This window comes from Procambarus clarkii, chromosome 36, assembly GCF_040958095.1.
Source record: "Procambarus clarkii isolate CNS0578487 chromosome 36, FALCON_Pclarkii_2.0, whole genome shotgun sequence".
Lineage (NCBI taxonomy): Eukaryota > Metazoa > Arthropoda > Malacostraca > Decapoda > Cambaridae > Procambarus > Procambarus clarkii.
Genome location: NC_091185.1, coordinates 32,169,212 through 32,241,300, shown reverse-complemented (window position 1 = coordinate 32,241,300; position 72,089 = coordinate 32,169,212). Strand labels below are relative to the sequence as shown.

Sequence of the window (72,089 nt, the reverse complement as noted above, 5' to 3'; positions counted from 1 at the left end):
GCACTCGTCTTGGGGAGTTGCAGCAGATAGAGTTCCCCGAATTAATTCGTGAGGCCAAAGGAGGACGTGTAGGTCCTGAGAGGCCACTCATTTTTACGTACGGAACGGCATGCTGATGAGACAGTGGAGGCCAGTGAAAATGGAGGCCAGAGAAGAGTCTCTAGGTATGAGGCACCAGGTAGTGTTGCTGGCCCAGTGCAGAGCGGCAGTGTTGGACCTATCGCACTCCGTGGACTCTGCAGGTCACCTGGGGGTGACCAAGACGCTGCGAAAGATCAGGGATCATTTCTACTGGCCAGGTATGGACGCCGATGTGAGGCGTTATTGTAAGACGTGCTTACCGTGCCAGAGGGCAGGGAAGAGCCAATCCGCGATACCGAAGGCCCCGTTGATCCCAGTTCCGGCGTTTGGGCCTGCATTCGAGCGTCTGTTGGTCGACGGGGTGGGTCCGTTGCCAAGGACGAAACGAGGGAATACCTACCTGATGACGATCATGTGTGCGTCCACCAGATTTCCAGAAGCCGTCCTGATGTGACGTTTGACGTCGAGAGGAGTAGCCGGGCAACTACAACGATTTTTCTCGTGGGTGGGGATGCCCAGAGAAATTCAGACAGACTGTGGAAGTATATTCCAGTCTAAGTGGTTCCGACAGACGGTGACAAGTTGGGGAGTGACTCAGATTCGGTCGTCGCCCTACCGACCGCAGTCGCAAGGGGCGATCGAAAGGTTTTACTCCACCTTGAAGACCGTTCTGAGAGTGTTCTGCGCAGAACAGGGGGCTGAGTGGGACGAGGCAGTTTACCCCGCGTTGTTTGCCATACGTAACGCGGTGGTAGAATCGTTAGGTTTCTCACCTTTCCAGCTGGTGTACGGACACGAGGTGCGAAGTCCTCTGTCCATGCTGAAGGAACAATGGACACCGGGAGTGACCGTGGAAACGGTAAATGAATATGTTCAAAAGCTCAAGGAGCGTCTCACTCTAGCAAAGGAACTAGCTGGGAAACATCTGAAGGAGGCGCAGCGTAAGATGTCGGAGTGGTACGACAAGAGAGCCACGCCGAGGGAGTTCCAGGTTGGGTCCCAGGTGATGGTACTGCTGCCGGGTAAGAGTAGAGTGACCGAGTCGCAGTTCGAGGGACCATACCAGGTGCTACGGCGGTTGGGTCCTGTATCGTATGAAATCGGGAAGCCTTATAGACCCCGCAAGAAACAGGTGTGTCATGTAGACCGCCTGAAGCCTTTCTTCCCTGAGGAAGAAGGAGCCGCCGTGCAGGACGGGACAGTGACCCGAGTCCCCCAGCAGAAGACGATTTTGTGCATGCAGGTGGACCAGGAACTTCCAGAGGAGGAAGGAAAGTGGTCCAGGGCGGACGGCACCCGTCTCACCAATATGGAGAGTCTGGCGAAGATCGAGGACAAGCTACTACACCTGGAAGGGCAACAGAGCGCGGACCTGACGAACCTACTGAGGGAGAATGCCTCTCTCTTTACCGACGTGCCCCGACGACACAAGAGTGTAACGCACGAGGTGGAGGTGAGGGACGCCAGGCCCGTCAAGTAGAGCGCGTATAGGGTGAGCCCGGAGAAGCGAGAGCTGATGAGGAAGGAGGTGGAGTATCTCCTTGAGAACGACCTTGCGGAGCCCAGTAAAAGTGAGTGGAGTTCCCCATGCTTGTTGGTGAAGAAAAGCGATGGTACCTTCCGCTTTTGTACAGACTACAGGAGGTTGAACTCCATCACAGTGGCAGATTCTCACCCCATGCCAAGAGTGAGCGATTGCATCGACCAGGTGGGCAGTGCAAGGTACGTATCCAAGGTCGATCTGCTCAAGGGGTACTACCAGATCTCTTTGACTCCTGAGGCCAGGAAAATATCAGCTTTCGCAACTCCTGACGGGCTGTACCAATACAAGGTGTTACCCTTTGGAATGAAAAACAGCGGTAGCTGTTTCCAGCTCACGATGAATGAGTTGCTAAGGGGTGCCGAAGGCTGCACAGTATACATCGATGACATCGTCGTGTACGCCAACGATTGGAAGACGCACCTGGAGAGACTCAAGGAATTGTTTAGAAGGCTAGAGGAGGCTAACTTGACTGTAAATTTAGCCAAGAGCGAGTTTGGGAAGGCCCACTTAGAGTACCTTGGCTTCGTCATCGGTCAAGGTGAAGTAACCCCTGTAGATCCCATCTACTTGCTTATACATGTGCCCATCCGGGCTCAAGAAGGGTGCCTCTTTAGTACAAGCTTGGAGTAGTTTCCTTAGGATATTGGCATACCAATATGTATGACATATTGACATACCAGAAAATATCCTAAGGAAACTACTCCAAGCTTGTACTAAAGAGGCACCCTTCTTGAGCCCGGATGGGCACATGTATAAGCAAGTAGATGGGGTCGCCATGGGTTCTCCCCTAGGTGTCCTGTTTGCAAACTTCTACATGGGTACCATCGAGCAAAAAGTCTTAGTCGACATGAACATGAAACCGGCCATATACTGCAGGTATGTTGACGACATTTTTACACAGGTACCTGATGTCAGACATCTGCAGGAGTTGAAGGAGGCATTTGAGCGGAGTTCCATGCTGCGATTCACTTACGAGATGGAAAAGGATGGGAAGCTGCCCTTTCTAGATGTAACAGTCATGGAAAAGAGCGGAGGTTTCCACACTGCAGTCTACACTAATTAAACGAACATAGGAATGTGCCTAAATGCCAAAAGTGACTGCCCAGATAGGTACAAGAGGAGTGTTGTTAACGCATATGTCGACCGTGCTCTCAGCCACAGCTCAGAATGGAAGCAAGTCGACGAAGAACTCTGTAGGGTAAGGCAGGTCCTAGTCAACAACGGCTTCTCCAATGGTTTCGTCGAAGACATCATAAGAAGGAAAGTGAAACGCCATGCAACCTCTGAAGAGACAACCAACACAACACCTATACCCCCTATTAGACTATTTTACAGGAACTTCTTTTCCACAGCTCATAAAACGGAGGAAAGGGTCCTGAAAGATATTGTTAATAGAAACGTTATCCCTACAGACAAAAATCAGAGGATACAACTGACGATTTACTATAAAACCAGAAAAACGGCCAGCCTACTCATGAGAAACTCTCCAGACACAAAACAGAACGCTTTAAAAGAGACTAACGTCGTCTATGCCTTCAAATGCCCTCTTGGGGACTGTAAGCTCCAAAAAACCCAGTATATAGGCAAGACAACAACATCTCTTTCTAGGCGTTTAACGATGCATAAGCAACAGGGCTCCATTAAGGAACATATAATCTCTTCCCACAACCAAACCATCGCCAGAGAAATCCTAGTAAACAACACAGAAATCATCGATAGATACAGCGATAGCAGGCGGCTTGACGTTTGCAAGGCATTACACATCAAGAAGTCAACACCAGCAATCAACAGCCAATTAATGCACAACTATATTCTACCCACCTCAAGACTCCGCTCCAATATAGAAGCATCAAGAAATATGGACCAATAGGCTTTCTACAAGCACTTCTATTCAATACCCATTGTTTCATGTTCTGGCTTGTGTTGATGAAATTAATACCTTATTAAATACCACCTCACCCCATCCACCTCACTCAAATGTAGATATAAACAAAACCGGAGATGTGTAAGTTCTATTCAGTTGTGTATGTGTTAACTAAAGTCTTTGAAAATGTAATAAGTTTTACGAAACGCGCTCAAGTGTCGCGTCAGACTAGAAATAAAAATGAATTTTGGAGAATTGATTTTTGAATTACCTCCAACAGTGAAAAGAAATGTACGAAAGATTGAGAAAATTTGTGATAGAATTATTAATCTTACTTTTTCGGTCATATTTAATAATATATGTCTACAGGAAAGACTGCTACCAAAATATATATATATATATATATATATATATATATATATATATATATATATATATATATATATATATATATATATATATATATACATATATATACATATATATATATATACATATATATATATATATATATATATATATATATATATATATATATATATATATATATATATGTCGTACCTAGTAGCCAGAACACACTTCTCAGCCTACTATACAAGGCCCGATTTGCCTAATAAGCCAAGTTTTCCTGAATTAATATATTTTCTCTAATTTTTTTCTTATGAAATGATAAAGCTGCCCATTTCATTATGTATGAGGTCAATTTTTTTTTGGAGTTAAAATTAACGTAGATATATGATCGAACCTAACCAACCCTACCTAACCTAACCTAACCTGTCTTTATAGGTTAGGTTCGGTTAGGTACCCGAAAAACTTAGGTTAGGTTAGGTTAGGTAGGTTAGGTCGTCGAAAAAACATTAATTCATGAAAACTTGGCTTATTAGGCAAATCGGGCCTTGCATATTAGGCTGAGAGGTGCGTTCTGGCTACTAGGTACGACATATATATATATATATATATATATATATATATATATATATATATATATATATATGTCGTACCTAGTAGCCAGAACACACTTCTCAGCCTACTATGCAAGGCCCAATTTGCCTAATAAGCCAAGTTTTCATGAATTAATTATTTTTCGACAACCTAACCTACCTAACCTAACCGAACCTAACTTTCTCGGCTACCTAACCTAACCTAACCTATAAAGATAGGTTAGGTTAAGTTAGGTAGGGTTGGTTAGGTTCGGTCATATATCTACGTTAATTTTGACTCCAATAACAAAAAATTGACCTCAAACATAATGAAATGGGTAGCTTTATCATTTCATAAGAAAAAAATTAGAGAAAATATATTAATTCATGAAAACTTGGCTTATTAGGCAAATCGGGCCTTGCATAGTAGGCTGAGAAGTGCGTTCTGGCTATTAGGTACGACATATATATATATATATATATATATATATATATATATATATATATATATTATATATATATATATATATTGTGACGATAATCTCTTTCAAGAGAGATTGAGCCTGCTCTTCCCTTCAAAGTACGTAACAACAACAGATAATATAGAAGATACGGCCAGCAAGTATCTCCAAAACGTTTTGCCCAGAGAGCAAAACGTATCCAGCACACCGGCACACCTGCTCGCCACCGCCACCGTAAACCGGCAAACTGCTTGTCCATTGCCTGCCTGTTGCTGATTGGCTGGTGTCCCGTCGCACCTGCCCTCCGCCCTCCGCCACAAGTTGATGTCTGGGCTGCAGTGGCCCAGAATCGTCAGAATATCCCAGTGCTCCTTGCAGTTGACATCTCTCGCTAGTAGACTAAGCCTTGGCTTTCGTGTACTAAGGGAGGTGGCAGCTCGAAGCCAATATTCCAGTTCCATTATTATTATTTATTTTGCTGTAACTCTCTTGTCTTAACGTAACTTTTCATTTGCCAGTGATTATTCTTATTATTTTGTTTGTTGACTTGTCTTGTATATTTTATACTTAATTTTATTCATGTCTTGTTTTTCTAACGTAATTAAAATTTCATTGTTAAATTTACTTGTGTTTTGTGTGTCTTCCCATTACCTTACCACAGACGAAAGTTCCAGCTTTTTCTCTTTTTTTTTCTTTAATGTGATGAGGCCCTGCCCCTAGCTTTTGCAACAGCCGAACACCAACGCTTTACCGTCACATTAAGTGGGGGGGGCCTGCCCTAGGAGCTTCACTCAGGTACTGGTGCCAAGTAGTAATTTATGGTAAGCGTATTTGGCTTTGGTAATGTAGCTTTTTACTATTTTTCATATTCAATTTTATTTTTATATGGTGCTGTGTGTATTGTGCATTCCGAGAGTAGCATATGGTGAAGGTGAGACAACTTTGGATTACGTGGTGAATGTAGGCCTCAGTCATACTCTTAATTGGTCATCTCTCCCTCCGTGTTATTACTCGTGTTTACCATCTTTTGTCCCTAGGATATTTCTCATATTTTCGACAGATCATCATATTGGTACCCTGGTACTGTGGTCTTTCCCCCGGGTCAAGTGCACCTAATCTTCTGCAATCTGACAGTAGGAGGATAAAGAGGGCCATAGTTCCTCTAGCACGAACTTTAGTTGCTGAATTGGGACCTCAGCAGCAGTTCTCGTCACCAGTTGACACCTCGCACCCCTACACGTCGGTCAGAGATGATGATACATACATTGGTAGGGAATTAGCTTTCTTTTTCAGAGCACAAAAGTTCGCTAATTCTGTAAGTATCATATTAATTTCAGTGGGAAAAACTTGCTTATGTTCTATAGAGACTCGGCAAGGTATGCCTACATTTTTGGACTACCAATTTTACTTTTGAGGCAATTAACTGTTTCATTTGTTTTAGAAACTGTTTCGCTTGTTTAGTAGGATTTTCTTGCCCTTATCCTCTTACATGAGTACCGGGTACAAGATTTCCTGCGACCTTGATTTAATTAATCATTTAACATCTTGTAATTAACTTTAATTATTAAAGATTCCACAGGATAGGTACCAGTTGTCCTGTTTCTGACATTCACTATATCACAACAGTATATTCGTTGTGCATTTATTTGCTAATTTCACAATGTTTCGTCTCCAAGCTTTCCGTGCAGATCCAGCAGGTGAAATAGGGACTTTAAGTCGTGCCAAGAGGACTGAATTGCAAACTCTTGCACATGAGTATCAACTAGAAGTTCCCTACCAAGCCAACAAAAATGAAATACACAACCTGTTACTGGATCACCTCTTAGAGCAAGGTAAGATAGACTGAAACTCACGAAACTTACTTTATTGCAGATAAAACTGATTTGGCAACGATGAAACTCAGACTAGAGCTGGCCAAGATCGAACGAGAGCAGCAAAGGGAAGCAGCTGCCATACGAAAGGAAGAACAAGAACGTGAGATTGCATTACTCCGTGAGCGGGAACGACTACAGCTTGAAACAAAACAACGCCAATTGGAGATGCAACACGAATATGACAAACAACAAGCGACTCTGACTATGGAATGTCGTAAACAAGAATTCGCGTTGGAAACTTCACACCTCGCTCAACGCCAGCAAGCTTCCGCCAATTTTCCCGTCAGTTTTAATATATCACATGCAAGTAAGTTAATGCCATCATTCGTAGAAACAGAAGTTGACGTGTTTTTTCACCACCTTTGAAACCCTTGCTAATCAACTTAGTTGGCCTGCCGACCAATGGGCCACCCTTCTCAGAGTACATCTTACAGGTAGAGCTGCAGTCACACTCAGTACTTTGGCGTCTGAGAATGACTACCAGACTCTGAAACAAGCAGTGTTGGTCGCCTACCTTCTCTCCACCGAAAGTTAACGAAGGAAATTCCGTGACCACCTGAAGGCAAGTACCACTACCTTTCTAGAGTTTGCTAACACCAAAAGGAGATATTTTATGAAATGGCTGGAAGCAGCACATGTCTCTACCTTTGCAGAACTCGTCAACCTTATGCTAGTTGAAGAATTCTTGAGGCGTGTGCCGCCTCCTGTACGTCTATATTTAGCAGATAAAGAAGAAACCGACTACCTAAAGTGTGCTAAGTCGGTTGACACTTACAGCCTCATCGACCGGCTGACACCAGAACCATCCTCCAGTAAGAAGTCGTGGTACAGTTACGAGAAAGTGAGTACCGATCAAGCTGGCTCGCAATTGTACTGTAAGTATTGTAGACTCTATGAACATACCATAGATAAATGTGGTAAGTCTCTATACAAAGGAACCACCGAATCACAAAAACCCAAACCAACTCCTCCTAAGTCCGGTAAGCCTGTGATGAATGTTGGTGTTCATGTTAATGATCTTTCTCTTTTCAGTAAACACCTGTATACTGGAACTGTCTCTGCCAACGGTTCAAATCCGGAGGGACGTTTCAAATTGAAGATCTTGAGGGACACAGCGGCTCTTCAATCGATTATTTTGAAGTCGGCTGTGCCCAACATCGCCTACACCGGAGAAACTGTCTTCATCACTGACCTCACTGCAACCACTCCTTATCCTCTCGCCAGAGTCCACCTGGATTGTCCCTTCGTGAACGGAGAAGTCCAAGTCGCCGTCAGGGAAAAGCCTTTTCCCATGCCTGGAGTGCAACTTCTCCTGGGCAACGACTTGGTAGAAGACCTGCAACCGACCAACCTGATCGTCATGGACAAACCCCAGGTGTGTACCTCTGTGACGGATAATCCTATATTTGAGTATGTTCCATCAAAGGTTCAAGAGAGTGATGAAGTTTCTCCTCTGGTTCTAGTGACCACCCGTGCACAAGCCGCACGACCACAGCCAGCTGACTCTACTGCTACCGCTGTCCCTCAAGACCCTCAGAAACTACCCCCGAATCTGACCAAGTTGGAGTTCCGTAAGTTACAGAGGGAAGATCTTACTTTGACACCATTATTTTTCCAGGCTGAGACTCAACCCGACAGTATTCCTGGGTTCTTCCTAGAGAACGAATTGCTCTACCGCAGATATAGACCCAGTAAACTGAAGGAGGACGACGATTGGGCCAACGTCGAACAACTTGTGATTCCTGCCAGCCTGCGACCCACTATTCTACACCTGGCCCACGGAGCACTCTCCCACTACGGATTCAACAAGACCTACCATGGAATCCGTCAAGACTACTACTGGCCAGGTATAGTAAATAGCGTCAAACAGTACGTCAAACAGTGTCATGCATGTCAGATGGCAGGTAAACCGAACATCTCTATTCCCAGAGCGCCACTGATTCCCATACAGGTGCCTGCGGAACCTTTCCACAGACTTATTATAGACTGTGTTGGTCCTTTACCTCGGACCAGTTCAGGTAACGCCTATATCTTAACCATCCTGTGTCCTACCACCAGATTCCCCATAGCAGTTCCAGTAAAGAACATTACGGCTGCTACGGTTGTGAAACACTTATTGAAGATCTTCACCCAGTATGGATTTCCCAGGGAGGTTCAGAGCGACTGTGGCACCAACTTCACCAGTGATCTCTTCAAAAGGACACTGGAGGAGTTCAACATCAAACAGGTATTGTCCAGCCCCTATCATCCTGCTTCACAGGGTTCTCTTGAGCATAGTCATCAGACTATTAAAGCACTCCTGAAGAAGTTTTGTAATGAAACCTCTAAGGATTGGGATAAGCAAATTGATTTGATAATGTGCATATATAAAAGTCTTCCCAATGAGTCCCTAGGAGTATCTCCTTATGAGATGTTCTATGGACGTAAGTGCCGTACTCCCCTCAAGGCTTTCAAAGACTCTCTACGTGATGCCACCTTCAGTGAGCATCAGAATGTGCCCCAGTTTCTTCAAAACCTACAACACATTCTAGAGAGAGTCCACAGTTTTGCCCAAGATAATCTATTGAAAGCACAGGAGAGGATGAAGACTCATTACGACCAGACCAGCAAAGTAAGAAAATTTAAGCCGGGAGATTTCGTACTTGCTTACTTCCCTATACCAGGTTCTCTTTTACAAAACAGGTTTTCAGGACCCTACCGCAACAAGGAGTGCAGAAACAACCATAACTACGTTCTAGAGACTCCAGATAGGCGGCGGAAGACCCAGCTGTGCCACGTCAACCTCCTGAAGCTATATAACGGTACTCCTCCCACTGTCATGCTTAACTACTCTGCTTTTACAGAACCATACATCCACAGTGAGACCTTCCCTGCTTCTCCTCCCGAAAGCACTGACAAGGAGTCAGCGCTTTCTAATTCGGAAATCCTTACTGATCTTCCAAACTATTTTCAGGACAATCATAGTGCACCTCTCGTCAAGATCTTCAGAGAACATCAGGAGTTGTTCCGAGATGACCCCCAAGAGTGTAATGTTACCCAGCACGACATCCAACTGCTCCCCGACACCCGGCCGATTCATCAACCCTTCTACCGAATCAGCCCGAGCAAGAAGGAAGTCATGCGTGCTGAGGTGCAGTACCTCTTGGATCATGGACTGGCTACACCTTGTGAGTCCCCCTGGGCCTCACCCTGTATCTTGGTGCCAAAACCCCAAGGTAAGGTGAGACTGTGCACTGACTATCGTAAGTTAAATAATGTGACTGTCAAGGATGCATACCCCTTGCCAAGGATAGATGACATTCTTGACGCCATTGGTAATGCCCAGTACTTGTCCCAAGTGGACTTGCTTAAGGGGTATTACCAAGTGTGTTTAACGGAGCGAGCCAAAGAAATATCTGCCTTTATCACTCCTTTTGGACTTTTCAGATATGAACGCCTTCCTTTCGGACAATGTAATGCCCCGGCCACCTTTCAGAGAGCTGTCAACCGTGTCATCCAGGGCTTGGATAACACGTACGCCTATTTGGATGATATCGTCGTAGCATCCAACACCTGGAGTGAACATCTGCTCCAGCTGCGACGACTGTTCGCCAAGCTCCTGACGGCCAGCCTCACCATCAACCTGGGCAAGTCCACCTTCGCGAAAGGTAAAGTGCGTTATCTGGGTCATGTAATTGGGAGTGGCAGCCTAGCTCCGTTAGACTCACACACTCAAGCCATCCAGCATTATCCACAGCCTACCACCAGGAAGCAGCTCATGCGCTTCCTTAGTCTTGCCTCCTACTACTGTAGGTTTGTGAGAAATTTCAGTACAGTCGCCACGCCTTTAATTATTTTAACCAGTCCCAAGCAACGGTATAATTGGACCATGCAGCAAACCGTTGCTTTCGAACAACTCAAATTCCTCCTCTGTTCTAATCCCATTCTCGCCTCGCCAGATATCACCAAGCCTTTCGTCCTTCATGTCGACGCCAGTGGTACAGGCGTTGGTGGTGTCCTGATGCAGCAACAAGGCGAGGAGGTTCTACCTGTCGGCTACTACAGCTACAAATTGAAACCCCACCAGAGGAACTACAGCACTATTGAAAAGGAGCTACTATTCATCGTCCTGAATCTCCAACACTTCGCTCCATACCTACAAGGCGCCAGGTCTACCACCATCTTCTCAGACCACAACCCTCTCCGCTTCTTACATCAAGCCCAATTCACTAACCAGCGTCTTCTACGATGGGCTTTATATCTACAAGATTTCAACCTGGAGATCCGCTATATCAAGGGTTCTGACAACATCATAGCCGACGCCCTCTCCAGAGTTTATGAAGTAGAAGCAACTCTACCTATTACTCCACCACATGACTACGTACTTCTTCCAGAACCGCAGGCTTCGGGGGAAGAGTTGTGACGATAATCTCCTTCAAGAGAGATTGAGCCTGCTCTTCCCTTCAAAGTACGTAACAACAACAGATAATATAGAAGATACGGCCAGCAAGTATCTCCAAAACGTTTTGCCCAGAGAGCAAAACGTATCCAGCACACCGGCACACCTGCTCGCCACCGCCACCGTAAATCGACAAATTGCTTGTCCATTGCCTGCCTGTCGCTGATTGGCTGGTGTCCCGCCGCACCTGCCCTCCGCCACAAGTTGATGTCTGGGCTGCAGTGGCCCAGAATCGTCAGAATATCCCAGTGCTCCTTGCAGTTGACATCTCTCGCTAGTAGACTAAGCCTTGGCTTTCGTGTACTAAGGGAGGTGGCAGCTCGAAGCCAATATTCCAGCTCCATTATTATTTATTTCACTGTAACTCTCGTCTTAACGTAACTTTTCATTTGCCAGTGATTATTCTTATTATTTTGTTTGTTGACTTGTCTTGTATATTTTATACTTAATTTTATTCATGTCTTGTTTTTCTAACGTAATTAAAATTTCATTGTTAAATTTACTTGTGTTTTGTGTGTCTTCCCATTACCTTACTACAGACGAAAGTTCCAGCTTTTTCTCTTTTTTCTTTAATGTGACGAGGCCCTGCCCCTAGCTTTTGAAACAGCCGAACACCAACGCTTTACCATCACAACAGTTTGAATTATTTGATCGTAAATGCCTTTTCACTCAAGCGTTAGCTAAAGAGTATTTGATTGCACATACAACAGATCACCCGTGTCGTAATTTTGTTCACGACGCAATTCTACATCGAACGAAGCAGCAGCAGATCGATTCGGTGATGGCATTACCATTGATTGAGAACTTTGTTCCCAATTTCTAAGTACAAATCTTCAATCATTATCAACGCTTCGTTGTAGATTTCTGCTGTGAAATTCATGTTCATATTTGAATTTTTATTGCGTATTCGACTGACTATATCATCAGCCATGTGCGATTTGTGTTTCTCCCATACTCTGTTGGAGAGCCGGTGGTCAATATGATTGAACACAATGCACGAATTTGATTTGGATGTGAAGTGTTGGACGTGTCATTAATGCATACATCCCAGTGTCGGTCGTTCTCCAGTAAATTCCGAGCTTGTTATGCACTAGGGAAAGTGGCATGTGTTACGCCGCTGACAAATCTCAATTGCTGGAAAGGCGTTGGACCGGGGACATTTACCAACAGCTTGCGAAGAAAGAAGCATTCATCCTGATTGGAATGCGTTGTATACAGTCTGCCTATCGTAGTTTGAATATGCCAGGTTGTCCGTCGACTCGCTCTTCTCGTTTACGTCGTTCAAATGATTTTCTACTGGCAATCCATGTGTAATACGTAGGCATTTCCGAATAAGCAATGTTTTCGCAAATGCGAAATTTTAATATAACGTGAAGAAAGCAGTTAACGTTGTTGTAGCCGGTGGATTCATAAGCGTTTGTTGCACATTTGCATCTGTGAAATTAACGTTGTCTATTTTCTTTTTTTCAAAACAAAAAAATATTAACAAAATATTTCAATTCAAACGCCAATCAATCGACACCGCTCAATTTAACCACAAACTGCACTGAAAAATAAGAACAGTTAGAAAAAGGGAATGAAGAAAGAAATAAGCTATTCTCACAAAATGTACGGTATGGTAAACAACACAGCTCAATTCCAACAATGTCAAAATAATTAAATCAAAATTTAAAATCAAAATTTAAAATCAAAATTTATGAAAATTCCATATATCAATGCAATCAGAAACATTGAAATTGAATCTTAACATTTTGTGTATCGTATGTTGCTCTAACGTGCAACAGATGGCGCCGTTTATCAAAAAATGCATGTTTTTACCTGTTACAGAAGTGGCATCTAAATAGTAGGACTATCAAAACACACATATTCGAAAGGAACATCTTGTCAAAATTTCAAGGCAACCGGTGAAGAACTTCCGGAGATTACCGCACGTGTTGCTCCTATGTCCAACAGATGGCATCTTTTTTAATGTTTTTTTCCTGTCACAGGTGAGGCATGTATATAGTAGGTATGTGAAAACACTCTTATTCGAATGCAATGTTGTGTCAAGATTTCAAAGCAATTGGTAGAGAGGTTTTGAAGATTTCCCTCACTTGAAAAAACAAAAAAACACAGCTTTTCAAAAAAGCATGTTTTTCCTCTCACAGACGTGACATCTATATAGTATGTATATAAAAACCCGCTCAGATGCGAATGGAACGGTGCGAAAATTTCAAGGCAATCGGCGAAGAACTTTCGGAGATTAGCGATTTTGAATAAACGAACATGTCCATTTTAATTTATATAGATTATTTATATATCAGAAAGTGTTAAAAGAAGGCACCAAGCTGGGAAGGCTATGTAGCACCATTGTGCGCAACAATAGTCTCCGTGGGGTAGTGGTAAGACACTCGCCTGGCGTTCCGCGAGCTCTATGTCACGGGTTCGTATCCTGGCCGGGGAGGATTTACTGGGCGCAATTCCTTAACTGTAGCCTCTGTTTAACGCAACAGTAAAATGTGTACTTGGATGAAAAAACGATTCTTCGCGACGGGGATCGTATTTCAGGGACCTGCCCGAAACGCTACGCGTACTAGTGGCTGTACAAGAATGTAACAACTCTTGTATATATCAAAAAAAAATTTTTTACAAATAATGCACCTGTATGGTAAACCAAATCCTGTCAGCTGTAAAAATATTGATGCAGTTATTTAAATAAAATATATTTAAAGAATTACTGGTGTATTTTTATCCTATCTTTTTGTACTGTACAGTATATCCAAGGAAGTGAAAAAACTTAGACATAATGCACAATTTAATGAATGATTAAGTAAGTAATTATCAAAAGAAGTAATTATCAAAAATAGGCACCAAACCGGGAAGGCTATGTAGCACCATCAAATGCGCAAAATAATCAGAGGGCGCTAAATATCACCAAGGATGCCAATACGAGAACAAAAACGCATAAGGCGAACAATATCAAAAGTATCCGAGTCACTAGAGAATCCAAGAATTCTATTGAGGGACAGGTGACCGCGAGGGGCGGTCGGAAAGCAAGACACACGCTCGTCCTGGAAGTCAGGACATTCAAGAAGGACATGCACGACTGTAAGAGGGACAATGCAACTAGGACAATAAGGAGCAGGGCGGCGCTCCATCAAGTGACCATGGGTTAAGCGAGTATGGCCAATACGCAACCTCGCCAGAGCTGTTTCCCACCGCCGGTTACGGTGGAAGGAGGACGGCCATGAGGAAACACAACATTTAAGAGTACGTAGTTTGTTACCAGTAACAGACAACCAAGAAGCCTGCCAACGGGTAAGGACGGAGGAATGGATAACCGGGTAAAAGTCGAAATATGGAATACCTTTACGAGAGATGGGACAAGAGCGGACAGCTTCCTTGGCGGCAGCATCTGCACGCTCATTTAAAGACACACCAATATGGCTGGGAACCCAACAAAACTCAACCGACTTAAATTTACTGTGAACAAGAAACAGCCAATACTGGATCTCGACAACTACTGAATGAACCGGATTAAAGAACCCAAGAGCCATGAGGGCACTACGAGAGTCAACAACAACTACAAAGGAAGACTGACAACGAGAAAGCAGGAGACGAAGAGTATAGGGAATAGCATAAAGCTCCGCTGTAAAGATGCTAGTCTCCGGAGGTAAGCGACACACATAATCAGGAAAAACAACAGAGTAGCCAACACCGTCCGCAGACTTAGACCCATCGGTGAAGACAAACGGAGCGGGAGTGAGAAGAAAAGTGCTCAAGGAAAAGACGTTTTAGAATCGTAGGAGGGGTAAAAGCTTTAGTGATATGGGTCAAGGACGGAGACCCGACAGGAACACCAATACCACCGCTAACATTCGGGAAGTACATGCGAATACCTCCTGGCCGAGACACCACCAAGCAACAGTGAACTTACCTCTCACCATCTCAATAAGGAAGACGCCTCCTCCAAGCCAGACAGACCACCTCAAGTGAACCAGGACGACATCACCCTGCCCCACCACTAGCCTCCTGCCGCCCAAGAAGAACTTAAGCTACAGGCTTTGACTGAAAAAACATCTCCAATCCAAGGTGGACGGGCCACCGAACTTTCAAGCCTCCTCTCTCCACATCCAAATCCTCTTCCAAGAATTTCATCGCCCCATCCTTCTTCCTCCCACATCCTTTCCAAGCTCTTTGGACATCAAAGCGAAAGGTCAAGGACGTACAAAACCGCGGAAGAGGGACTCTCCACGGGGGAAAGAAGGAACAACACGAGGAGAAACATTAGAAATACGAACGGAAAGAGTCCTGTAGGCGAGATAACCGGACAGAAAGAGGGAGGTGGTGAAGAGGAAGAGGAACCGCAAGAGGGGTAAAAGTTAAAGCACGACAGAGGCGAGAGGAAGGATGTTGTAAGGACCGCGCAAGATAGCGAAGACAGTAGCGATCACGGCGGTCTTGGAGAGACAGGAAGCCAGTGTCAACGTACAAGCTAAGAACGGGAGTCGAACGAAAGGCACCAGAACTGAGGCGCAACCCAGTATGGTGCAAAGCATCAAGACGGCGAAGAGTAGGAGAAGCAGATGAGTAAGTAAGTAAGTAATTATCAAAAGAAGGCACCAAACCGGGAAGGCTATGTAGCACCATCAAGTACGCAAAATAATCAGAGGGCGCTAAATATCACCAAGGATGCCAATACGAGAACAAAAACGCATAAGGCGAACGATATCAAAAGTATCCGAGTCACCAAGAATTCTATCGAGGGACAGGTGACCGCGAGGGGCGGTTGGAAAGCAAGACACACTCTCGTCCTGGAAGTCAGGACATTCAAGAAGGACATGCACGACCGTAAGAGGGACAATGCAACTAGGACAATAAGGAGCAGGGCGGCGCTCCATCAAGTGACCATGGGTTAAGCGAGTATGGCCAATACGCAACCTCGCCAGAGCTGTTTCCCACCGCCGGTTACGGTGGAAGGAGGACGGCCACGAGGAAACACAACATTTAAGAGTACGTAGCTTGTTACCAGTAACAGACAACCAAGAAGCCTGCCAACGGGTAAGGACTGAGGAATGGATAACCGGGTAAAAGTCGGAATACGGAATGCCTTTGCGAGAGATGGGACAAGAGCGGACAGCTTCCTTGGCAGCAGCATCCGCACGCTCATTTAAAGACACACCAATATGGCTGGGAACCCAACAAAACTCAACCGACTTAAATTTACTGTGAACGAGAAACAGCCAATGCTGGATCTCGACAACTACTGGATGAACCGGATTAAAGGACCCGAGAGCCATGAGGGCACTACGAGAGTCAACAACAACCACAAAGGAAGACTGACAACGAGAAAGCAGGAGACGAAGAGCATAGAGAATAGCATAAAGTTCCGCTGTAAAGATGCTAGTCTCCGGAGGCAAGCGACACATATAAGTGCGATCAGGAAAAACAACAGAGTAGCCAACACCGTCCGCTGACTTAGACCCATCGGTGAAGACAGAAACGGAGCGGGAGTGAGAAGAAAAGTGCTCGAGGAAAAGGCGTTTTAGAACCGTAGGAGGGGTAAAAGCTTTAGTGATACGGGTCAAGGATGTACAAAACCGCGGAAGAGGGACCCTCCACAGGGGCAAAGAAGGAACAACACGAGGAGAAACATCAGAAATACGAACGGAAAGAGAATCCTGTAGGCGAGATAACCGGACAGAAAGAGGGAGGTGGTGAAGAGGAACAGGAACCGCAGGAGGGGTAAAAGTTAAAGCACGACAGAGGCGAGAGGAAGGATGTTGTAAGGACCGCGCAAGATAGCGAAGACAGTAGCGATCACGGCGGTCCTGGAGAGACAGGAAGCCAGTGTCAACATACAAGCTAAGGACGGGAGTCGAACGAAAGGCACCAGAACTGAGACGCAACCCAGTATGGTGCAAAGCATCAAGACGGCGAAGAGTAGAAGAAGCAGACGAGTAAGCAGGGCAACCATAATCGAGCTTAGACAGGACGAGAGAGGAATGTAAAGCAAGGAGAGTGCGCCTATCTGCCCCCCAAGAAGTATGGGACAAGACCCGAAGGAGGGTAAGGGCCTTAGAGCACTCAACACGGAGGTAAGAGATATGGGGAGACCAAGACAAACGAGTGTCAAGGAATAACCCCAAAAGCTTCGCGGAATCTTTGTATTCAAGGGGATGACCATAAAGTGACAAAGAGGGACGAAGAACAACCCGTTTCCGCGTAAAAGTCATGGCACAAGTCTTAGAAGTAGAGAACTTGAAGCCATGACCTGTGGCCCAAGACGACACGGCATCAATGGCAAGTTGAAGCCGGCGTTGAAGGAAAGGCGAATCATCACCCTGACAACAAAGGGTAAGATCATCGACATAGAGAGCGGAGAAGACACCAGAAAGAAGAGAGGAAAGAAGACCATTGAGGGCAACCAGAAAAAGAGTAGTGCTCAGAACACTACCCTGGGGCACACCTTCGTATTGCTGAAAAGAGGGGGAGAGAGCGGTACCAAGGCGCACCCGAAAGGAACGACGAGAGAGGAAGCTGCGGAGAAAGAGAGGGAGATGACCACGAAGGCCAAAAGAATGAAGTTGAGATAGGATATGATAACGCCAAGTGGTGTCATAAGCCTTTTCTAGGTCAAAAAGGACGGCAACAACGGAGGTCTTCGCAGCAAAAGCAGTACGAATATAGACCTCCAAGTTCACCAGGACATCTGTCGTGCTGCGGCACTTGCGGAAACCAAATTGAGAAGGGGAGAGGAGGTGATGGTGTTCCAGGAACCACATCAGACGAACGTTAACCATACGTTCAAAGAGTTTGCAGACACAACTTGTGAGAGCAATAGGGCGAAAGTCCTTAGGGGAAGTACCCAGAGACCCCGGTTTGCGAACAGGGAGGACAACGGCATCGAGCCAGTCCTCAGGGACTGACGACGACTCCCAGATCCGATTATACAGACTCAGTAAATACTGAGACGTGCTCGGAGGGAGATGGCGAAGCATCTCATAATGAATACCATCGGAGCCCGCCGCCGTAGAACCGCAGAGGGCCAGGGCAGAACGAAGTTCAGAGAGAGAGAAGGGATCATTATAGGGAAGCTGAAGATGAGTGCAGAAATCTAAAGGACGAGACTCAAGGACAGGTTTACGAAGAAGGAAAGATTGGGGAAGATGAAGACCAGAGCTAACAGAAGAAAAGTGGGAACCCAGTTCGGAAGCGACCTGCAACGGGTCCGCCACAAGAGTATCATGGAGGTAAAGGACCGGTGAAACATCGGGAACGAACTTACCCGCTATCTTGCGGATACGCTTCCAGATCTGGGCCAGAGGGGTTTCGGACGTAATTGTTGAGACATAAGATGCCCAACATTCACGTTTAGCCGTACGGATGGCCCTACGGGCCACCGCACTCGCTTTCCGAAAGAAAAGAAAAGAAGCGGTCGTCTGCCTACGGCGGTGCCTCTTCCAGGCTGCACGCTTACAGCGGACAGCCCGAGCACAGTCCGCATTCCACCAGGGAACGCACTTCCGTGGACCCCGAGAGGAAGAGCGAGGAATAGAGCGGAGGGCAGCGTTGAAGACAGTGTCATGAAAAAGGAGGAGAGCGCGAGAGAGGGGCAAAAGGGAGAGGTCAGAGAGAGTAGCACTGAGGGAAAATAGGGTCCAGTCCGCCTTAGCAAACTGCCACCTAGGGAAAGAGAGGGAAGGGCGAAAAGAGAAAAAGGAAACAAGGATGGGGAAATGATCACTTCCATGGAGGTCATCAAGAACCTGCCACGTGAAATCTAAGTAAAGAGAAGAAGAGCAGAGAGAAAGATCAAGACAAGAAAGGGTGCGAGTTCGAGAGTCCAAATGAGTGGGCTCACCAGAATTCAAAAGAGACAGGGAAGAAGAGAGGAGAAACGGCTCAAGGAGGCGACCCCGGGTATTCGTCAGAACGTCACCCCAAAGAGAATGACGACAATTGAAGTCACCCAGCAGGAGCACAGGCTCCGGCAAGGAGTCTAGGTGGTGTTTCAAATCAGGAAGAGAGAGCGGGACACTCGGGGGGAGATAAATGGAACAAACTGTGTACCATTTCCCCACAAAGATACGAGCAGCAGAACAATGGAGAGGCGAAGGAAAAAGTAAAGGAACAAAGGGAACATCAGCCCGAATCAAGAGAGCAGAAGAATTAGAAGCCCCAGCAATGGCTGGGGGGGGGGGAGAGAAAGGAATAGCCACGAAAACGACCAGGACGAGCACCAAGCATTGGCTCCTGGAGACAGACACAAAGGGGCGAAAACCGCGAAATCAGAAGTTGGAGGTCGAGGAAATTGGCGAAATATCCTCGAACGTTCCATTGAAGAATGGACAACGACGAGAAGAGAAAGGACAAAAACAGAGAACAAGGAAGAAACAAAGGCGTAAGAGCAACAGAGCACGTTAAAGAATATCAGGGTCGGGATCAGGGTCAGCAAAGTCAGGGTTAGGGGGCATGGGTAAACTGAGCAAAGACGGAGGGAAGGAAACGGGAGAACAGATCAGAGGTGGGCGGGCAGGGTCCGGAGGAGGAGGAGGAGGAGGAAGAGGAGGAGACAACGGAGAGGAGCAGTCAAGGACAGCAGCAGGAAGAGGGGGAGTAGAAAGAGGGGAGCGCACCCCAGCAAGAGCAGCAACCGAAAGGGAAGCAGGGGCCAAAGAAACCTCCACAGCAGGAACAGGGGGCGCAAGCACTGAAACGGGAGGGGAAGGAGCAACAGTGCCAGAAGGAGGAGCTGAGGAAGAAAGCGAAGCCTTCTTACCCGCCGGGGAAGAGGAAGGAGAGGAGCCAGGCTTACGCTTCTGACTTAAAGAGACCGGTGTCCCAGCAACTACGTATCGGGCAACGGATTCCAGTGTCTCAACAGGAGAAGCCGAACGAGAGCACACACGACGGCCGTTAGGAGAGCGATGGACATCCGCCCGCACCGACAGGCGGTGGGGAGAGCCGATAGATGGAGGAAGAGGATGGGAAGGAGGATCGGAGGGGGACGAGGAAGAAGACACAGAAGACACGACAGACCGGGTAGAAGGAAGGGGAACCCCAGACAGAGGACCAGGAGGAGGATCCTTCGGGAGAGAACCCAAAGGGACAGAGGAGGGGGCAGTGGGCGCATCAGGGTCCAAGGCCCGGAAACGGTTGTGAGACTGAGGAAGGCGGGAAGGACGAGGAGAGGAAGAGCGCAACACGCGAGCATAAGAGATATTAGCATAAGGCGGGAGCCGGCGAACCTGGCGCCTCGCCTCAGGAAAAGATAAACGCTCCCGGTGCTTCAAGTTGAGGACAGCTGCCTCAAGCTTGTAATGGACACACGCACGGGAGAAGGTAGGATGGGCCTCACCGCAGTTGAGGCAACGAGCCTGGGGAGAAGCGCACTCCGACTTAGAGTGACCTTCGCCACCACACAAAGGACAGAGAGAGACAGTCCCGGAGCAGCGGAGGGCACCATGCCCAAACCTCCAGCACTTGTTACAGAGCCTAGAAGAAGGAATGTACTCCTGGACAGAGCACCTGGCACCAGCAAGAATGACAGAGGGTGAAAGGGTCCTACCATCAAAGGTAATCTTCACAACCCGGAGGGGTTGACGGCGACTACCACGAGGGGGACGAGTAAACGTGTCCACCTGGAGAATAGAATGGCCCTGGGCAGCGAGGATATGTCGAATATCGTCGTGGCAGTCGCGCAGGTCCCGAACACCGGTCGCAACATGGGGCGGGAGCAAAATAGTGCCAACACTGGCATTCAACTGAGCGTTCTTCGAGACCCGAACGGGGGTCTCGCCAAGGCAGGATAAGGCAGCCAAGCGGGAAGCAGCATCCTGAGAAGGAGCAGCAACGACACGTGTACCGAGACGAGTGGGGTTGAAAGTAATGGAGGCATCCACGGAATCAATGAGATGTCGATGGAGGGAGAAATCGTCAGGAGGCGCAGAATCAAGAGGGAGGAGATCAAAATATTTGGCCCACGAAGCGGGACCAAACAAGGCTTGATAGGTAGCAGAACTGGAAGGAATCGAGCGAGGGCGGCCGTGACGAGGACGGCGGTGAGAACCCCCAGAGAGAGAGGGGTTAAAAGGTGCAGTAGTTACAACCAGAGAAGGAGCCGCGCCAGGGGACGAGGTAGTCACCACTGGGGGCTTGGGGCTCGACCCAACCACAGAGGAGGGAGGGGAGCCAGAGGAAGGAGTCAGAGAGGCCAAAGGAGGAGCAAGGTCGGGGCCCAATGCAGCGGAGGCTACAGAGCCCGGTCTTCCAATACGGACCGACTCGGGGGCTTGGTCGCCCACCCCACGAGCCTGAGAAGGTAAACCAGAAGAAGCCGAAGCAGGGGTTGTCATCGTGACGAAAAGAAGAATTCACTCACGAATGTGCCCCCACACCCACCATGGAGCCACAATTAGAGGCAGGACACCCAACAAGAAGCTAACGCCGATCTTGTCGGGGCCTCCTAGGGGTGCGTCGTGAGTATACGCCCCACAAACGCCACCTTAAGAAACCGACAGTCCGTCGAGATCGGGTTCAGTGACGAAGTGGGGATTGACAATAAAAGGTTCCCCTCGCTCTCGACGTCGGGTACTGCAGTTCTACGGGTGCAAGAGTATGCCTCCTCAAGCACCCGGGCGTCAAAGTAGAAGAAGTCCAAGGGAAGAACCAGAACGAGCAAAAGGTCGGCAGGAAACGGCAAGCAGATAGGAGAAGAGGGGGGAGAAAAACGAAACAGAAGGAAAAGGAAAAGATGCCCAGCAGAATTGGAGAGGACGGCAGCAGGAGCACAAGGCTAGAAAAGGACAGAGGACTGTCCCAAGGAGCATCACACTCCGGCAGCCGCCCACTAAGCCCCCAGACGGCGACAACGAGCTGAGCGGGGAGGGGGAGCAGATGAGTAAGCAGGGCAACCATAATCGAGCTTAGACAGGACGAGAGAGGCATGTAAAGCAAGGAGTGCGCGCTTATCTGCCCCCAAGAAGTATGGGACAAGACCCGAAGGAGGGTAAGGGCCTTAGAGCACTCAATACGGAGGTAAGAGATATAGGAAGACCAAGACAAACGAGTGTCAAGGAATAACCCCAAAAGCCTCGCAGAATATTTGTACTCAAGGGGATGACCATAAAGTGACAAAGAGGGACGAAGAACGACCCGTTTCCGCGTAAAAGTCATGGCACAAGTCTTAGAAGTAGAGAACTTTAAGCCATGATCGGTGGCCCAAAACGACACGGCATCAATTGCAAGTTGAAGCCGGCGCTGAAGGAGAGGCGAATCATCACCCTGACAGCAAAGGGTAAGATCATCGACATAGAGAGCGGAGAAGACACCTAAAGGAAGAGAGGAAAGAAGACCATTGAGGGCAACCAGAAAAAGAGTAGTGCTCAGAACACTACCCTGGGGCACACCTTCGTTTTGCTGAAAAGAGGCAGAGAGCGGTACCAAGGCGCACCCGAAAGGAACGACGAGAGAGGAAGCTGCGGAGAAAGAGGGAGACGACCACGAAGGCCAAAAGAATGAAGTTGAGATAGAATATGATACCGCCAAGTGGTGTCGTAAGCCTTTTCTAGGTCAAAAAGGACGGCAACAACGGAGGTCTTTGCAGCAAAAGCAGTACGAATATAGACCTCCAAGTTCACCAGGACATCTGTCGTGCTGCGGCACTTGCGGAAACCAAATTGAGAAGGGGAGAGGTGGTGATGGTGTTCTAGGAACCACATCAGACGATCGTTAACCATACGTTCAAAGAGTTTGCAGACAACTTGTGAGGGCAATAGGGCGAAAGTCCTTAGGGGAAGTTCCCAGAGACCCTGGTTTGCGAACAGGGAGGACAACGGCATCGAGCCAGTCCTCAGGGACTGACGACGACTCCCAGATCCGACTATACAGACTCAGTAAATACAGAGACGTGCACGGAGGGAGATGGCGAAGCATCTCATAATGAATACCATCGGAGCCCGCCGCCGTAGAACCGCAGAGAGCCAGGGCAGAACGAAGTTCAGAGAGAGAGAGAGAAGGGATCGTTATAGGAAAGTCGAAGACGAGTGCAGAAATCTAAAGGACGAGACTCAAGGACAGGTTTAAAAAGAAGGAAAGATTGGGGAAGATGAAAACCAGAGCTAACAGGAGAAAAGTAGGAACCCAGTTCGGTAGCAACCTGCAACGGGTCCGCCACAAGAGTACCACGGAGGTGAAGGACCGGAGAAACATTGCGAACAAACTTACCCGCTATCTTGCGGATACGTTTCCAGATCTGTGGCAGGGGAGTTTCGGACGTAATTGTGGAGACATAAGATGCCCAACATTCACGTTTAGCCGTACGGATGGCCCTACGGACCACCGCACTCGATTTCCGAAAGAAAATAAAAGAATTGGCCGTCTGCCAACGGCGGTGCCTCTTCCAGGCTGCACGCTTACAGCCCGAGCAGTCTGCATTCCACCAGGGAACGCACTTCCGCGGACCCTGAGAGGAAGAGCGAGGAATAGAGCGGAGGGCAGCGTCGAAGACTCATGAAAAAGGAGGAGAGCGTGAGGGAGAGGAAGAAGGGAGAGGTCACAGAGCAGCACTGAGGGTAAATAGGTTCCAGTCCGCTTTAGCAAACTGTCACCTAGGGAAGGAGAGGGAAGGACGATAAGAGAAAAAGGAAACAAGGCTGGGGAAATGGTCACTGCCATGGAGGTCAAGAACCTGCCACGTGAAATCCAAGTAAAGAGGAAGAGCAGAGAGAAAGATCAAGACAGGAAAGGGTGCGAGTCCGCGAGTCCAAATGAGTGGGCTCACCAGAATTCAGAAGAGACAAGGAAGAAGAGGATAAACGGCTCAAGAAGGCGACCTCGGGTATTCGTCAGAACATCACCCCAAAGAGAATGACAATTGAAATCACCTAGCAGGAGCACAGGCTCCGGCAAGGAGTCCAGGTGTTGTTTCAGATCAGGAAGAGAAAGCGGGACACTCGGGGATGAGATAAATGGAACAAACTGTGTACCATTTCCCCACAAAGATACGAGCAGCAGAACAATGGAGAGGCGAAGGAAAAAGTAAGGGGACAAAGGGAACATCAGTGCGAATCAAGAGAGCAGAAGAATTAGGAGCCCCAGCAACAGCTGGGGGGGGGGGGGGGGGTTAGAGAGGAATAGCCATGAAAACGGCCAGGACGAGCACCAAGCATCGGCTCCTGGAGAGACAAAGGGGCGAAAACCGCGAAATCAGAAGTTGGAGTTCGAGGAAATTGGCGTAATAACATCGAACGTTCCATTGAAGAATAGACATCGACGAGAAGAGAAAGGACAACAGAGAACAAGGAAGAAACAAAGGCGAAAGAGCAATATAGCACGTTAAAGAATATCAGGGTCGGGATCAGGGTCAGCAAAGTCAGGGTTAGGGGGCATAGGTAAACTGAGCAAAGATGGAGGGAAGGAAGCGGGAAAACAGACCAGAGGGGGGGGGGGGGGCTGGCGTGGTCCGGAGGAGGAAGAGGAGGAGACAACAGAGAGAGTAGTCAAGGGCAGCAGCAGGAAGAGGGGGAGTAGAAAGAAGGGAGCACACCGCAGCAAGGGCAGCAACCGAGAGGGAAGCGGGGGCCAAAGAAACCTCCATAGCAGGAACAGGGGGCGCAACCACCGAAATGGGAGGGGAAGGAGCGATAGAGGCAGAAGAAGGGGCCGAGGAAGAACGTGAAATCTTCTTACCCGCCGGGTAAGAGGATGGAGAGAGCCAGGCTTACGCTTCTGACGTAAAGAGACAGGCGTCCCAGCAACTACGTACTGGGCAACGGATTCTAGCGTCTCAACAGGCGAAGCCAAACGAGAGCACACGCGACGGCTATTTGGAGAGCGATGGACATCGGCCCGCACCGACAGGCCAACCCGTTCTCGCAAATTTAATAAGTCAATATTGACTTATTAACTACGTGCATGGGTGATATACTAAACATAATAGATACCCTTAAAAAGATTCATAGAAAACACCAACCTTACCTAACCTTGTTAGTATCTTAAGATAATCATCTTATTGCTTCGTAATTACAATTATTACTTAACCTATACCTATTATAGGTTAGGTAATAATTGTAATTACGAAGCAATAAGATGCTTATCTTAAGATACTAACAAGGTTAGGTAAGGTCAGTGTTTTCTATGAATCTTTTTAAGGGTATCTATTATGTTAAGTATGTCACCTATGCACATATTTAATAAGTCAATATTGACTTAATAAATTTGCGAGAACGGGTTGGACAGGCGGTGGGGAGAGTCTAGAGACAGACGGGAAGGAGGAACGGAGGGAGACTAGGAAGGAGACACAGGAGACGAGACAGACTGGGTAGAAAGAAGGGGAACTCCAGACAGAGGACCAGGAGGTGGATCCTTCGGGACAGAACTCAAAGGAACAGAGGAGGGGGCAGTGGGCGTATCAGAGTCCAAGGCCCAGAAACGGTTGCGAGTCGGAGGAAGGTGGGAAGAGTGAGAGGAAGAGCGCAACACGCGAGCATAAGAGATATTAGCATAAGGCAGGAGATGGCGAACCTGGCGCCTCGCCTCAGGAAAAGATAAACGCTCCCAGTTTTTCAAGCCGAGGACGGCGGCCTCACGCTTGTAATGGACACGCATGGGAGAAGGTAGGATGGGCCTCACTGCAGTTGAGGCAACGAGCTCGGGGAGAAGTGCACTCCGACTTAGTGACCTTTGCCACCAAACAAAGGACAGAGCCACAGAGCAGCGGAGGGCACCATGCCCAAACCTCCAGCACTTGTTACAGAGCCTAGAAGAAGGAATGTACTCCTGGACAGAGCACCTGGCACCAGCAAGAATGACAGAGGGTGGAAGGATCCGACCATCAAAGGTAATCTTCACAACCCGAAGGGGTTGAGGGCGACTACCACGAGGGGGACGAGTAAACGTGTCCACTTTGAGACTAGAATGGCCCTGGGCAGCAAGGATATGACTAATATCGTCGAGGCAGTCTCGCAGATCCCAAACACCGGTCGTAACATGGGGCAGGAGGAGAATAGTGCCAACACTGGCGTTCAACCGAACGTTCTTGGAGACCCGAACAGGGATCTCGCCAAGGAAGGATAAGGCAGCCAAGCGGGAAGCTGCATCCTGAGAAGGAGCAGCAACGACACGTGTACCGAGACGAGTGGGGTTGAAAGTAACAGGCATCCACGGAATCAACGAGATGTCGATGGAGGGAGAAATTGTTAGGAGGCGCAGAATCAAGAGGGACGAGATCAAAATATTTAGCCCACGAAGCGGGACCAAACAAAGCTTGATAGGTCTCAGAACGGGAAGGAATCGAGCGAGGGTGGCAGTGACGAAGACGATGGTGAGAACCCCCAGAGAGGGGTTAAAGGCGCAGTGGTCACAACTAGAGACGGAGCCGCGGCAGAGAACGAGGTAGTCACCACTGGGGGCTTGGGGCTCGACCCAACCACAGAGGGAGGGGAGCCGAGGGGAGGAGTCGGAGAGGCCAAAGGAGGAGCAAGGTCGGGGCCCAATGCAGCGGAGGCTACAGAGCACGGTCTTCCAACACGGACCGACTCGGGGGTGGGGGGGGGGGCTTGGTCGCCCACCCCACGAGCCTGAGAGGATACAACAAACATTTATCGACATACAGACGAAGAGAAATTCATCCACGAATGTGCCCCCATACCCACAATTAGAGGCAGGACACCCAACAGGAAGCTATTGCCGACCATGCCGGGGCCCCCTAGGGGCGAGTCTTGAGTATACACCCCACAAATGCCACCTTAAGAACAGTCAGTCCGTGGAGATCGGGTTCAGCAACAAAAGGGGGGATTGACAATAAAAGGTTCCCCTCGCTCTCGACGTCGGGTACTACAGTTCTACGGGTGCAAGAGTATGCCTCCTCAAGCACCCGGGCGTCAAAATAGAAGTAGTCCAAGGGAATAACCAGAACCAGCAAAAGGTCGGCAGAAAACGGCAAGCAGATAGAAGAGGGGGGAGAAAAAACGAAACTGAAGGAAAAGGAAAAGGTGCTCAGCATAATTGGAGAGGACAGCGGCAGGAGCACAAGGCTAGAAGAGGACAGGATTGTCCCAAGGAGCATCACACTCCGGCAGCCGCCCACTAAGCCCCCACACGGCGACAACGAGCTGAGCGGGGAGGGGGGGAATGAATGATTAGAAAATGATGGGCATGGATTAGCAGTTCAAAAGAAATATGACTTATCAACATTATCTTTATGATCCATGGTTAACATGATTTAATAAGGATAATACAGTACTTTTAATACAAACTAAAATTTAAAATCTTTATTAACGATTTTTTTTAAGAAGATTAGGTATACACAGCAATGTGCTGCTACCCTGTTCTATATGGCATATTACACAGTGTAGATAAAAAACTAGCTACAAGTTTATCTAATACTCCCATCTCACTGGATGGTTAGACATGCATGGAATCAAGGTACAAAATACCAGCCTCAATACAAAAAAATCAACTGACTAAACAACTTCACGATTTTCACAAGAGGTAAGCACTGAATCATGGAAACATAATTACTCTTGCCAGTTTCTACAAGACCTTTCAAACAATGTATTCAATGTTTGAATACATTGTTTGAATACTTTCAATGTTTTCTTATATGTGCTGCCATTCTATTGTATGGTGTTTATAAATCTTGTTTATCTGTATCATTTGCTACCCAGTCTCACAATCTTTATGTACCCAATCTGAACATCTTAACCATTGTGATCATTGCTGTCTTATATGTGCTGTCAATCTGCTGTATGGTGTCTTAACCTTGATTAAATTACTAATCAAGCTGTCAATGTAATCAATCAGAGCTCTAATATAACAATGTGCTTTAATATACCTACTTGTCTCTCCTCATTTTTCTCTTTTAATGTATCTATCATTTATCAATTCTGATTGAAATTACCTACTTAAAATTATCTGCTAGATTAAGGACCTGCCCGAAACGCTGCGCGTACTAGTGGCTTTACAAGAATGTAAATACTGTACTATCCAATGTATTCTCACAAACCCAATGTACCTTGTATATATATAAATAAATAAAATAAATAATGTTGCCTGCTCTCTGATTAGCCAAACGAAACCGACTTCTATCGGCACGCTGGTGAACCATCAAATTTCTTCCTAAGTGGACCTACCTGAATTGCACCTAAGCATATTTTTAGGGCATACTTAAGAACCTTCATAGCAAACCTACTTACGAAGAAATACAGGCAGCTTCATGAATCTAGGTCCTTGGCATTTCACAAGTTCCTCAAAATATATCACCTCACCAAGACAAAAATCACCTATCGCCTGATATACATGTTTAACAGCAGAAATTTTCCATTATAAACACACGATTATAAATCTAGCAGGCAACTACCCAAATAAGGTCACAGACCAAATGCCAACAGGTCCGCTCACCTGAAGAGATCAGAGTTGTGGCGTCTTGAGGTAAGCTTGCCGAGAGGGGACACTAACCAACTCCAATCAACTGACCAACTTTCAAATCTAAGTCTTTTACAACATACTTAGGAACTTCTAATTTAACAACTTAAAGAGTACAAGGCACAACCTTACATAATTATGTATAATAGAAAATCAATACATTGAAGAAATCATGAAATACAAAATAAGTATAAAGAATTCGCATGGATACGAGATGGTAACACTGGCAAAGTCGGTACATCAGAAGGGGAGAGGGGTGGGAGGGGAGAGGGGTGGGAGGGGGGAGGGGGGTTAGGGAGAATTCTATGACATACGCCAACAGATATGCATACAAGATATAAAATATATTAGATATATACAACACGTATCAAAAGATTGTCCAAGTGGAAAACTTTTCACAGTGCCATAATTTCATAATGTCCTCACAATGGGACAATGCAAGGTACAACAAAATGGAAACTACTCTGTATACATATGAAAAATTCATCTGGAAACTAAATGTATGCATTCTCCAACATGGTCCACATGATGTTACCTATATAGCATTAAATACAATAAACATACAATGATTTTTTTCAAACTGACATTAGTCTACTGCTATAACTAAACATCTAATAATTCTCTACAATTACATGGCATACAACTGATACAGAATTAATATATACTTGGAATGTACATCACATTGCCAATACATAAGAATTTTATGTATTTAATTACATTATGTAACTGAATTATGTATTCAGAGTTAAATGGCAAGTTTCTCTGAATGCTCTGTGTTCCCTCTGTGTTCCTCATACGCCCCACAAGTGCCACCTTAAGAACCGTCAGTTCGTCGAGAGCGGGTTCAGCGACGAAAAGGGGGATTGACAATAAAAGGTTCCCTTCGCTCTCGACGTCGGGTACAACAGTTCTACGGGTGCAAGAGTATGCCTCCCCAAGCACCCGGGTGTCAAAATAGAAGAAGTCCAAAGGAATAACCAAAACAAGCAAAAGCTCGGCAGGAAACGACAAGCAGATCAGAGAAGAGGGGGGAGAAAAACGAAACGAGGAAAAAGGAAAAGCGATCCAGCACAATTAGAGAAGACGGCAGCAGGAGTGCAAGGCCCCAAAAGGACAGAGGACTGTCCCACGGAGCATCACACTCCGGCAACCGTCTACCAAGCCCCCTCAGTGCCAACGGGCTAGATGGGGAGGGGAAGAGAAGAACCAAGTACTACCTAATTAGCGCCATGTAACCTACCTTACCCCATAAATGTCAACCCATGTCTTTCTGTTCTAAACAATGCCGTTTGTTGCCCAACTTGTACAGTTGCCGATTTTTTTTTTACATCTCCCCTCTTTTTTTATTCCTTTTTTCAACAATATTAATTGGGAGTAAAGTATAAATCAAGTTTTAGTCAGTTTTTCCTCCACACCTTGCCCGAAACACTTATTAGTGGCTGTGTATTATGTATTAGCTCCATAAATCTCACTGTTGTAACTCTGCATCTACGCATGTACTTTTCCTAAGTAAAATATAATGCAGGATCAAATAATGTATACTTTGTTAGTCAATATTTTGTGAACGACATCCACCTTGTGCTAGAGGTAGGACTGGGGGAGGGGGAGTTAAACCTAGTAGTCACGTGACCATAACATCTTCAGTTAATCTCAAACATCCTTTAAACACTAGTACCAAAAGGCTGCCTCCATAGCCTGGAATATTCCCCCCCCCCCCATCCTCCCAAAAAATTGTGAACCACTTTAGCATGCCATTTACATACTAGTATTTTCTAGCAAGACTTAAAATTTTAATGTTGACGCCCCGCTTGAGAAGAACGTGGAGACAGGCAGAAGGGAGCATCTGGAGGAGCCCCAGAGACGAGCGTACCACCAGGGGCGCAGCAGTGTAGCAAGCAGCCGGCTTCTTGCTCATCATGGCTCTCCTGGCGAGGATAAGTCATTAATAAAATTTAGGTTATAAATGTGCAATTCTTTATGTAGGGGACAAACTAGAAAGCAAACAAAAAAATACTAGATGTAGTGTAATGTGCATGATCTGTCACCTTTCTCCTAACCATCTCTCTCTCCCTCCATCTCTCCATCTCTCTCTCTCTCTCTCCCTCCATCTCTCTCTCTCTCCCTCCATCTCTCTCTCTCTCTCTCCATCTCCATATCTCTCTCTCTCTCTCCATCTCCATATCTCTCCCTCTCTCCCTCCATCTCTCTCTCTCTCCACACTCTCTCTCTCCCTCCCTCCATCTCTCCCTCCCTCCATCTCTCTCCCTCTCCCCCTCTCCCCCTCTCCCTCCATCTCTCTCTCTCTCCATATCTCTCTCTCTCTCTCCATATCTCTCTCTCTCTCCATATCTCTCTCTCTCTCCATATCTCTCTCTCTCTCCATATCTCTCTCTCTCTCCATATCTCTCTCTCTCTCCATATCTCTCTCTCTCTCCCTCCATCTCTCTCTCTCTCCATCTCTCTCTCTCTCTCCATCTCTCTCTCTCTCTCTCCATCTCTCTCTCTCTCTCCATCTCCATCTATCTCTCCCCCTCCATCTCTCTCCCTCCATCTCTCTCTCCATCTCTCTCTCCATATCTCTCTCTCTCTCCATATCTCTCTCTCTCTCCATATCTCTCTCTCTCTCCATATCTCTCTCTCTCTCCCTCCATCTCTCCCTCCATCTCTCTCTCTCTCTCTCCCCCCATCTCTCTCTCTCTCTCTCTCTCTCTCTCCATCTCCATCTATCTCTCCCCCTCCATCTCTCTCCCTCCATCTCTCTCTCCATCTCTCTCTCCATATCTCTCCATCTCTCCCTCTCTCCATCTATCTCTCTCTCTCCCCCTCTCTCTCTCTCTCCCCCTCTCTCTCTCTCTCCCCCTCTCTCTCTCTCTCCCCCTCTCTCTCTCTCTCCATCTCTCTCCATCTCTCTCCATCTCTCTCCATCTCTCTCCATCTCTCCATCTCTCTCCCTCCATCTCTCTCTCCATCTCTCTCTCCATCTCTCCATATCTCTCTCTCTCTCCATATCTCTCTCTCTCTCTCCATCTCTCTCTCCATCTCTCTCTCTCTCCCTCCATCTCTCTCCCTCCATCTCTCTCTCCCCCTCTCTCCATCTCTCTCCCCCTCTCTCTCCCCCTCTCTCCATCTCTCTCTCTCTCCATCTCTCTCTCTCTCTCCATCTCTCTCTCCATCTCTCTCTCTCTCCATATCTCTCCCTCTCTCCATCTCCTCCCCGATTCCAGCAGTTACCACTGCCCTGATCAGAGGCAACGGGTTCTCCGATTGGGCCCACACGCATGTTTTAGATTCAACTACCCTAAATAAAGTTTCCAAGTAGCACAGGCCACGGCGAGCCTGTATTGGACTTTCCTGGAACAGAAGCGGGTCTGCATTTTTAGTCTTGTGCAAGTTGTGTGTGTTAGTCCTATATATGTGGCAAATCAGTGTTTATGGCTCTTGTGGTTTTCAGTAAGGTTATGTATAATGCATTTAGCACCAAGATTTAATGCACGTCTTATTATAGTTTGTATTCGTCCTACATCTCATTTTAACAGGAACTTTGTGCAGCAGTAGGCATCTTTCAGATATCCCAATCTGAAACTCTTTGATTTGTATATATAAATTTTAATGTTCAATAAAATGGGTGGTATATACTAAGTATTCATCGTGATAACGAGAAGACTTCTCTGGTATTAATATTTTAAAGAAATTATCTAAAGAATGCACCAAGCCAGAGACACTAGCACCATCAAATGTGGGATATTCAAAAGGCTTTAAATATCGCCAAAAATGCCACGAGAACAAAAACGCAGAAGGCAAGCAATATCAAAATCATCCGATTCACCAAGGATTCTATCTAGGGACAACTGACTGCGACTGATAGTTGGGAAGCAAAACACGCACGTCCTTTAAGTCGGGACTTTCCACCGATATGCACGACCGTAAAAGGGACAATGCAGTTTGGACAATAAGGAGCAGGGCTATGCTCCATTAAGTGCCTGCGAGTTAAAGGGGTATGGCCAGTACGTAACCTTGCCAGAGTAGTTTCCCTGCCACCTGTTACGGTGGTAGGAAGGCCATGGGGGACACGCTACCCTTAAGAGCTCTCAGTTTGTTATCAATACAAAGACCAACGACCCTGCCAATGGCCACAGATTGAGTAATGAATAACCAGGTAGAAGTCTGAATATGGAACGCTTTTACCGGAAATAGGACAAGTGTGGAATAACCTTATCGCCAGCGTCCGCACGCTCATTTAAGGATGCCAACATTGCTGGGAACCAGCAAAACTATGCCTTAAATCTGATGTAGACTAGAAAGTGCCAATGTTTAACTTGTACAGTACAGCTTGGGGTAGTCTGACTAAAGCCATGAGGGTAATGCGAGAGAGTACTACAACGACAAAGGAATGTTGACAGCGAAAATGCAGCCAATGAAGAGCATACTACAATTGCATAGTCCTGCCGAGAAGATTCTCGTCTCCAGGTTCAACGCCACAAAGGTGTAGTCAGGAAATAAAACTTGGTAGCCTACACCATCGCAGACTCGCCACATCTGTGAAAGCGGCAACGGAGCGAGTAAGGAAAAGAGGGCAAGGAAAAGAGGGCAAGGAAAAGAGGGCAAGGAAAAGAGGGCAAGGAAAAGAGGGCAAGGAAAAGAGGGCAAGGAAAAGAGGGCAAGGAAAAGAGGGCAAGGAAAAGAGGGCAAGGAAAAGAGGGCAAGGAAAAGAGGGCAAGGAAAAGAGGGCAAGGAAAAGAGGGCAAGGAAAAGAGGGCAAGGAAAAGAGGGCAAGGAAAAGAGGGCAAGGAAAAGAGGGCAAGGAAAAGAGGGCAAGGAAAAGAGGGCAAGGAACTGAAGCATTTGCCATGCAAGTAATAGATTTGCAAAATTTTGGAAGTGGGACTCCATGGTGGCAAGGATGAATGACTGTTGGCAACATTAAGAATCTTGCAGGTACAGAAGAAGTGGTTAAAGAACAGGGGCTCACAGGAAGCTTACGATCTCAGTAGGACAAGCTAGAAAGGGGTTGTAGGGACAGTACAACAGTTTGGAAAATGGTAACTCACGACGATCCTAGAGACCGAACGCTGGTTATTATGTACAGGCTTAGAATAGAGTCGAACGAAAGGCACAGAGCCGAGGCGTAACCCCGTATGGTGCAGAGCATCAAGACAGTGCGAGAGACAAACGAGTAAGCAGGACAGGCAGAGTAGAATTTAGCTATCACACGAGAGGAATGTAAAGATGAGCAGGCGCCTATCAGCTCCCCAGGAAGTATGGAACAAGACTAAGTTAAGGGCCTCAGAGTATTCAACTTCTAAGAGATTTGGGGGGAGGGGGGACCAAGACAAGTGTGGCAAATATCAACCGCAAAGGTATAGCAGAATCTCTTATAAATAGGTTTACCATAGAGCGATGAAGAGGGACGAAGAAAGACCTGCTTCCGAGAAAGTCATAGCACAAGTATTTGTTAATGAGAACAAAGCAATGATTGGTGGCTCACGACGACATGGCATCAATCTCAAGTTGGACGAGTCATGGGAAAAGATTCATCACCGACAGCAGAGGGCAAGAGAGTCAATATAGAAACCCGAGAAAATGGCAGAGGGAGGGGAGGAAAAAACCATTGAGGGCAACCAGGAAAATAGTGCTCAGAACAACTTTGGGGTACACCTTTGTATTGCTGAAAAAAGGCAGTGGGGTATAAAACTTCTATAAAAAGAAAGACTAGAGGGTTTTGTAGAAAGATTAACACAAAGGCCAAATGAATGGAGCCGATAGAATATGGTACTTCCAGGTGGTATCGTACACTCCCGGCGTTTCTGCCAGACTGCACACTTACAGTGGACAGCCCGAGCATAGTCTGAATTCCACCAGGGAATGCACTTTCACGTGCACTGAGGAGTAGAGTGAGAAACAGTGGAGAGCAGTGACTAATATATGGCGTCATGAAAAAGGGGACTTCGAGGGAGAAGATGATCACAGGTCAAAGCATAGCGAGAGAGGGTGTATAGATTCCAGTTAACCTTGGCAAACTGCCCCTAGGCAAGGAGAAAGTACAAAAGTGACAAGGATGGGAAATGCTCACTTAGTCTTGTGCAGGTACGCGATTTTTCGCGGCAGGGGATCGTATTCCAGGGACCATAGGATTAAGGACTTGCCCGAAACGCTACGCGTACTAGTGGCTGTACAAGAATGTAACAACTTTTATACATCTCAAAAAAAAAAAAAAGAAAAAAGGAGGTCAAGAATCTGCCACGTGAAATCTAAATGAAGAAAACCGAGAGAGATAGTGGAAAGGGTGCAATTGCAACAGTGAACTCTCCAGAATTCAGAAGAAACGGGACAAACTGTTCAAGGCAGCACCCTCGGGCATTTGTCAGAGCATCGCCCCCCAGAGAATATGTCTACAGTTAAAAATTACCCAAAGGGAGTACAGGTTCCGGCAAGGAGTTCAACAGTCATTCAAGATCAGGAAGCGAGGAGAGTAAAATGATACGGAAACCAATACCGACAGTAGTAGAAAAGAATTAACTGGAAAAGTGGAACAAGCTGAATATCATTACAGATCAAGAAAGCAGTAGATTTTGGGGCTCGAGCAAAACCGAAAGGGAGAAGAACGAGGGATGAAAATCACGGAAGCGACCAGGACGAGTGCCATGTATCTTCCGAGACTGACAGTGTAAATTTAGTGATCAGAAGCTGGTCATGGAGGTTAGCATAGAACCTAGAAATATTTAAGAATGCAAACCACTTTGTCGTCTAGAGCAAAGGCAAAGCGGAATCCAAGATACTAGATATATCAAGGTCAGTGACATCAGGTTATAGGTAAATCTGGGCCAGACGATCTAGTCATGGGGGCAGTAGGATGGACCAGAGGCAGAGTCTGGAGGGGGAGGAGGCAGCAGAGAAGGGCGGTAAAGGGAATCAGAGGGGGGGGGGGGGGAGGGAAAACCATGGGAGCGCACTTTATAAAGGGTAGCATCAGAATCTAGGGTTAATGGACTTAGACGTTGTGTCAAGAGACTCCGCCATTCACGAGAGATACAGGGATCTAGTCTGACACGGAAGGCGAGGGATGCAATTAGCTTTCTTACCTGCCGGGGAGACATGATAGAAGCCAGGTTTAGGTTTCTGTAACTGCTCCCGTTCTTTCTCTCCAAAGATTGGAGGCGGCGACCCCGTACACCACTAGTAATGTTCCGACATGCTCTACAGTCGCAGAAGCGGTCAACACAGACAGCTGGGAGTAAAGTGAAACACACCCTAGACGGACAGGTGTTGTAGAGGGGGTGGGGGGGAGTGGGAAGGAGCAAGAAGGATCGAGTCTAAAGGGGAAGGAGGGGCATAAGAGACCGGGAAGGAGCAAGAAGGATCGAGTCTAAAGGGGAAGGAGGGGCATAAGAGACCGGGAAGGAAGGAAATGAGGGAAGATGGTGAACATATCGCCTAGGGAAAAAAATAATCGTTTTGTTTCAAATTTATGATCATCCTCATGTGTAGTACACACATTTGAGGGGGGAGTAAGCAAGGTGGGAGTCTCCGTAATTATCACGTGAACGGATGGGGGGGGGATGGAGGAACTATTTGAATGACCCCAAAGACTACACAAGGGGCCTAGACATGCCTCCTTGTGCTTTTTAAGGGACCATGGCCAAATCTCCAGCACCTACTGCAGAGCTGAGCATCTGGCACCCGGCAAGAATTCAGGTAGAGACTTATCAAAAGGGATTTTCATTATACGAAGAGGTTGGCGACGACGACCACGAGAAGGACGAGTGGGTGCATCAGTCTAAGGATAAGATGGCCTTTGTGCCTCAAAGTTATATTAATATCTTTGAAGCAGTCTTTCAGTGCCCCATCAGTCACAACATGGTGAGGGAGAATAACTGCCAATACTGGCATTTAACCGGACATTTGAGTTCCGAACAGGGGACCGTCTCCAATGCAGGACAATGAAGCCAAGTGGTCGGCCACTTCCCGAGAAGTGTCAGCAAGATGTGTACCAGTACGGGTGGGGTGAAAAGGGACAGGTATCCATCGAATCAACTAGGCATTTATAGATGAATAAATCAGTGCACAAGACCAAAATAACAGATCAAAATGCCTTGTCCATTTAGCAGAATCAAACAAATGCTGGAAAGTAGAAGATTGGGTAAGAATCATGCGTGTTCGAATATGAAAGGTGACGACGCTGAGCACCCCCACCCCCAGTAAGACGGGGGGGGGGTAAAAGGTGCAGTTGTTACAATGAGAGGGAGCTCGCCAGTTTGTGGTCGGCACCACTGGAGGCTTTGACTCAACGCTGCCACAGAGGTGGGATGGGAGCAGAGGTGGTTGGGAGAATCAAAAGCAGCTTTGAGCCCAATGTAGCAGGGGTTACAGAGCCTGGCGTTCCATCACAGTCCGACTCGGGTGCCTGGTGGCCCACCCAACGAGTCTGAAGTTGAATCGTGTTCAGAAGTCTGCATAGAACTAACATCAATATAATTTCATCACCAATTATGCCTCTACACCCACCATGGAGCAACTATTATGAGGGAGAGAGAGCCCGATACAGCCAGCTTGCATCGTGGACAACACAGAGGGTCTTACGCCACCCAGTGTCAAACCAGAAGATAACAGCATTCAAGAACGGCACCAAATCGGCTGGTAGGAGCAATCAAAGTAAATCCTCCCCAACCAGGATTCGAACCCAGGACAGCATTCGTGAAACGCCAGGCGAGTGTTACACTACAACACGGGGACTGCCTAGACTCATTTTAGGATTAAGTGCAATAGCCAATGAAAATAACCCATTTTTAAAACTGTAGGAAACCGACTACATTGAAGGACATTGTCAACAGCCTGGTTAATGTACACTTCATTTACTATATAAGCACTGCCCCCCCTCCCCGCCCCTTCCCTTTACAACAAGCCTTTTAGACTGAAAGTGTCATTTTTCAGGCCAGTCAAGGGAACCTTCCTCCTCTTCCTCCACTGTGGAAGAGGAAGAGTCTGCCCCCCAATGCCACAAACAATTCTCGATTTTTATAGTCTGAAATACGGTGCGTTTACTATAGAATTAGTTTGTGCTTCGAAACTGAAAAAGATTGGCTGGAGGAAGGAGGGAGAACACCAGATATTAGGGAGAAAGGAGGAAATGGAGTTAAAGGGGAAGAGACCCAGGCATAGCCAGATACCATGTTATAATTCACTTTAAATTATATATGTACATTACGTTAATTTCGTCAAGAAAAATCGAACCAATTGTTCGTCAGTCACATAATATACAACTTCAATAAAGTAAAAGTTGTCGTGTAGGCAAAATAATACCTGAAACATTTTATGAGGAACGGGTCATTAAGGTCTTGTATTTTGGCAACATTGTCAAAGGCTGCCTCGAACGCCAGTTGTGTCTTCCTCATTCCAGCCCCATAGACTTTCCTAGTCTCCTCACTCGCCCCTTCAATCATCATGTTTATCTGTGCAGCATTCCTGTTCAATAGTCCTGTCTGGTTAACGAGGTTACCTGACAGTAGAGAGACAATTAGTAATTGTTCAAAAGTAACATGCAAGGATATGCGAACAATAAAGTAGGAACTATAGTGTGCTCTAGCCAAGAGCAACGTTCGAAACCGAATTTTCGTCAGCCACGTTAGATATGCGTTGAACCACCGCCACTTTGATAGCATTTATACGTAGGCGTCATTGAGCCGTGTTAAGACATTTAACCATAAATGGTTACCATTAAACAGTTATAGCTACAGTTTAAGTGTCAAATGCCCTTTAAATATAAAATCTTTCAGAGGTATATTTTTCAATCTCGCCACGTTTCGTAAACCCTAACTTTAATAAAATTAAAATTTTATTGAAACATTCTAATTTATCATAGTACTGCAGGCATTTGCGGCCCTCCAGAATCAGAATACTTAAAAGGTCACAAGATAAGGTGCCACTTCTCTGAACCCTAGAACAAAGGTCCTTAAATTTAAAAAAAAATGGCCCCAGGTTTTGAAGACTAGTTTGCCGAACTGGCAAAAATCTGAGGGAATGGTATATAACATCGATCATCGAGGAAAGTTAGAAAATAGGGGCTGTAGGATTACTCACATGGTCTAACGAGAACAACAGAGGTTCCCGAGGAATCCAACTCCAAGCGTAGACTCTGGGTGAAGCCTTCTATGCCCCACTTTGTGGCACAGTAAATCGCTACGTAACGTTCAGCTATCTGGCCTGCTGGGGAAGACACCATAACCACCCGACCTGCCACAAACAATGACGTTTCAAGGTTAGAAATTTGTAAGAAGCCAATGGTCATCAACCAAAATGTATGCCATTTTTGGCTCTGCTCCCAACCCAAATCCAGCAATGGCTGCCCCACTGGGATCACAGGATGAGAACAATTCCTTCCAGGCACTAACTCGTCTGTCTAGACTATTAAATTTATGGTGCCATTATTTTACGAGGATGCCTGTCCGTCACTAGCGCTCGTAAGCCAAGTGTGAATATAATATACATCTAGGAGGGTGCTGTGCTATGAAGTCGAGTCGTGCATTTATATATAAACATCTTTAGTAAAGACCCCGAGTGCTGCTATTCAATAAAGGTTCAAGATTATTGATAAAGATCCAGCTGTACGAGCCTATTATGTCAGTATTATAGTAAGTCAGCCAGTATTTTCTACCGTTTGGAGAAGACGGCGTGGGATTTTTTTTTTTTTTTTTTTTTGGGGGGGGGGGGGAAGTAAAGAGGAAGGAGAGGCATAGGTGAAGGGAAGTATAGAAGTGGGGAAATACAGTGAGGTGTGAAAGCAGGCGGGCTGTTCGGCTTGCTGACACAATGTGTGGGTGTTGGCAGCTAAGCTGGCTCTTGTCAGGGAGCAGTGAGTGCGAGAGGTTCTTCACATGTGTTTCACCATATATGGATGTCTATGGATGAATACTGTAGCATTCATATATATACGCACTACGATGCTGCCACATGTTTTGTTTAAGGCTCTTATTATTTATAGTTACTCACACATACACCTATACATATACCCGTATACATATGCGCGCACACACAAATACACTCAATTTTTCCCAATTATTGGGGGAAGGATTTCTGCTCAGCGTTTCATCTGGGAATTAAGTACTGTGGGGCTGGGTTTGCATCAAGTAAATCGAGGCTCTTGGGCCACCAGCTATGGGAGTGGGGCGTCTCATCTTTGAGTAATCTTTCTAACATTGGGTCCTAACATTTCGATGGTGTTCCACACCCTGATAGCTTGGTGCTGCAGTCTGATGTTTAGTGGCTGTATGTTCAGGAGCTCAGAGGAGCTGGATTGTCTAGTCATATGGTGGACTGTTTTGCTGCTCTCCTTAGCGCCTTATTTTGCACCGCTTGCAGTTTCTGCGTGTTAGTTTTCTTTAGGGTGTGTAGTGGTACTGGGGGATACTCTAGATGCTGCCGACCTAGAGCCTTATATAGGCTGATCTGAATGTTTGTACCGAGGCTTCTGAATCTATTTTCCGAAGGCTGCTTTGGCATTGTTTAGTCAGTCCCATACATGAATTTGTATCCCTGTTCTATTTATCAGGAGTTCCAGTATTCTGCTTACCTCCGCACCGTGTGGTAGTTTATAAAAGGTGTGGACGGCATTGACACCCCTCCCTCGAGTGGGGGGGGGGAGGGGGAGATATCAAGCACCAAGACTTCAATTGATCTTTAAATTTCTTTTAAGTGACGACTAGAGGAATGCTAACTACGAGCGATCATGAAAAAAAAATTGTTTAAGCATTACAAAAGTAGTCCCTCAGTTTGCACACGAGAGGGCGAGTAGCACGGTTACTGGTAGGCTCACCAGCACAGAGGAACTGACCCCACGTGCCCAGTGCACCAATTCTCCCCCCCCCCCCCCCTCTGCGCTTCAACATCTACATTTTCTCGTTTCCAACGAGAGCCCATGTTTCAAGCGACACCATTATGCTATAGATGGTGCAGTGGGGTTTGTCAGTGAAGAGAAACTACAAATCAATACATGTTGCAGGTGCTCAATGAGAATGTAATTTTCAAAAGGCACCAAGGCAGGGAGGCTGTAGCACCGGCAAGTGTGAGGGATATTATAAAAGCGCTAAATATCATTAATGATGCCAATACAAGAACAAAGTGCCTAAGGGGAACACCAAAGGTATCCAATTCGCCAAGGATTCTATCGAGGGACAGGTAACCACGAGGAGTGGTCGGGAAGGAAGATACGCACATCCTGGAAGTGCATTCAGCAAGGATAGGCATGACTATAAGATTGACAGTGCAGTTTGGACAATAAGGAGCAGGGCAGCGGACCATTAAGTGCCCGAGAGTTAAACGTGTATGGCCAACGCATAAACTCAGCCGTTTCCCCACCACCGGTTAAAGAGGTAGGAGGAAGGCCGGGGGAAGACAATCAGTGAACAGGCACGGATTGAGGAATCAACAATAAAGTCTAAATAAGGAACACCTATGCGGGAAATGGGACAAGTGCGGATAGCCTCCTTCACAGCAGCATCTGCTTGCTCATTTAAGGAAATGCCAATATGGCTAGGAATCCAGCAAAACTATTGTCTTAAATCTGTTGGAGATGAGAAACCCAGTATTTCGACGACCACATGGACAGAATTAAAGGACTAGCGTCATGAGGGCACTGACAGTACTACAAAAAGGAATTATGGCGAGAAAGCAGTTTACGAAGAGCATACAAAATTACACAAGTTCTGCCGTGAAGATGCTAGTCTACGGAGGCAGGCGACACAGGTGCAGTCAGGAAATACAACAGTTGCCTACACCACTAGCAGGATTAGACTCAAAGGTCTAATGCTCAAAAGGCACAAGTCTTAAAAGTAGAGAACACTAAGCCATGACTAATGGTCCAGGACGACACCAATTGCAATTTGAAGCCACCATTGGAGGAAAGTCACCTTGACAGCAGAGTAAAATCAAAGAGCACAAAGTCAGAAGGCAGTGAAGAAAATTGAGGGCAACCAGAGAAAAAAAAAAGGTTCAGAACCACCTTGGGGCACACTATCTTCATATTACCGAAAAGAGGTAGAGCGATACCAAGCTGCACTACAGGAACGACTAGAAAAAGTTTTGGAAGAAGCGATTACCATGAAGGCGAAGAGAACCGAGTAGGGACAATATATGCCATCTCCAGGTGGCATCTTATGCCTTTTCCAGGATAAAAAAAATAAGACAGCAACCACGGAAGTCTTTGCAGCAAAGGCACTACGACTATAGATCTCCAAGTTCACGAGAACATCAGTCGTACTGCAACACTCAAAACCCAAATTGAGAAGGCGAGGCAATAGCACTCGAGGAACCACGAACATTGATCATACGCTCAGAGTTCGAAAACCGTTAGATGAACGAGGCGGAAGTCTTTAGGGGAAGGGGGACCCCAGGAGAATCAGGTTTTCGAATAGGATGAACCGCCGCCTCAAGCCAGTCCTCAACGATTGGTTACGATGCCCAGACACTTCTAAACATATGGTAAATACAAACAGGCATGGAGGCAGATGGCAAAAATAATCTATTAATATCATCCGAGCCCCTCTGCCACAAAACCACAGAGGGACAGGGAAGACTGGAGTTCCGAAGAGGGATCGCTATAGGGAAGCCGAGTGCAAAAATCCAAGGGACAAGATTCAAGAAGGGGCTTACGAGTAAGGAAAAACAGTAAGATTAGAATTTGAGCCGACAGTATAAAAGTGAACCCAGTTCGGTCGAGACAGACACCTGTTCCGCCACAATAGCACCACGGAGGTGAAACTAGCAAGAAATCCGAAATAAACTTCCCCGCTATCTTGTAGATTTTCTTCCATATCAGGGGCAGAGGAGTCAGACGTAATGGTGGAAACTAAAGAGATCTCCAACCCTCACACAGCCGTACAGATGTACAGGCCACCGCACTTGCGCTCCAAAACAAAAATAATCGGGCGTCCGTCGGCGCCAGTGTTTCTTCCAGGCTGCATGCTTATAGCAGACATCCCCGAGCAGTCTGTATTCCACCAGGAAACGCACTTCATCGCGCCCCAGGAAGTAGAGCGAATAACAGAAGGCACCATAAAAAAATAAACTCATGGAAGAAGAGGAGGGATCTGGGGAAAGGCAGATCTGGTTCGAAATAGTAGCGCACAAGGCGAAGAGGTTCTAGTCAGCATTGGCAAACTGCCATCTAGGGAAGGAGAGGCAAAGGCAAAAAGGTGACAAAGATAGGTAAATGGTTACTTGTGTAGGTCAAGAACCTGCCAGGTGAAGTCTAAAAGACGTGTGACACGTCATCAAACACGTCAAAAACAACACGGGTGATCTGTTATGTATGTGCAATCAAATATTGTTAAGCTAACGCTTGAGCTAAAAGACATTTACGATCAAATAATTCAAACCGTTTATAACGGGTTTGGAGAAATCTTTTTAGATGCGTCAAAAGGAACTGTAAAACCTTTCTAATTAGATCGATTTTGGCAGCAATTCGATCCCAAAATAGCATAACCTTAGCTCTTGCATCGTCGGGAATAGCTGCGCCATTGCTACCAGGTGGAAGAACTGCTACTTCGGCTTTGAAATTGCCATTGAACATGTAGTTCATTGAAACTTCAACGTGCAACTGGGAGAAACTCCAAAGCATCCAGCATGGGAAAAGTATTGCAGAAATGTAAACTTATTGTTTGGGATGAATGCACATCCCAAACAAAAACATCCCACACACACCCCCCCCCCCCCTCCTAAAAAAAAAAAAGCGCTCGAGGCTCTTGATCGATCATTGCAAGACTTTTGTGAAAACATCAGACCATTTGGGAACGCATTAATATTACTTGCAAGAGATTTCATGCAGACATTACCTGTAATTCCTAGATCGACACTAGCGGACGAAATAAATGCTTGCCTGAAATACTACAAATATGCATGTCCAGCTGCAAAACGTCTCATCAGCAGAGATACTCACAAAATTCTGAAAATTGGGAACGGAAACGTGCCGGTTGATCTGACCTCAGGACGAATTTCATTGCCTCATAACTTCAATTTAGTGAAGTTTAAAGAAGAATTGGTTGAAAAAAGTATTTTCCCAATATTCAAACCAATTATAAGAATCACGATTAGCAGAGTGAACGAGCTATTCTTGAGGCCAGGAACAAATCATCTAAGAACTTTATATTATTCAGTCTAACATACAAAGCAAGGCAGTCACATACAAGTCCATCGACACTGGTGGAAGCAGATGAAGCGATTAATTATCCAATTTTTTAATTCATTATCTGCCAGGAATACCACCGCACGAACTGCAATTGAAAATTGGCGTGCTAATTATGTTACGAAATATCAACCAGCCAAAGCTCAAAACGGCACGCAGCTTTCAGTAAAAAAAATTATTCAGCAATGTAGAAGCAACAATCTTGACAGGACCTTTAAAGTGAAGATGTCCTCATTCCTCACATTCCTACGATTCCAACTGATTTGCCATTTCAATTTAAGAGATTGTAATTCTCAATTCGATTGGCGTTTGCAATCACCAACAAAGCTTAGGGCCAATCTTTAGAATTGTGTGGTTTAGATCTAGACAGATTGCTTCTCACATGGACCATTGTGCGTTTCGTGTTCTAGAGTCGGCAATCAGACTATCTTCACAGACTGGAACCAGAGAAAATATTGTATCTCCACAAGGATTGTGAAATTAAACATGTAAGAAACGTGTATTTTATCTTTTCCATTTAACCAGAGCCACAGCAACATGTGGCGGGTACTGCTAGTCTATATAAGTAAATAGAAATGTTAGTTTGTTCAAAATCGCTAATCCCCGAAAGTTCACCGATTGCTTTGAAATTTTCACACAACGTCCCATTTGCATCTGGCCAGGTTTTTATATACATTCTATATAGACGTCACGTCTGTAACGGATAAAAAAAAAAAGTTCTGAAAAACTTTTTCCATGTGAAGGAAATCTTTGAAACCTCTTTACCGATTGTTTTCAAATTTTGACAACGTTGCATTCGAATAGGCGCGTCTTTTTATATACCTACTATATACATGCCTCACCTGTGACAGGAAGAAAACGTGCTCTTTGAAAAAACGCCATCTGTTGGACGTAAGGACAACAGATGCTGTAATCTCAAAGTTCTTCACCGATTGCTTTGAAATTTTGATACGTTTCTTTCGAATAGGCACGTCTTTTCATATACCTACTATATCGATGCCACCCCTGTGACAAAAACATGCGTGTTTGAAAAACAGCGCCATCTGTTGCACATAGCAACATGCACAGTATACTATACATGTCACGAATTCCTTTTCAATGTTTCCAATTGTATTGATAATTTTCATAGATAGATACTTTTTTTTATCGAATTATTATGCGTGACATTGTGTTTGAATTTAACCGTTTACCATACCATTCATTTCGTAAGTGTATGTATAGATATAACACTTAACATTTAAAACTTTCTTGAAAAACGGCACCATCTGTTGCATGTAAGAGCAACATAAATGCTATACTAAATATGTTACAATTCCATTTCAGCATTTCTGATTGCATTGATAAATTTAATTTTTATAGATCTATTTATTTTCATTTTCATTTAATTATTTTGTGTGAATTGTGTTGGAATTGAGCTGTGTTTACCATACCGTTCATTTCACGAGTATAGTTTTTTTTTTAACATTTCATTTTCATTTTATTTTTTTTAGCCGTTTCTTATATTTCAGATGGGAACATCAGTTCACTTTGTCCAATTTTCTGATTGGAATATCAGACAATTTGGGAAGGTATCTGACGAGGGAGTAGGGATGATGAGGGGACGGAAGCGAGATGGTAGGCGGACGAGGGAACAAGGGCAGGGGTAATGGTGGGAATGGACGAGGGAGTTCAGGATGGTTGGGATGAGGGTATGGAGAATGGTGGGGAGGACAAAGGGACGGGAGTGGGGCATGGTGGGAAGGAAGAGGGGTGGTGGAGTGGGGAATGGTTGGGAGGACGAGGAGACGGATGATGGGGAAGACTGGGGGAATATACACAACTACGGGCTCGCCATAGCCCATGCTACCTGGAACTTTTTGTTCCAGGAAGCGGATCTTAACAAGACTGGGTGAGGGAAGGTTGTTGTGGCTCAACTACGCACATGTGTTGCCGAGCCACAGCAACGCGTGGCTGGGTACTGCTAGTCCAAATAAAAATTTAAATGTTAGTTTGTTCAAAATCGCTAATATCAAGTTCTTCGCCGATTGCTTTGAAATTTTCACGAAGTTCCATTTGCATCCTAGCAGGTTCTTATATACATACTATATAGATGTCACATCGATGAAGGGTTTTTTTTTAAGTTTTTCGTATGTTTCTCCATGTGAGGGAAATCTTCGAAACCTCTTTACCAATTGCTTTGAAATTTTGACCAAGTTGCATTCGAATAGGCGCAAGTTTTTATGTATCTATGTAGATGCCACACCTTTAACTGGTAAAAAAAATTTAAACAGCACCATCTGTTGCATGTAACTGCAACACACGCTATGTTATGATAGCATTTCAATGATTGCACTAATGTGTAATTTTTGTATATCAATTTATATTCATTTTTATTTAATTTTTGTGTAACATTGCATTGGAATCTAGCCGTGTTTACCATACCGTTCATTTCGTGAATATAGTTTATAATTTTTGTCCATATCTTTTTTTAACTTAATTTTTTTCCAGCACCTATACATTTTTCTTATATTTCAGTGATGGAAACATCAGATCATTTAATGTTCCCAATTTTCTGATGGGAATATCAGATCATTTGGGAATGCATCGGACGAGAAAGTGGGAAAATGGTGGGAGAGGACGAAGAGACGGGAGTGGGGAATACAAGAGGACTTGGGAGGGGGAAATGGTGGGGAGAACTGGGAAAAGGGGGTAGGTTGGCGGCGGCTCGGCAATGCACATGTGTTACCGAGGCACAGCAACGTGTGGCTGGGTACTGCTAGTATAATATATTTATATTAAAGAAAATTCTCGTTTTGAATGAATAGCATGTACAGATTTATGAATGCGTCTGAGGTCTACCGTTGGATGTAATGGACTTTAGTCGAGGACGGGTTGAGAAGTGTATCGCAACACGAGCACGAGACTTGCCAGAGAAAGAGGGAAGACTGCGAACTTCTTGCTTATATACTAGGTACATTGGGGGTTAAGAACAGAAATGAAGTCTTTACATTCTTGTAAAGCTACTAGCACACAGCTTTTCAAACTTCAGAAAAAGACAAATGATCACTTTTCAAATTTAGGATGGCTTCCTCAAATTTGTAGTGCACACATGCGGAGGTGGCACGGTGGGCGTCACCGCAATTCATGCAGAGCTTGGGAGATTAGCACCGTCTTAGGATGACCCAAGGTTTCACACAAGAGGCATAAAGACACTATTCATGCACCTGAAGGTGTTATGTCTTAATCTCCAGCACCCGCTGCAGAGTAGAGGGGGGGGGGGGGGGGGGAGGATGTACTCTTTAATGGAGCATCTGGCACCAGGAAGTATGGTAGTAGATCCCTTCCAACTTTACCTGCACAAAGCGAGGAGGCTGACGACGGCTACGAGGGGGTGGAGTGAAGGTATCTGGAGGATAGAATGACTTTGGGTGAAGGATATATCCTCTTAACAGTCTTTCAGTTCCCTATCACCAGGTGTGGAAGAACTCTGCTAATACTGGTATTCAACCGGGCATTTTTGGAGATGCGAACTGGGGGTCTCCCCAATGCAGAATAATCAAGCCAAGTAGTAAGCCGCTTCCTAAGAAATTGGCTCCAACACTGGTTCCAGTACGGGTGGGGGGGGGGGGTTAAATGTGACAAACCGCATCCACCGAAACAATGCTTAGAGGAATAAATTAGGAAGAGTAGGGTCAACATGACCAAGATCGACATACCAAGTCCATGTAGCAGGACCAAACAGACTGGAGAAAGAGGAAATTGGAGGGGTCGTGCGGAGGTGACTGCGCCGAGCACCCCTGGTAAGGGATAAAAGGGGCAGTTGTGATAACTAGAGATGGCCACGTCAGGTGACGAGGTGGTCACCACTGTTGACTTGGGGCTCAACCCCGCCACAGAAGTGGGAGGGGAGTAGAGTCAGTCGGTAGTCAGAAATAGCATGGTCAGGGCACAAAGTAAGCAGGGGCTACAGAGCCCGACCTTCCAGTATAGTCCGACTGGCACCTGGTCGCCTACTCCACGAGTAGGCCTAGTTAGAGGCTAAGAAAATGCTTACCCGAGAATAGGAGGCCCCTCAGGGGTGCATGGTGGATATACACACCCCTGCAATCATCACTGATAATGTCAGTCTAGAGATTGGGCTCGGCATCGAAAGGCCGAGTTTGGAAATAAAATTCCCCTCCCCTCGCTCAACTACGTCAGGTACCACAGTTCTATGGGAGAGAGCGAACCTCCCCCAAAACACCCGGGGTCAAAACAAAGACATCAGAAAGAACATTCAAGAGTGGCAAAAAGACAGCAGGAAGGGAACAATCTGAAAGAGGTGGGGGGGGGGAAGAAAAAGGTAAAAAAACACCAGCAAAATTGAGACTACAGCAGCAGGAGCATTAGGCTTCAGAAGAACAGGGCAAGCCGGCTCAAAGAGCATCATACTCTGGCAACCGCCATCAAGCCCATCCCCACCTGCAACAAACGGAAGTTTAAGACTGACGGTAAGCAAGCGATTATCCACGGGAGACATATCCCGTCAACGAGGCTAACCATAGCCCATGCTTCTTGCCCCGCTCCTGTGCCAGGTAAGTTACGGGCTCACCATAGCCCGTGCTACTTGGAACTTTTTCCGAGTAGCTTAATCTATAACAACAACAACAACAAGCGATTATCTGAACATCACTTTTGTTCTGCCGTGTGGAAATGTGCACATTACACCACATTAGATGAAAGGGTGCCATGTTTACAGACTTCCAGGTAATTTTTGCCAATTTTACGCACCATTACTGATCCAGAACCTAACCCTTGCCTCTCTCTACCGATTTGAATGGCACGTTTGCAATTCTTAGTGTCAAGGTGGTGTCAAGACATTGTCTACCAGGAATCACCGTCAGCGAGGAGTTACAGCTTTACGCATCATTACCTTTGACCACACTAGGCTTTAAGTAAAGAAAGCTCTTTGCATTAGATGCAAGATTGCTTAAGAGATAAACGAGTTATTAAACAATGTTTATGACTAGCACTTTATCAAGGCCACATTAATGAAGTGGCTTTCAAATACCAATAGTTCCTAGTTCCTATTTTACCCCAAGCTCTATTCATTTAATAGAACTAAAAAGATGCTGCTTTACTGTGAATAACTTTGAAGGGGTTCTGACGCTCAAAGTGAGTGGAGAAGGTGAAGCCAGTGTTATGAACATCTTACAGAAGTAACCTTTAACAATCCCTAATTGACGATTTTTATCCATTTTAACCAAACCCGAACCAACATTGAAGTTTTCGGCCATCGCACGCCATTATAGCCAGAGAAGAAAGTCCACAGTGAACGTTTTGAGGTAATTATAAACCAAGACAAACTTATATTTAGTTGCTTAAATAAGATTTGCAGTATGTCAAAACTTTCGATTAACAAGTGTATACAGTTAGAAAAGCGAATTACATGGGTGTAGTGGGTATTTAGTTTAAGGAATATTATCAAAAGGATGTAGAGAATATTATGGGCTGAAGTGTGACATTTCATGTGCAGCAACATTCAAGGAACCATGTTTTTACAAAACATGAGAAAAATTTCTGGAAGTTTCAATTTCAAAATTTACACCATAGACCTTATTCTCCAACTATACTAAATAGAACAGTAGCAAGTTTTTGCTAGCACTGGAAGGTGAGAGGCAACAAGATATGGAACGCAACACTTCCATGGAACCCAAGGTTAGCGAGTAGTTTGAACTAGCAAATTTATAGTTCTAAAGCTAATTAGGACGTCTCTTAAAGATTAGATTCTTAAACTAAACACCAAGTGACCGGGAACTGTCGGTCCGTCCTGGACCTCTCGTCAAGGAATGACAGCAAAAGTATATAATACAAGATAGAATGAGGTTTAGGGTGGGATGGGTTAGAGATTTAAAAAATAAAGGCATACTAGTAAGCCTAGTAATCATTTTAGCGGAAATATTGCCGAAGACTACTTGCCTTTGTTTTCCCTGATGGTGGGGAGAAGGGCCCTAGTGATCTCTATGGGACCTGTTAGGTTAACTTTGACCTGATCATCCACCATGGGGCTCGTATGCCACTCCAGGAAAGCGTACGTGATCATCGCGGCGTTGTTGACGAGACACCACAACACTGGGTGGGAATGGAGAACAGTCATTATTAGGAGATTGTCACAGTGTGGGGGGTAATGTCTGCCATGACTACCACCAAAGCATTCTAGTGTAATCTTTAAAGTTTTAGTTTATAGCAGCCGATTTGAATTTATAAACGCTCAACTTAAAATAATGCATGTCTAAATTTGCGAAGACCTTAGCCATTTAGGACAGCCAGCCGCCACGATAGAACCAGTCACTGGTTTAAAAATTACTTCCCAAATCTTGCCTCTTGTGTCTGATGGGAGGCTTGTTCCCAGGGCATTAATGTTTGTCGTTTCACAATGTCAAAGTTAAATTACACTTTTGTAAATGTTCCTACCCTTGAGTTTAATCACTTTTCTTTCAAACTAATTTTATCCCAAGTTTACATCAGCAAATTCTGCCTAATGGGATCCGATCCTAGTACGTAATTACTAGCAATAGAATATAAGCGGAAGATTGCACTGGTGCCCAGTTCCTCCCACCCCCCTTTTCCCCACAACCGATAATTCCAAGTAGTGATGATTTAAAGGTCATTTTTGGAAGCCAAGAAAACTTAAACTATATAGCAATCGGCTCCAGAAAGTTGGCTATAGATACTTCCGCAAAATCTTAAAACTAACAATTTGGACACATTAAGCCCAAAAAAAAACACTTGCCTTTATTTTCTTCCTTTAGTTGTCGTAGCTTATCCAAGAGAAAATCTAGCATATTGGGTTTGGTGAAGTCAAGATAGACAGTGTGGACCCCAGCTTGACGGAGTGTGACTGCGGCCTCTCCCTCCAGATCCAGGCAAGTGGCCACAACCGTCCATCCCCACGACTTGGCACATTTGGCCAGCTGGTAGCCAATACCACTGTCACACCCAGTGATCACCACTATCCGCCCGCTAGTACGGACTTCCCTACATATGAGGGCGTTTAGTCTAGCACTAGTAAAATATGCCTTGCTGAGCACACTAGGCGCAGCCGACCAAGCTGTGTTGGGATGTATCATGTTCACAGGTCTTCACGTCCACGGACCACTTCCTACTAATCACTGGATTCGCAAACGGGAACTGAAAAAACAAAATTAAGTTAGAGATGAATAAAGAGTGATGGATATACACAGTAATTAGAGAGTTACCTGTACGTAACGAAAGTTTCCACAAGGCAGGTACGAGTTCGTCACCTTTGAAGCTGTGAGCAAGGTCATGAAGACTTTAGTTTTGAAAGTATCACCAATTACTTTTCATCGAGTTATGCATCCACTGTCAGGTGCCTGAAACACTTACTGCTTCAATCATAGTGCCAGAGTAAATTTCAAACAAGTACTTCTCACTTAAAATACCCTTTACCATCGAGCATATATTAGGCGACTACTCGTTACAAGAAAAATATCAAATAATCAAAGCACTGGCCAAATATCTCCAAGTCTACCAACAAATTGGGTCACATTTTACCCGTGACATTTATACCTGGCGCCACCAACAGCTAAACAAATGCCTCGTCCCAACACCATGATCAGCTGATGCCATGAACACAACATACCGCCCTACAGAGCGGCAAGTCTCCCTCTAACAACCTGATTTAGTCGCCGCGCCTATATCTACAGCACAACGCAACAAACTTTTGAAACTCTTATCCTCTACATAAACGCGTCTCCCAACATCTGTACTGGTGCAGTCATCGGGGGACAGGACAAACCCTTCATGCAAACTGTACCCACTATCAAGCAGTAGTTTAAAAAGAGAAAAGAATTAAAGTTAGTTATAACCATTATCCACGGATGGTGGCGAAGGGTCACTTATTCCCATTCTGAACAGCGATTAAAATGCCAAAAAGAGGGGGGGGAGATTTTATTCTCAACAGCCTCAATTTTAAAATTGTCAGTAATAACAACCACTCTAGCAACACGTCTCAACAGTATTCCCCCCCTATAGCTTACTTTGTACATTGTCTAGTATAAAAGTTCATCTTTGAATACCATCAGTCTATTTCCGAAGCTATTTAATAAATTGACCATCCGTAGACAATGTGACCAATCAGAGTCACAGCCTTTTATATCAAGTTATAGTAAGACAACCGCCCCCTGGCCAGGTCTACGAGGAAATAAAACCCCTCGAAGAACAAACTCACGACAAACCTACTTCTCCAACTGCCAGTAACGCTCTCAAGGGTCCAGTCCGGTGCTGCCCCACGTCACCTTGGTTCAGCTTCACACTTGACTGTTCTGAACGTCCCAAAACTTCCAACACACCAATCAACTCGTCCTTCAAAAAAAAAAAAAAAAAAGTCCATTCCATGCACCCGCCAAACCCCCTATTTATGAATAAAAAGCGGTTTACACATGACTCACAAGTGCAACCCGTCCTCTACTCAAGTTCATTACATACAGCGGTCGATCCCACTGATGTACTCATAAATTTTGACATGCTGTTCATTCAAATCAGGAATTTTCTCAAATATACATTAATATTATAATATATAAGCATATTGTGCATATATATATATAGACATAGGGTAGGTTAAATTAGATATTTAGGTTCTGTTGGCGATTATTTGTATTTGTAGTACGTGGGTGAAACATTTACAGGGTTGTGGTTCGAAAAAAATTCGTCACTGAAGCACTTGTTCCGGAAATGTTCGGACGTCATCAGTTGTGAGTCGTGTGTAAACCGTTTTTCATTCATAAACAGGGGGTTTGGCAGGTGGATGGAATCACTTTTGGGTCTTTGGAGGACGGGCTGACAACTGATGACATCCGAAGACGTCTGGAACAAGTGCTTCGCTGACGAATTTTTTCAGCCCGTCCTCCAAACAAAGACTCAAAAGTGATTCCATACATCCGCCAAACACCCTGTTTATGAATGAAAAACGGTTTACACACGACTCACAACTGATGACGTCCGAACACTTCTGGAACAAGTGCTTCAGTGACGAATTTTGTTCGAATCACAACGCTATAAATGCTTCAACCACGTACTACAAATACAAATAATCGCCAACAGAACCTAAACACCTAACCTAACCTATGCCTATATATGCACAATATGCTAATATATTATAATATTAATTTATACTTGAGAAAATTCCCGTTTTGAATGAACAGCATATTAAAATTTATGAATGCGTCTGTGGGGTCGACCGCTGGATGTAATGGACTTGAGTCGAGGACGGGTTGATAGGTGACGTAAAAGGGGTTTTCGATGTGGATTCAAAATATAACCTATTTAAAAATATTCTAACCAAAACCCAGGAATGTAGTATACCATATAAATTGAATAGATCGAATACTAATGACCCAAAGTGGATAACAAAGAATTTGAAGAACCTTATAGGTAAAAAGAGAGCTTGGTACAAAAGGATTAAAAATGGGGAGGTCACTTTAGAACAGGAATTCGTACAACTGGTTAGAAATGTTAACAAAGAGATAAGGAAAGCAAAAAGAAACTATGAAGTTCGCATAGCAGGGCAAGCAAAGACAAATCCTAAAGGGTTTTTTTCAGTTATATCGTACTAAGACTAGGGAAAGGATAGGTCCATTAAAAACTGAGACAGGTCAAATAACAGATAATGATGAAGAGATGAGTAGTATTTTTAATAAATATTTTGTATCTGTATTTACTAAAGAGGAACTTAACAATATGCCTTCAGCCGAACAAGTCTATGTGGGTGGGGACGAGGACAGGTTGACGAGTTTAGCAGTTACCAGGGAGGATGTTCTTAAACAAATAGTAAAACTCAAACCAAACAAATCCCCAGGGCCGGATGAAGTGTTTGCCAGGGTGCTTAAAGAATGCAAAGAGGAGCTTTGTGACCCACTGTCAAACATATTTAATAAATCTATAGAGTCAGGCAGAGTGCCAGAGTTTTGGAAAGTTGCTAATGTGATACCAGTTTTTAAGAAAGGAGATAGATCACTTGCGTCTAACTATCGACCAATTAGCCTAACGTCTATTGTGGGAAAGTTACTCGAATCTATAATAGCAAATAAAATTCGTCTTCATCTTGAAAAACATAAATTAATAATTGAGTCGCAACATGGCTTTATAAATGGCCGTTCATGTTTAACAAATTTGTTATCTTTTTATTCTAGCAAAGTTGAGGCAGTAAGGATTGTGATGTTGTGTACCTTGACTTTAGCAAAGCTTTTGATACAGTGCCACATGAAAGACTGATTAAAAAGATAGAGTCTCATGGTATTGGGGGTGCTATATTAAGCTGGATTAGGGCATGGCTATACCAAAGGAAACAGAGTTAGTATAAATGGAATCAAGTCAGAGTGGGAAAATGTTGTAAGTGGAGTGCCTCAAGGCTCTGTCCTGGGACCTCTGTTGTTTATAATATATATAAATGTTTTAGATTCAGGTTTGAGTAGCAACATTTGCAAATTTGCCGATGATACGAAAATCGGTAGGGAAATTAATTCGGAGGAGGACTCACTATCACTTCAAGTTGATCTAGATAGGGTTTTGAAATGGTCAAAGGATTGGCAGATGCAGTTTAATGCTGATAACTGTAAAGTTCTGAGGTTAGGTAATGATGATAGAGTTACAAGATACGAGCTAGATGGTGTTGAGATTGCGAAGTCGGATTGTGAAAGGGGTCTGGGAGTTATGATTAGTAAGAATTTAAAACAAAAGGATCAATGCATAAATGTTCGTAATAAGGCAAATCGGGCACTTGGATTTATTAATCGCAGCGTTAAGAACAAGACACCTGGTGTGGTTCTCAAGCTATATCTTGCTCTAGTTAGGCCCCATTTAGATTATGCAGTTCAGTTTTGGTCGCCATATTATAGAATGGATATAAATTCACTTGAACGTGTCCAGCGTAGGATGACTAAGTTAATTCCCCAAATTAGAAATCTGTCATATGAAGAAAGATTAACAAAGCTTAAGTTGTATTCACTGGAAAGGCGAAGAGTTAGGGGTGACATGATAGAGGTTTACAAGTGGATGAATGGACATAACAGGGGGGATATTAATAGGGTATTAAAAATATCAACACAAGACAGAACACGAAACAATGGGTATAAATTGGATAAGTTTAGATTTAGGAAAGACTTGGGTACATACTGGTTCAGTAACAGGGTTGTTGATTTGTGGAACCAATTGCCGCGTAACGTGGTGAAGGTGGGGTCCCTCGATTGTTTCAAGCGCGGGTTGGACAAGTATATGAGTGGGATTGGGCGGTTATAGATAGGAGCTGCCTCGTATGGGCCAATAGGCCTTCTGCAGTTACCTTTGTTCTTATGTTCTTATGTTCTTATCCTACGCTGGACGCTCAAGTGAATTTATATCCATTCTATAGTACGGCGACCAAAACTGAACTGCGTAATCTAAATGGGGCCTAACTAGAGCAAGATATAGCTTGAGAACCACACCAGGTGTCTTGTTCTTAACGCTGCGATTAATAAATCCAAGTGTCCGATTTACCTTATTACGAACATTTATGCATTGATCCTTTTGTTTTAAATTCTTACTAATCATAACTCCCAGATCCCTTTCGCAATCCGACTTCGCAATCTCAACACCATCTAGCTCGTATCTTGTAACTCTATCATCATTACCCAGCCTCAAAACTCTACATTTATCAGCATTAAACTGTATCTGCCAATCTTTTGACCATTCTAAAACCCTATTTAGATCAACTTGAAGTGATAGCGAGTCTTCTTTCGTGTTGATTTCCCTACCGATTTTTGTATCATCTGCAAATTTGCAGATGTTAACAATAACATTTATAATAATAATAATAATAATGTTTATTTAGGTAAGGTACATATATACAATAAATTTTTACAAAGATTGGTTGACTTATAGGTAGAGCTAGTACATACAATGCCTAAAGCCACTATTACGCAAAGCGTTTCGGGCATGATAAACTTAAATGACAAGCTTAATACTAATTGAGCATAATGAGTAGAATGAAAACAAGAAATGAAAACATAGATGAAAAAGCAGCACAAATACAATTATGTCGACAAACAGCGCTCTTTAAAGAAAAACAGACATTGGTTGACAATAGAAGGGTAAGGTAGGTTACAGGGAATTTATTAGGTATAGCTTCGTTTTTAACTTAAACTGGTTGAGAGAGGTACAGTCTTTAACATGGTTGGGAAGGTCATTCCACATTCTGGGCCCCTTGATTTGTAGAGCATTTCTAGTTTGATTAAGTCGTACTCTAGGAATATCAAAACTGTATTTATTTCTGGTGTGGTGCTCATGGGTTCTGTTACAACCTTCTATGAAGCTTTTGAGATCAGGATTGGCATTATAGTTTAGCGTTTTATATATGTATAATACACATGAGAGAATGTGCAGTGACTTAATGTCTAACATATTCAGAGATTTGAGTAGGGGTACCGAGTGATGTCTGGGGCCAGAATTGGATATTGTCCTAATAGCAGCTTTGTGTTGAGTAATTAGAGGACGTAAGTGATTTTGGGTAGTAGAGCCCCAAGCACAAATACCATAGTTGAGATATGGATAGATAAGGGAGTAATAGAGAGTCACCAGGGCAGGGCGTGGTACATAATATCTGATCTTAGAAAGAATGCCCACAGTTTTTGAAACTTTTTTTGATATGTTTAGAATGTGCCCCTGGAAATTCAGCTTGTGGTCAATGAGAATGCCAAGGAATTTGCCATCTAATTTGTTACAAATTTGGGTATTGTTTATTTTGAGATTTATTTGATTAGAGGATTTATTGCCAAACAGAATATAGAAAGTTTTGTCAAAGTTAAGGGTGAGTTTGTTGGCAGTTAGCCACAGATGGACTTTATTTAGCTCAGTATTTACTGTGGCATTTAGAGCAAGGGGATCAGGACTGGAGTAAATGAAGGTTGTGTCGTCAGCAAATAGAATTGGTTTGAGGTGTTGGGAGGCATTTGGAAGGTCATTAATGTAGATGAGAAAGAGGAGAGGGCCAAGTATGCTGCCCTGGGTACACTAATGTTGATGGGTAGGGTGGGAGAAATTGTATTATTCACAGAAACATATTGGAGCCTGTCAGTAAGGTAGGATTTGAGGTATTGTAGATATTAGTGAGGTATTGTATATTGACCCATGAATTTACATTCATGGGTCCTTAAATCCTGGGTAGGCATGTGTTTCCGTCTCCCTTGCCAGATGTAAGACGAATCTAGTTACTCACAGAGCATTCAGACTCTGTACGTGCTTGTTGATTATTAAATATAATATTGAACTAGTTATCAGCTATTCTTAGAATTGTTAAAGTAACTAGTAATGAATGTCGGTGAAGACTTGTAATGATTGTGGCTGTACAATCAGTTAGGTATCTTCCTGGCAGCATCCTTGAGAGAGCTCTGAGGTTGTTCTATAGGTTTAAGTTCAAGTTCAAGTATGTTTATTGAGATAAGCAATAAATACATCTCAAAGGGATAGAGTAGCTTAGGCTATTTCTACCCCCCTCTACTTCAAGTCCCTCAAGGGGCGCACAAATGCTGTGAGTACAAATAGACAAATTACAATACAAGAATCCCATTTAACATTGCAGGTTAATATAGTAAGTACAGCATATAATTGTTACACTCTTGGGGTAAAATTCTTGTAGCTCCTAAGTATACTGTCTATCATACCATTATCACACATCCAAACAATTTGATGTGGTACACTATTTATTTCCTTATTTCTATAGTTTTCAATAAGTTGACACTCTAATACATAATGTTCTAAGGTGTGGGCGTGCGGCATACTACATAATTTATACTCCTTATCTTTTTCACTGACATCAACACCGTATTGCCAGATATATTTGTATCCTAATCGTAATCTCATGTAAATTGAATCCTTCCAAGTAGACTTTCCTTTACCATAAGTGAAGGACGAATTTGTATTTATTATTGAATAATTCTTAAGTGTGTTACTACTGTCCACCATTGCCATTCTCTTTATCATTTCTTCACCCTCTTGGATCATCTTGATTCTTATTTTTATTTGTTTCAAGGTTAACTGACATACAACATCAACAAGAGTTTTTTCAGTGGCTCTCTTCGCTATATCATCAACTACCTCATTCAACAGTATTCCCACATGTGAAGGGATCCACATGAATCTTACTTTAAACCCAGATTTTTCTAATTTCTTAACATTCTCTCTACACTCTATCACAATATTCTGATATACTGGGCGTCTGCTATTTAAAGACTCTAACGCTCCTCTGCTGTCAATAAAGAAGCAGGCATTTTTACCACATTTGACTACTTCCTGTAATCCTGCTAATACACCTTGGAGTTCAGCCTGCGTTGAAGAGACATTGTCAGTTAAGCGGCGTCCAATAACAGTATCTACAGTGCCGATGTCAGTGTACTCCCTGATCAAGACTCCACATCCTGCCTTCCGATCCCTAGCTACTGACCCACCACAATATACATGTAGTGTTTTCTATAGGCAGTTTTCTAATTATACAATCATATGATGCCCTCAGCTCTCCTATTTCATACATACTTTTTTTTTTTGCAAGGGAGTAATTACTACATCTACTAACTTAATCTAACTTTGTCTAAGGTGCTGTCTCTGCCTTACCATTTACCTGATGTTCTCCTATTCATATAATTTCCTAAATAATCCATGTAGTCTCCATGCACTTATGCAAGCATCTACCTCAGTTTCATTGTAAAATTTTACTCTTAAATCTAATCTTACCCTATTCCATTTATATTTTAAATTTATTTGTATTGATCTATGTCATTTATTGAAATCAATTATTGATCTCATTTTTGTTCTTTTAATTAAGTTCATACTAATTATAAGTTAAAACTAAGCTTAATAAAATTTATTATCTTTAAGATTATTTTACTTTACAATTATCATTTGTCAAATTTTTTTATATATTCATCTTGACAGTCTCTACTGATTTTTTGTTCTCTCCACCAAACTTGTGTATCCTCCATGGCTATCTAGTGACCTTAATTCTACCTCTAATTGTTTCAATTCTTTGTTTACTTGCATTTATTGTTGTGTCTTGCCATAATTATTCTCTAATTTAGCAGACTCAATACTTTGTAAGCTCTTATTGTATTGTTATATTATTATATTGCTGTGTTTTGCTATAATTACTTCCTATTTTACAGCAGATTTGTTTTTCATCTGTTCATGTAATTGCTTATCTTATTGTATTGTGACATTCTTTTCTATAATTATATATATTTTCTGTCTATTGTTACTTACAGTGTACCTGAGAGTACCTGTAAGCAATCTACCTCATTTTTCATTTTTGCTCATTTTTTTTGGTATTGCTTAGTCTTGTTTATATTTTTGTTTTGTATAATCTATATCTTGTGTTTTGTATAGTCCATGTTTATATGTTTTTTTCTTTAATCTCATTCATTACCTAGGTTTCCTAGCCTAGCCATACTCCCTTACTCCATTGTACCCCTGTAAGCCCCTTTTGTGTTTGTTTGGTACAGTATTGTGTACATTTATTTCTTTTTGTTTTTCTTGTTTTTCCGGCAATCAGCTTTTTTTATGCAGTCAAGTATAGACCCAGAACTTAACCTCTTATCCACTATCTATGACAATAATCACTTTAATGATCTAAATTGCAGATATTTTGCAGCACATGATGTAAACAATGTATTAACTCATAGTCACAATATCTCTGTAATCAATTTGAACGTTAGATCCCTAGGCAAACACTTCGATGATGTTAGTGCCTTGATTGAAGCTATTAACAACAATTTCTCTTTTATTATACTTACTGAAACATGGTTGAAAGATGATACTACTCAACTCTTTAACATGCCTAACTACTCAGCAATCCACAACTGTCGTCAACTTTAACGATTCTTCGCGGCAGGGGATCGTATTCCAGGGACCATAGGATTAAGGACTTGCCCGAAACGCTACGCGTACTAGTGGCTGTACAAGAATGTAACAACTCTTGTATATATCTCAAAAAAAAAAAAAAAAAAAAAAAAAAAACTTCAGAGAGGTGGTGGCACTGCTCTTTACTACCACCAAGAACTAACATGCTTAAAAGAAATTAGAACTAGAGACTGCTATGGGGAGTATATCTTCGCCAGCTTCAGAGTCAAGGGTGCCGAGTCTATCCTGTCTGTGGGTGCAGTTTATAGAATTCCTAACACTGATGTGTCCGAATTCAACTCAAACCTTAGAAATCTAATACTTGATAACAGACTGAACAAAAACCACCTAATTATCGCAGGGGACTTTAATATTGACCTCTGCGAGCCAGAACACCCTACTGCTGTTAGCTTCCTCAACTGTATGAATTCCTGCTTCCTCATACCCTTAATCACTAGACCTACTAGAATCACTGATAGCACTGCCACGACTCTTGATCACATCTGGACAAATATAACCTCTCCGCTTACTTCAGGTATAATCACCGATAGCACTACAGACCATTACCCCACATTTCTCTTAACTAACATTAGCAAACCACCTCTTGAGTCAAGAGAGATACGTTTTAGACTACACAATGAAACTGCTATAGACAATTTTATAACTGCTACTGATAATGTCAACTGGGAGTCCGAGTTAGGTAACATAGAGGACATCAACCTAGCAGTTCAATCTTTTCTTCAAATAACTCTTAGCCTTTATAATACCCACTGTCCTATGCTTACAAAACAAGTCACAACCAAAAGACTTAACAATCCCTGGCTTACAAAGGGAATACTGAAATCTATTAATAAAAAACATGACCTTGAGAAAAAGTATAGGTTAGGGATTGTCTCCAAAGAATTCTCAAAGAATTACTCATTATTGCTAAGATAATTAGACGAGCCAAAACTAAATACTACGATGATAAATTTACCCAAATAAAGAGCAACATTAAACAAACATGGAGAACAATTTCACAAATATTGGGATCAAAAAAGTCTATAAATAACAAACCGACTCTCCTGTCTAATAACGATGGTCAGCTTTCAGCCTCTGATTCTGCTATTGAGTTCAATAGGTTCTTCTCTTCCATTGGTTCATCCCTTGCTAATGATATTCCATCTTCCAGTACTGACATTAAGGACTATCTTACAGGGAACTATCCCCAGTCTCTGTACCTAAAGTCTATTAATTCCATTGACGTCAACGAGATAATCCTTTCCCTTAAAACCAAGTCTGGTGCCCTTGAGGAGATACCAACTTTAATCTACAAAAAAGCCTCCAGATCTTTAGCCCCTGCTATTGCTTTGCTCTTCAACAAGTCACTTGAACTCCAAATCTTCCAGATATTCTAAAAAAAGCGAGAGTAACGCCTGTCCACAAATGTGGTGATCTCACAGATGTTAACAACTACAGACCTATATCAATCCTGCCAAACTTGTCAAAAATTTTTGAAAAACTAATCTATAAGCAGCTTTACTCATATCTAGCCAAACTCAATATACTTAGCCCTTGCCAATATGGCTTCAGGCCCAAAAAAAGCACTAACGATGCACTTATTAGTATGCTTAACTCGATTCATACAGCTCTTGATAAAAATGAGTTCCCTGTTGGGTTATTTGTGGACCTGCGTAAAGCTTTCGATACTGTCAACCACCAAAACCTTCTTCTTAAATTACATCATTATGGTGTCAGAGGACACTCCCTACAATACCTCAAATCCTACCTTACTGACAGGCTCCAATGTGTTTCTGTGAATAATACAATTTCGCCCACCCTACCCATCAACATTGGTGTTCCCCAGGGCAGCATACTTGGCCCTCTCCTCTTTCTCATCTACATTAATGACCTTCCAAATGCCTCCCAACACCTCAAACCAATCCTATTTGCTGACGACACAACCTTCATTTACTCCAGTCCTGATCCCCTTGCTCTAAATGCCACAGTAAATACTGAGCTAAATAAAGTCCATCTGTGGCTAACTGCCAACAAACTCACCCTTAACATTGACAAAACTTTCTATATTCTGTTTGGCAATAAATCCTCTAATCAAATAAATCTCAAAATAAACAATACCCAAATTTGTAACAAATTAGATGGCAAATTCCTTGGCATTCTCATTGACCACAAGCTGAATTTCCAGGGACACATCCTAAACATATAAAAAAAAGTTTCAAAAACTGTGGGCATTCTTTCTAAGATCAGATATTATGTACCACGCCCTGCCCTGGTGACTCTCTATTACTCCCTTATCTATCCATATCTCAACTATGGTATTTGTGCTTGGGGCTCTACTACCCAAAATCACTTACGTCCTCTATTTACTCAACACAAAGCTGCTATTAGGACAATATCCAATTCTGGCCCCAGACATCACTCGGTACCCCTATTCAAATCCCTGAATATGTTAGACATTAAGTCACTGCACATTCTCTCATGTGTACTATACATATACAAAACGCTAAATTGTAATGCCAATCCTGATCTCAAAAGCTTCATAGAAGGTTGTAACAGAACCCATGAGCACCACACCAGAAATAAATACAGTTTTGATATTCCTAGAGTACGACTTAATCAAACCAGAAATGCTCTACAAATCAAGGGGCCCAGGATGTGGAATGACCTTCCCAACCATGTTAAAGACAGTACCTCTCTCAACCAGTTTAAGTTAAAAACGAAGCTATACCTAATAAATTCCCTGTAACCTACCTTACCCCTCTATTGTCAACCCATGTATGTTTTTTGTTTTTGTTTTTTGTTTTACAATTCAACGCTGTTTTAATGTAATTTTCTGTAATAATTTGTAATTGTATTTGTGCTGTTTTTTCAACAATGTTCCCCCCTCTTTTACCTCTATTTTTATTTGTACTCAACGCATTTTTTTCTTTTTACCCATTAGTTTTAAGCTTTAGTCAGTAGTGTTTTATCCTGCCCGTAACGCTTTGCGTAATAGTGGCTTTAGGCATTGTATGTACTAGCTCTTATCTATAAAGCCAACAAACTTTGTAAAATCTCTTTATGTATGTACCTTTGCCTAAATAAAAATTATTATTATTATTATTATTATTATATATTACAATCCTCCCATGGTGGTGTGAATTTTCTCTTGGGCACAACAATACACTCTGTAATAACATCATACTTTATAACATTAGTACATAAGTTATTCATATACACTCTCTTCTTCATCATACACTGTTCACTACTTCCCACCTTTTGAACTGAGAGGATTAATTCATTAGCTCCCCCACCTCTCATTAATCTAAGGGCAGAGGTTACATTTATCTCTACAATTCTATCCCCAATACTCTGCAGATTCAACTCCATCCTCATTATCTCAATCATAGCATTTCTTGGGCATCCTAAGATAATTCTCATGGCTTCATTTTGTACCTTTTCCAACTTGCCCATCCTACCTTTACCAAAACAAGAAATGACAGGTGCAGCATAATCAATAAGAGATCTTACAGTACTCAAGTATATCATTCGTAGCACAGGGACTCCCACTCCCTTTCCACAGCATGCCAAGGCCTTCAGAGGTTGTAATCTCTTCCGACATTGACCCAACAGTCTGTTCATCTCAGCTTCCAAACTCTCATGGGTATATCCAACATATATGCCTAAATATTTATATATATTAACTCTCTCTATATTTTTACCGTTTATTTTCAATATAATGGGCCTCCGACTTCTACATTCAAACTTAGTTTTGTTTTCATTAACCACCAGTCCCATATGGTGACACAGGTTTTCGAAATTGTCCAACACTGTTTGACCCTTTGAAATATCTTTGCCCTGAAACAAAATATCATCGGCATATATGATCGGAGTTACCCCATTTGAGTATCTCTCAGATGCTATCTTATTCATTAGTATATTAAACAGGGTGGGACTCAACACTCCTCCCTGAGGTGTGCCGAGTTCAAAAGACCTCACACCTGACATACAACCTTGATACAACACCTGAGCCTTCCTTTCGTAAAGATAATCCCCTATCCAGCGCAATAATCTCCCTTTAACACCAAGACCAGCTAATTCATATAAAATAACCTCTTTGTTGGCTTTATCAAAAGCTCCCTGTAAATCAATAAAAATTCTATAATAATCATTTTCATTAGCTAGACATTTAATAATACAATCAGAGGTACTTTTTCCTTTGAGGAACCCAAACAAATTACTAGACAGCTGATCACCTATTATATATAAAAGTCTATTTAAAATGATCCTCTCCATCATTATACAAAAACACGAGGTTAAAAACACAGGTCTGTACTCTCCATTGGCTTTAGGGATAGGGATGATCATAGCTTTTTTCCATTTACTGGGAATACTGCCCTCTTTCTAACTAATATTAAAGAGGTCTAAAAGTGGGCTTTTCGTCATAATGGCAAGTTCATTAAGTATTTCATAAGTTACTCCATCCTCCCCAGGGGCGGTAGATTTCCCAACTTTAATCGCCGTTATTAGTTCTTCTCTGGTAATACATGTGCAAGTGACATCACCACTGTTATCTGCTGTAAGTATAAAATCCTTTCTTAGATCTTTCCAAGAATCTAATGACTCTCTCGTTACAGCAGGTAATGAACTAAGTTTGGCAGCTTCCGCCCATTCATTTACGAGACCATTTGCAATTCCTTGAGGGTCAGGATGTGCAACAAAATTATGTTTTTTACCCCTTATTTTATTTACGGGGTACCAGATTTCCTTCAAGTTTCTGTTACTCCCAACTTTCTCTGCAAACTCCTGCCAATACTTGCTCCTAATTGCCTTTCTCTTCTCCCCACACAGCCTAGCAACTGCCAGTAAAGCATTCTTCCGTTCCTCAGTCCTACCATTCCTATTCCAATCCCTGTGAGCTCTCCTCATTGTCAATGTCCACCCCTTAAGCATCTTGTCATGTGTATAATTTTCTTTTCTGGGGGGATGCCTTTTTATACTAGATGTTTTCCTGTTTAATGTTGCATTAAATACATCTACCTCCTTAATTAAATCTTCATAAAATGCTTCTGCCGAAACTGGCTTATAAGTATCATACCAAGACTTAATATGGCCAACAAGACCCCTTAATTCTCCCTCATTAAAGTTTAACCTTTTCCTCTGAAGGCAGGCATGCTTTTTATTTAGTTTAAGCTGTATTTGTAATGCAAAATGATCACTTAGCATTTCATCCACAGTAAGACAATTCCCCTCTATGCCCTCAGCATTTATCAAACAAGCATAATCTAATCTCCCTCCCCTCAAATGAGTAGGAGAGGGCTCGCCCAGCAGTTGAACATCTTCATGTTCCTGCAAAAACTGGTACCATCTGCAACCATTCCTATTTGCTTTACCCCTTGATCCTAAAGCTGGATGTCTGGCATTAAAATCCCCTACCACGAGTTTATCTTCAGAAAAGAAGGAATCTGGCAAGTATCTTAAATCAAGGGAGCTATCAGAGATGTATAGATTAATGAAATTTAACTCTCGGTCCTTTAATTGTATCCGCAAGCTAATACTTTCAATACCTCTATATCTCTGAGGGATTCCAGTTATCTCGGCAGGTATGGTACTTTTGACATAACATGAGACCCCCCTAGCTCCTCCATCAGCATATAAGTGAAAACCTCTATAGCCATTTAGCCTCAGAATGCTACCATCCCTATTCCCAGTTTCCTGAAGTGCTACTATGTCAATATCCTCTCTAAGAGTATAATAGTGTACATCCACCGCTCTAGTTTTTAATCCATTAATGTTCCAAGACAATATTCTCAATTTACTTTCATCCATGATTAATAATAAAACTACCTTTGTCCTGTCCGTCACATTCCATGAGATACGAGAGTACCTGAGAAACTTTCTTCCAACACCGTAACATTTGTTCTTTCTCCTCACTTTCACAACTACTACTAACATCGAAGGTAATATTATTCATATTTATTTTCTTTGTTATTTCTGTAACCCGTTTTACTTTAACCGTTCTTTCAACATTTGTCACAACAGGAGGTTGAACACCGCTAACACTACTAGAAAGTGTATTCTCCTGACTATCCTCTATCATCGTTACCTCATGCACATCATTACTATCTTCTACGCACGTTTCACTTTCCATTTCACGTCCTGTTTCACTTTCAATTACACGTCCTGTTTCACCACCATCTTCACCCCGTCTACCTTCCATAGCCAATTTTTCCAATGCCTCAATCCTCTTATCTAGTTTTTTTAGATACTCCAAAATTTGATTACCAACCTCAGAGGTGACCATATTGTCCTGAACCTTGTCCTCACAAGGTTTCAGTTTTCCCACTGAATGATGTACTTTCCCTAGGCTCGCCTTTATTTTCTCCAAAATAATACACATTATATATATACAATCATACACACTAATGATTTGAGTGATAAACCAGTGTCACTGGAAGTACCTTTAGGTTAGCTCTTCTATATCACCCTAGGATGGTAGAGACACTAATTAATCACTCAAAGGTGTAATGATCATAAGTAAATTATTATATATACAACTCAACTCGAGTTGATAAAAATTACACCCAAAATAGGGTCTGGACCATTCATTAATGGTGTTAGGTTGTTGAATATAGTACAACTGACTATGGTAATAATGGGACTAGGATGAACGATAATAGTTCAACTAGTCAATGATAAATATCCTACCCTGTTGTGGGTTGGCAATTAGTAAATATTATACTGTGATCACTAGTACAATATATATTAAATAATTCTCTATTTTGGAGAAATAATATACACAATTATTGATAATAGCCTCTTAATTAGCCTCTATGAAACTTCTAATATTATCAAGAAGTATTAAATATTATTAGTGACCTCGCGAAATAAACTCCACAAAATTCGTAGATAATCTCTCGCGAAATTTAACACCACAAATCCGTGAACAATCTTGCGAGGACACAGCCACTAATTTGGCTGGCTTCAATATTAGCGCTGTCATTTCACGAAATAACACACCACCAAATCTGTGCGTGTGCATGAAACCGCTGACTAAGGCTGATCTGGGCTGAGGGAGGCTCCTGAGCTCCCTCGAGACTACGCTGCCGTCTTTGACTGCTGGCTTTGTTTAAATCACACTGCACTAGTTTATTTAATGAATCCACTGGTTAACTGGTTCATCCGGTACTAAGATGACCAAATGTGGGTTCAAAGGACCGAATATTCCGGTTCTGAAGGTCCAAATAATGTGGGAACCGACCTGTGAGATTTATATTTATTTAATTTATATGAATATATATAGAATTTATATTTACATTAATTTATATACTTCGATAGCAATTTGTATAATGATAAGTGGACTGTATTTCTGCAATAATGTCATAATCTCACAAATCGATCCTCTACACATTAGGGGGGGTTTATATTAATTTAATTTATATATATGCAGCTAATCAAACTACAGTATTAGACTACATACATTGAAGAGGTTCCTTATCCTATAGTACAGCAGGCCTTAGTCCAAACAGGTATAACTAGGATGTAGACACCAAATTATCCTCTTTGAGGTAGCTTCCATCACCCAGTAACTGGTGCACAAAGTCTTGCTTCCTCGTCTTGACCTGTTAAAAGGGCACTACCTGTAAAGCCAGAATCCTATTGTAACGGTTCTATTGTTACGTAAAGTATGGTGACAAATAAACACAGACACTAAGATACTATATATATATTTGGTCGAATATACAGAAGTACACAGGTGATACGTTGGTGTGAGTTGAGCGCACTGAGCGTTGGTACAGTATCTCGCAAGTGTCTGCTCTAGACCACACTTGAAAGTTGACTAGTTAATGTTTGCTATTCTTGCCGCTTATATTGCTCGGGCAACACCTCACCGTGCTGCCCGGGCAACGCCTCACCTCATTCATCTCCAAAGGTTGACAGGAATATTAACACTATATTTGGAGCGAGTATATTATTGGGATAATCTACTCGCTACACTATATATGACAAGTATTTCAGAGAAAACACTGTACATGGAACAATGAAGACCTGGCTTAATTACCTTTAGTTTGAGGCTATATCGTGCTCTAACCGGCTAACCCTACCCAATGACATTAATGGCCACTAATGATAGATAATGGGTTTCGGAAAGAACACTTAACTTGATTTGATGACAGCGTGTTGATAATGGTACACCTTTGGTTTCCATAACACTACGTCCAAGTAAAATTAACAGGAGCCGAATTTGCTCCCAAGAGCCTCTGGTCTAGTCTCAACAATGGCTGCCCTCCCTCACCCTGACGCCTAGCTTACATTGTCCAGATGTCAATAAGTGATAGAAGGGTCACATTTACTCTACTTTAATATTGATAATTAAGTTAATTTATATAAGATGTTTTTATGATGGTAAAGTCCAAAGACTAATATATTTAAGAATAATTCCCACCATAATAGATGGTGAATTATAATAGTATGTGGTGATGATATCCCGTTTTCTATAGACGGTAATTCCACTACAAGTTACGTTTTCTATGGGTTAACTTGTTTATACAACACAGCTATTATTATCTGTATGATATTAAATGGTGTCGGATTTTCCGACACATGTCTATAGTGGAGGACTGTAAGAGAAGAATAACTGAGATACAGCTGAAAGGTTATAGTGTGAAATTCATGTGGATTCCATCTCATGTTGGAATAGTGCTCAACGAGGTGGCGGATGACTTGGCCAAACGTGCCACATCAAAACCACAAGTCGACATTGAATGTGAATTCACAATGAGACAAATAAGAAGCAAAATCAGAAATATTCAGGCACAGGCGGGAGTGGAGAGGAGAGAGATAATGTATGAGAGTAGTCAAACCATGCAACACTACATGTATGTGAGTCAAAACACCCATTTCACTTATGGTAAAAGGAGAAATGCTTGGAGTGACTCTGTGTACATGCGGCTCAGGCTTGGGTACAAATATTACTGGGAATATGGGATAGATGTTCATGATAATGACACGAAGTGTAAACTATGTGGTATGTTAAGGTCTCACACCCTTGCCCATTATATTCTTGATTGTCCGTTGATTAATGTATATAGAAACACTGAGATAAGGACTGTTCCTGAACAAATAGCCTGGATGTGTCACAACGGAAAGGTTGATGATATTCTTGAGAGATATAAGAATTTTGCACCAAGATTGTAATATTTTGTTGAATTATCTGCAGGTGTCTTGCAAATTGTCTATACAGTATACCTAGGTCATAAAAGTATTTGTGTGTACGTCTGATACCATACTACTTGTGAAGGAGGAAATGTATATGTGTTTATTTGTGATGTGTGTCTATGTATATATTAACACGTTGTACTGAATGGGGTGAGAATAGCTTGAGCTACCTCATCCCTTTGTGTGTATTTTACCTCAATAAACTTATTTCAATTTAAATTTAAATTTCAATCTTGGACACATTCACGGGAGACATCTCCCGTCACGCAGGGTGCAGTTGCACCTCCACAGATCTCCAGTATCAGCTCGATCTTGATACTGGCAATGGCTCAAAAGGGCCACCACTTACGGCCTATTCATATTCGTGCCACCTTTTGGGTGGCTTCATCTTCATCTTAACACATTCACACGGGAGACATATCCCGTCACAGAGGGTGCAGTCGCACCTCCACAGATCTCCAGTATCATCTATTGATACTGGTGATGGCTCAAAAGGGCCACCACTTAAGGGCTATTCATGCCCGTGCCACCTTTTGAGTGGCTTAATCTTCATCAATCAATCAATCTTCATCAATCAATCGAATAGCAAAACAGTACAATCTCCAGTCAAGAATGTAGTACTTGGTGTAGGCAGTTCTAATCGGCCCAAGACGCTACAGCTTCGACACAGAGCAGGCAGCAGACTACGACCTCATCCAGCTACAACACTCTCCCACATAGAGCTCCGCGACTCCGGCCACACTCAGCTCTCTGCTCTGCTCCAGGCTTCGTCTCAACGTCTACGACACTGCTGTATCCAGGACTACTAAATAAACATGAAATTCACTAAACACCGTGTATCTAATCAACCCAACAACGTATCATAATCGTACGTTACACTTCCAATATTCCTGAGTGTATGCAGTAATTACAGAGCTCAAAGTACCTCATACCATTAGGTGTGAAGTCATTTATCTGCCATTTATTATCAAATCTGCTGTATGGTGTCTATTAATCTTGTTTAAATTACTAATCAAGATCTCAATGTAATCAATCAGAGCTTTAATATAACAATGTGCTTTAATATACTTACTAAGCTCTCTCATCTCATTTTTCTCTTGCAACGTATCTTAATCATTTATCAATTCTGATAGAAATTACCTACTTAAAATTATCTGTTAGATTAAGGACCTGCCCGAAACGCTGCGCGTACTAGTGGCTTTACAAGAGTGTAAATACTGTACTATCCAATGTATTCTCACAAACCCAATGTACCTTCTTGTATATATATAAATAAATAAATAAATAAATAAATTTATAAAAAGGCAATCACAGAAATTGTGTTGAAGAATTTGTCCCAGCTCTTGTTCACATAGTTTACAATTGAAATATTCACCATTGGGGGATTCATTACCTGCACCCACTTCTTTATTTATTTATTTATTTATTTATTTATTTATTTATTTATTTATTTATATACAAGAAGGTACATTGGGGGTTAACAGAGAACATAGAAATTAAGTTGAATTTACATTCTTGTAAAGCCACTAGCGCGCATAGCGTTTCGGGCAAAAGGGACTTGCCATAGATATATCGATATCCCAGCCTAATTCTGGCAATTACAATATCACACTGCCTCGGGGAGGTTTTATGCTGCAAGTACATATAATTTTAGTTATGACATAACATGTTATAACTCTTTATACTTGTGCTTTCTAGCCTTTGTGTACTAATACGCTCAGCGTTTCGGGCAAGGTGTGGGAAAAACACTTATTTGTTTATTTGTTTGTTTATTTGTTTATTTATTTATTTATTTATTTATTTATTTATTTATTTATTTATTTATTTATTTATTTATTTATTTATTTATTTATATACAAGAAACTACATTGGTTTTATGCGAGTACATAGCACTGATGATTTTACATTCTTGTAAAGGCACTAGCATCAGTTGTGTCCGGACCACGCCAGTTGTATCCAGACCACGGTTGTGTGCGGTCGCTAGGTTGGCGCTCTTGGCGTCCGCTGATTGGTGGGAGGTGGAGGATTGCCCCACACTCTTCGTTTTTGCACGTGGTGATACAGGATATTGTGAATTTGTTCTCGATTATTGACAGCGTCGAAGAAATGGCTGAGGCGGTATGCCTAAGTGGTAGTGAGGAGGACAGACAAGATGATAATCGACCGTTTGAATTTGTAGTGAACAAAAAGAAACGGAGAAATAATAACAGACAGTGAGACAGTGAGAGTGACGATGAGATTACAAAGAGACCAAAGAATGAGACCCTACTCAGCAAGACTCAAGACAAGCAAGACAAGACAAGAAGGAAGAGGCTGTTGTTCCCTACAACATGCCAATTGAATTTCCACCAAAAGCTAGAGTGGACGGTACGTCTGGCTAAACAATGTTTGGAATACGAACCACTTTTCAAGGAGGGTCTTCACCGGCCCTAAGAGCGCTATTTGTCTACAGAATTGTATTTGTGCTGCTTTTTCAGCTATGTTTTCATTCCATGTTTTCATTTTACTCTTTATGCTCAATTAGTATTAAGTTTTAGTCATTTAAGTTTTTTATGCCTGAAACGCTTTGCGTAATAGTGACTATAGGCATTGTATGTACTAGCCCTAACTATAAATCCATCACTCTTTGTAAAATCTCTTCTATGTATGTACCTTACCTAAATAAACATTTTTATTTTTTATTTTTATTTTTGAAGAGTGTGGGGCAATACTCCACCTCCCACCAAGCAGCTAACGCCAAGAGCGCCAACCTTGCGACCGCACACGACCGTGGTCCGGATTTCAAGTTCAAGTATGTTTATTGAGATAAGCAATAAATACATCTCAAAGGGATAGAGTAGCTTAGGCTATTTCTACCCCCCTCTACTTCAAGTCCCTCAAGGGGCGCACAAATTCAGTGAGTACAAATAGACATATAGCAGTACAAGAATCCCATTTAACATTGCAGGTTAATATAGTAAGTACAGCATATAATTGTTACATTCTTGGGGCAAAATTCTTGTAGCTCCTAAGTATTTTGATGCCCGAAACGCTTTGCGTAATAGTGGCTTTAGGCATTGTATGTACTAGCTATACCTATAAGTTAAACAATCCTTGTAAATATTTATTGTATGTATGTACCTTACCTAAATAAAATTGTATTGTAAAATTGTATTGTATTGTATTGTATTGTATACTGTCTATTATACCATTATCACACATCCAAACAATTTGATGTGGTACACTATTTATT

General features: G+C 43.4%; 1 protein-coding gene across 1 annotated transcript; it reads right to left on the bottom strand.

Moving 5' to 3' along the window:
* Nucleotides 1–29,571: 29,571 nt before the first annotated feature.
* On the bottom strand, nt 29,572–52,044 carry LOC123767846 (D-beta-hydroxybutyrate dehydrogenase, mitochondrial). The gene is made up of 6 exons (XM_045757892.2): nt 51,980–52,044; nt 50,511–50,908; nt 49,697–49,849; nt 38,662–38,814; nt 37,885–38,080; nt 29,572–30,512 (listed from the first exon to the last, which is right to left on the bottom strand). Exons 2-6 carry the CDS (start codon nt 50,845–50,847, stop codon nt 30,350–30,352), a joined length of 1,002 nt encoding a protein of 333 aa, XP_045613848.2. The 5' UTR covers nt 50,848–50,908; nt 51,980–52,044; the 3' UTR covers nt 29,572–30,349.
* Between the last annotated feature and the right edge of the window lie 20,045 nt (nt 52,045–72,089).

What these genes read in the sequence shown, in the direction of transcription:
- LOC123767846 (XM_045757892.2), bottom strand. Translation starts at nt 50,847, where the DNA reads ATGATACATCCCAACACAGCTTGGTCGGCTGCGCCTAGTGTGCTCAGC. An exon ending in ACTAAAGGAAGAAAATAAAG is followed by an intron (nt 49,850 to 50,510) that starts GCAAGTGTTTTT and finishes ATTCCCACCCAG; the next exon opens with TGTTGTGGTGTCTCGTCAAC. An exon ending in CACCATCAGGGAAAACAAAG is followed by an intron (nt 38,815 to 49,696) that starts GCAAGTAGTCTT and finishes TGTTTGTGGCAG; the next exon opens with GTCGGGTGGTTATGGTGTCT.